Source organism: Phaseolus vulgaris, chromosome 9, assembly GCF_000499845.2.
Source record: "Phaseolus vulgaris cultivar G19833 chromosome 9, P. vulgaris v2.0, whole genome shotgun sequence".
In the NCBI taxonomy this organism is placed as follows: domain Eukaryota; kingdom Viridiplantae; phylum Streptophyta; class Magnoliopsida; order Fabales; family Fabaceae; genus Phaseolus; species Phaseolus vulgaris.
In genome coordinates, this window is record NC_023751.2 from 30,508,429 (window position 1) to 30,580,517 (window position 72,089).

Sequence of the window (72,089 nt, forward strand, 5' to 3'; positions counted from 1 at the left end):
TATTTACTTTTTATAGTTAACCTTTCGGTTGAGACTTTCGGTACAACCTTTCGGTCGAGACTTTCGGTACAACCTTTCGGTCGAGACTTTTCGGCCTAGACAGTACAATTAATATAATGAGAAATTAATTTAAAATTCAATTGATATCTATTTTCTACTCTCCTTTTTTATTGTAGTAGTTTTAGTTTCTATTAAATAACTTATATGATTTTTTTCAATATTATTTTAAAATGGTAAACAAACTTTACTAAATTAGAAAATAATTTAAATTTAAATTACTAAACTATTTACAGCACCCAAATATCAAAATTACTTTTATAAAACAAATAAGAAAAAATAAATTTACTTTATCATAAGTATTTTATCCACACAAAAAAAAATCAAAAAGTTAATTACTTAAAAGAAGTATTTAAATCATCAAAATTATTTTTTTAAAATTAGTCTCTAAAAATAATTTAATACAAATAATTATATATTTCTTACTATTAATTAAAAATTATTTAAGGTTTTATTTTGCAAGGATAAATTTTAAACAACTTCATAATTAATATAATATATATATATATATATATATTTAAAAAGTTATATCATAAATATACTAAAGTTTTCTTTAAAATATTTCAAATTTTGTCTAATTTATATGATTTTTTCAATATTATTTTAAAAGGAATAAATAAACTTTACGAAATTAGAAAATGAAATTTAAATTTTATTTATCCAACAAAAAATACTACTTAATATACAAAAATGTCAAAATTATTTTTATTAAATAAAATAAAAAAATTAATTTAATTTACCATATATATTTTACTGACTTTTTTTAAAGTTAATTAATTATAAAAAAAAGTATTTAAATAATTAACTTTAATTTTTTTTAAATAGTGTCTAAAAATAATTTTTAAAAAAATTATATATTTCTTGTTTATTACAAATTATTTAAAATAAATTTTAGTAATAACTTTATCTTTCTTCTAATTTATTTTATTTAAATTTTTATTTTTTTTTAATTACTTGAATTCTATAATTCTACGTTATTTTATTTTCATACGTTCTTTTATTTTATTTTCATATAAACTAAAATATATAAAAAAATATTATTTTTTTTTTCTGATGTATAAAATTGTTATTTTTAAAATATTTTCTTATAGGAACACAAGTACTATTGTGCCTGTGTATCTGTATTTTTTATTTTTATCATTTATAAGAGAAAGGAAATTTATAATTAACTACATCAGAAATGAAATTAATAGCAACAATACCGACCTATAAAAGTAGTTAGCATCAAGAGAAGAGGAATGAGTAACATGGTTCGGAACACTACTATTTACCCAACTACGGTAGAGATATTTGATGATAATAAAGTAAAACACTTTATATGAAAATGTGTCTATCAGTGTAATAATCTATCTAATACGAGGAAGATGATGCGGGTGGGGATTATCTTCCAGATTAAAGTTTTATTTCTCTATGCAAAACTTGGATTTATATCGTTTGAATAATTTTTTTAATATTCCAAACAATATATCATTTTCGTACAGCAATGTCATCCAGTGGTGGAAACTGTGCTCTTTCAATCCTTGGTTCCATCAAATGACTCTAGTTTGTTTTGAGGTTTCTTACTGGAATTTTTGGTGGGTTCGACCATCTGCAGAACAAATAATGTTAGGAGCAGACCTGATTTCGTCGACAGCACAGCCTAGGAAGTCAAAACTAAACTGTGATTGGCTATGGTGGCAGAAACAAACGTCATGATTGGCGAGGATGGCGGAAACAAATGCCGAGATTGGCGACGCTGGCAAAAACAAACGTCGAGATTGGAAACGGTGGCAGAAACAAAAGCTTTGACGATAGTGTCGGAAACAAACGCTTTGACGAAGGTGGCGGAAACAAACGCTAAGGTAGCGGAAACAAACACTTTGAGTAAGGTGGTTACAGGTTGGGACTCAATTTGAATATTGAGCGAAAGTTGTTGCACATCTGAATCTTGCTATTATATTCAAAAGCGACATAACAAATATCTTTAATTTTTTATTTAATAGGGAAGAATATCAGTTTAAAAAAAAAAAAAAAAGAGCAAGGTACCAATTCTGATGAAATGTTGTGTTTCTTTTATTTGGGCTGCATATATGTATATTGGGCCACTCATCAGCTTGAGGGCCCATTTCCGTTTCCTTTTGGCTTTTTCAAGTGTTTTATAACAACACCACCACAGAATCTGTTTTTTTTTACTTGACTGAATAATAACATAATTTTTCTATCTCTCTTTCGCTTGTTCTCTGCCTCTGTTCTTCTAAACCCTTCTCATCTTCTAGGGTTCATTTCCCTGTCACTCTGCCTCTGTTTTTTGCTTTCTCTCCTTCTGCTTTTGGTTGATTTCTTGTGTTGCAGAAAGGACCCTAGTAGAACCTCACCGCCGCATCGCCACTACAGGAAACGCCACTCTCTATGGCCTCTTCTATTATGGTATCAGAGCTCTTCATTTGAAGAGCTCTGTTGTGCACTCTGATCTCGTTTTCGTTATGGTTCTACTTTGTTGATTCTTTTTTATATATTCCTTTTATTTTCTTGGCTTTCGATCGTTCTTTTTGTTTCTTCTCCTTTTTCTGTTCTTTCGTCACATCGTGTTTGAAGTTTTGTTCTTCTTTGCTCCGCAGTCATGGCAAAAGCGACGAAAGAGATATCTGATAAAACCTATCTTTCTCTACATCTTAATGAGAATCCTGGAATCAGCTTGGTATCACCCGTTCTGGATTCGACAAACTATCATTCCTGAAGTAGGTCAATCATGACGGCCTTAAGTGCGAAAAATAAACTGGAGTTTGTTCTGGGCACGCATCCCTGCCCAGCTAAGAATCATTCTACTTATGTCGCGTGGAACCGCTGTAATAACATGGTGGTGTCGTGGCTGGTGCGTTTCGTCTCTGTCCTGATAAGGAAGAGCATTATTTGGATGGATTCAGTTGTTGATGTGTGGAACGATCTCAAAACTAGGTATTCCCAAGGTAATCTTTCTATAATTTCTGATCTGCAAATGGAAGCTGCTACCTTTGTCAGGGAGACCAATCTGTCACTGATTACTTTACTAAGCTCTGCATTATTTGGGATGAAATTGAGAATTTTAGACCTAACCCGATATGTGCTTGTAAGACAAATTGCTCTTGTTATTGTGTTGTTATGACTCTTCTGAATCAGAGGAAGCTTGAAGATCAGGCAACGCAGTTTCTCAAAGGGCTAAATGAGCAATATCACAACATCAAGTCTCACGTTCTATTGATGGAACCTATCCCTCCCATATCAAAGATTTTTTCTCTGGTGGTACAACAAGAACATCAGTTGGTTAGTAATACTTTGGTCACTAGTATCAACAATGTTGTTAGCAATATTAGTATTAACCGCAACCTTGGTTCTGCTAGTTCTGCTTCTGTTATTTGTAACTTTTGTGGTAAGATAGGGCATACTGAAAAAGTTTGTTTTCGAAAGAATGGCTTTCCCAATAAAGACAATAGAATGTACAAAAATAACAATAATAAGAAAATTTGCACTCATTGTGGCATAAGTGGCCATACTGTTGAGAGTTGCTACAAGAAACATGGTTATCCTCCTAGATATAAATTTTCTAATCGTGGAAAACCCAGTAAGATTAATAGTATTGTGTCTACTGATGATGTTTCTTCTGAAAATTGTCAAAAAGGACAGGAAGAGGGCAACATTACCCTCACTCCCTTGCAGTACCAGATCCTTTCAGACATATTCAAGCAAAATAAGAGTGCTGCTGATAACAAAAGCATGATCAATTCGACACAAGTGAATCAAATGGGATCTCTCTCCACCCATTCAGCTCACCAAGTGACGGATCAATCTAATTCTTCAACAGGTAATCTCCCTATCAAAACTAATTCTTTCTGGGTCTTGGACTCAGGAGCTACTGATCATGTATGTGTTTCTTTATCAAATTTTTAAATCTATTAAACCTATCCCTATAAATCTTCCAAATGGCCATCATGTTCTGGCTAAATACTCTGGCATTGTTGTCTTTAGTAAAAGGCTTTACCTAAGAAATGTCTTGTATGTAACTCACTTTGCCTTTAATTTGATATCTGTCTCAAAAATTACTTTTGACTTGGATTACAAATTAATTTTCTCTTCAAATAAATGTGAAATACAGGACAATGTTACCAACGAGAGGATTGGTACAGTTAAGACCACAGATGGCCTGTATATTCTTGATTCTGCTGTTGTTTGTAATTCTAGGCTCAAAAGTGTTGCTTCTTCTTACAGTACCACTGATAAAGACCATAATTTGTGGCACAATAGAATGGGTCATATTTCTGATCAAAATTACTTGTTTTGAGAACTTAATTTCCGTTTATTACTGCTAACAAAACCCATGTGTGTGATACTTGCCATAGGGCAAAGCAAAAGAGATTGTGCTTTCCTTTGAGTAGTTCTCGTACTAATCTTTGTTTTGAATTACTTCATATGGATATTTGGGGTCCATGATCTGTTTCTTCTATGTATGGTCATAAGTATTTTTTAACTATTGTTGATGACTTTTCACGTTTTACTTGGCTTATTCCCATGGTCACTAAATCTGAAACCAGAACTCACATTGAAAATTTCATTGCATATGTTAAAAATCAGTTTGAAAGCAATGTCAAAATAATTCGTACTGATAATGGACAAGAATTTGCCATGAAATCTTTTTTCTCCTCTAAAGGTATTATTCATCAAACTACTTGTGTTGAGACACCCGAACTAAACGGTGTGGCTGAGAGGAAACATCAGCATATACTAAATGTAACTCGTGCTCTTATTTTTCAAGCAAACTTGCCTCCTATATTTCGGAATTTTGCTATTTTACATGTTGTTCTTTCGATAAACTGCACTCCGACTCCTTTATTAGAGAATAAATCTCCTTATGAGAAACTGCATGCTAAATCGTATGATCTAACTGCTCTTCGCGTGTTTGAATGCCTTTGTTATTCTAGTACTATCACTTCTAACAGAAAAAAAGTTTGATGCACGTGTTGTTTCTGGAGTGTTCTTGGGTTTTCGGCCTCATACAAAAGGCTATGTCTTCTTAAATCTTAAAAATCACAAAATTGAGGTCTCAAGACATGTAATATTTCATGAACATCAATTTCCCTATAAATTGAATGTTGATAATAATGAAAGACCCAACAACTTATCCCTTCCAATTCCCCAAAATTATGTTTTTACTGATGATTTTATTCATGATGATTCTCTTGATAACACTGAGGAAAATCTGGTGACTGGTAATACTGATTTTATTGGAAATAATGACATTTATGATCAATCTGGTGATTCCTTTGAACCTGATGGCCTTGTTAATGAGGCACAATTCACTGCTGCTGAAGAACAACCTGATACCACTCTAAGAAGGTCAACTCGTCAGAGGAAAATGCCAATGTACCTACATGATTTTCATACTTCATCCATACATACAAACAATGTAAGTACAAAATACCCTATCTCGAACTTTGTCTCTTATAAATCTCTGTCTACAGCTGTTAAAAGATTTGTTTTTTCTGTCTCATCACATATGGAGCCGCAATCCTATGCGGAAGCATCAAAACACCCATGCTGGCAGCAAGCCATGAAAGAGGAGCTAGAAGCGCTTGAAACCAATCACACATGGGTCATTACTTCTCTCCCTCTAGGTAAGACTGCCATTGGCTGCAAATGGGTATACAAAATAAAAAGGAAATCTGATGGTACCATAGAGAGGTACAAAGCCCGTCTTGTTGCCAAGGGCTACACGCAGCTGGAAGGCCTTGATTTCCTGGAAACCTTTGCACCCGTTGCCAAGCTCACTACACTTTGCCTGTTACTTGCTCTTGTCACGGCACAAAACTGGGTATTGAAGCAACTAGACGTCAACAATGTTTTCCTACATGGAGACCTAGTTGAGACTGTCTACATGAAACCTCTACCGGGTCTTCTTCCTCCTAACAGCACTCATGTTTGCAAATTACAACGTTCTTTGTATGGGCTTCGACAAGCGGGAAGGCAATGGTATGCAAAACTATCTAACTTTTTGTTGTCCCATAATTATATCTTGTCCATTGCTGATAATTCTCTGTTCTTAAAACATAAAGGCACTAACACCACTGCTCTTCTTGTGTATGTGGATGATATTGTACTCACTGGAAATGATACTGAGGAAATTGCTCGCATTACAAATCTGCTGGACCAACAGTTCAAAATAAAAAATCTTGGAGACCTCTCCTACTTCTTAGGCCTTGAGGTGGCACGCAACTCAACCGGTGTTCATCTCTGGCAGAGAAAATATACTCTGGATCTGTTGAATGATGCTGGTATGTTGGACTGTGCACCCATGCCTACTCCTATGCTCCACTCTTCTTGGCTCTCTCCAACCCAAGGTGCTCCCCTGTCTGACATAGACGCATCTGCCTACCGCTGCCTCATTGGTCGTCTTCTCTATCGCACAAACACAAGACCTGATATTACTTTTAGTGTGAACAACCTTAGTCAATTTGTAATAGCACCAACTAAAGACCATCAACAAGCTGCTTTTCGGGTTCTACGGTATCTAAAATCTGCACCAGGATCGGGTATATTCTTCCACTCTTCTAATTTCATTAAATTAAAATGTTTTAGTGATTCTGACTGAGCAATATGTCCTACTACAAGAAAATCCATTACTGGATTTTCAATCTTTTTAGGCAATTCTCTCATTGCATGGAAATCCAAGAAGCAGCAGACTATCTCAAGAAGTTCCTCAGAAGCAGAGTACAAGGCCATGGCAGCTACAACATGTGAAATCCAGTGGTTAATGTACCTTCTACAATATTTTCGGATTACCAGTGCTCAACCTGCAGTTCTCTATTGTGACAACCAATCTGCAATCTAAATAGCCAACAATCCAGTCTTCCATGAGCTTACCAAGCATATAGAGATTGACTGCCATATTGTTCGTGAAAAGGTTGCAGCTGGACTTCTCAAACTTCTTCACATTTCCTCCTCCATACAGGTTGCGGACATCCTAACCAAACCGCTTCCCCACAACATCTTTACCTTATAACATACCAAGCTGGGAATGAAGAACATTTATTCCCAGCTTGAGGGCCCATTTTCGTTTCCTTTTGGCTTTTTCAAGTGTTTTATATCAACACCACCACAGAATCTATTTTTTTTTACTTGACTGAATAATAACATAATTTTTCTATCTCTCTTTCGCTTGTTCTCTGCCTTTGTTCCTCTAAACCCTTCTTATCTTCTAGGGTTCCTTTCCCTGTCACTCTGCCTCTGTTCTTTGCTTTCTTGCCTTCTGTTTTTGGTTGATTTCTTGTGTTGCAGAAAGGACCCTAGCAGAACCTCACCACCGCATCACCACTACAGGAAACGCCACTCTCTATGGCTCTTCTTTAATTTAAAAAAAAAATAGAGAAGAAAATCAGTTTAAAACAGGAAAGGATTACTGCTTCTGAAGTTTTCCTTTTCTTCTTCCTCTATTTGCTTTGAAATTTAACCATCTACAACTAATAAATAAAGAACAAACAAAACGTTGGTATAGTATATAGAAAAGTAAAGTTAAGAACACGATGGGATACCTTCTTTACGTAATGTTATCGGGTGACCAAACCCATGATCTTTGTTTTGAAGGTGGTCTCTTGAATCTGAAATTTATAAAAAGTTAAGATGATTGTACTATCGAAAAAAATCTAAAAGAAGAAAATATAAATAAATAGCAGAGAGATAAAAGGTGATGACAAAAAGATCAGAAAATTAGATTGGAAGTAACTTTTCTGTACGATTTTATTTAAATCCATAAAATTGTTCCAAAAAAACATCTTATGATCAAGGACTTTCATCACGTACTCTCTGCCTCCTCTTGTTGAGTCTTTCTTATTCTTCTGGTCACATGTTTCAATCACAATTTCATAAGAAAAATGTCAAATTAGGGTTTCACAAATTGAAATGCACATAAAGAGAATTACTAATTGTTGTGATGGTGTTTGCAACTCCTTTTGTTAAGTATTTCCCCTCCATCTAGTCACAAACTTCAATTACAATTTCATAAGACAAATTTCAAATTAAGGTTCCACAAAAATTAATCAAAACATAGAAAGAGAAAGATAAGTGAGAATGAAAGTATGCTTTTACATGAAAGAGTAAAGAAAATGGGAAGTAGGATACAGAAAAGAAAGTGGAAAGTAAGGTGGGTAGTGGGTTTATGCATAGTGGAGGGGACCAAGTAAAGAGGAATTAAAAAGTGCTTCTTAAATAATTTTGAAAACTGTTCTTTATGAAATTACGAGGATAATTTAATAAAAGGAAAGGTTGTTATAAGAGTAAAATAGGAAAAAAAAAAAAAACTAAGCAATGATAAAGAGGATTTATAGTCTAGGATTTTGTTTCTTGCTTTTCTATTTCTTTTTTCATTTTTGCTTTTTTTTACTCATTCTAAAGCTAAATTTATCTCAATTTATAGGAATAGGACTGTGATTAGTTTAGTTGCCAAGAATTTGTCTAAGATAAAGATTGGAGTGATTTGTTGACTTTTTTTTCTTTTTCTTTTGTTTTCTTGCAGATTTTATTTTTCATAGACCTTTGAAAACTTTTTATTTTGGTTATTTATTTTTTAGAAACTGAAGTATTGGTAAGGAGAAGTGGTTTTCAACTTTGAACTAGTTTTATTAAGACAATTTCAAAATGATCTGTTCAGGTTCAACGCAATTGTCTCTGGACGTAGATTTCAACACTAATATTGGATTTTGTAGTTTTCATCATGTAAGCTGATATTTAGATAATTTTCAACAGTTTTTCTCTTCAAATTTGTATTTTATTTTCACGGGTAAGTTTGGTATGATTCTTGTGAAATAAAATTTTCATGCATAGTCTTTTCTCATTTCCTTTTCTCTTTCGCTTATGTTTGATGGATGATTTAATCCTTTCCTGCTTGAATTACTTTGTGTTTGAGTGCTGAATTGCACTGGCATTGTTACTTTTGATTAATATTTTGATTTGATCAAATTTTTGAATTTAATAATAACATAATCTTTCCTGACCCAAACATTTAAGCAAAATGTGCACATTTTGATATTATGTAGAACTAATACTAAGAGTTTTCTATGTTGAAAAATGGTATTTCTAATAAGAATGTTATATACTTATCTTGATAAACAATAACCAAATAAAATTATTGTTGACAAAGATCTCACAAAATTCAGAAGTAGTTGCTTTACCACCTGCATGGACTTAGATGGTAAGGACTACTGTCCTGAAACAAATAATTATATGATCAACACCTGCTTTTGGGAGGATTTGTGTTTAGCAATTTAGGACAATAATATGTCAGTTAAGTAAGTGTGTTGGGTTAAATTTCTGAAATATATTAGATGGTGGATAATTTAAAATTTAATCTTTTAATTGCTATAACTGCATTTAATCGAAAACACTCAAAAAAAAAAAAATACTAATTTACAATATATGTACCATGTACCTATGAATATTTATATTTTTATTATTATTTTACTAGTACATATTTCCTATTTTTATCATTTATATATATATTTATATTTACTATTAAAATTTAATTAAATAAATATTAATATAAACTAAAAAACACATAAATTATCTATGTGAAAAAACATAGTCAACATAATAGTTTTATATACAAATGTCATGTAATATGGTAAATTTACAAATATAATGTAATTTACAAATGTAATTTACAAATATCATGCAATTTACAAATGTAATGCAATATGGTAAATTTACAAATGTAATACAATTTACATAGCAAACAATAGTTAATCATGAATTTGGTGTCTTAAAAAGTTTAATAATAAAATATAAATTTGATATAATATATATATATATATAATTAAAAATATATTTAATTTAATATATATATATGACTTTTTCATACGTTCTTTTATTTCATTTTCATATAAAATAAAATATATAAAAAAAGTATTTTTCTAATGTATAAAATTGTCATTTTAAAATATTTTCTTATAGTAATTTTTATTTAATATTTTTCTCATGTTCTTTATAATATAATACAAATATGAATTATCTATATATAATATAATTAAAAATACATCTAATTTAATATATATATATATATGACTTTTTTTTATTAAAACTTAGTATATAATTAAAATATCCGTTTTTAAAATTTATATAATAAATAGAACGTGTGAATAAATAATATATTTATATATATAAGATTTTTTTTTTTTAATTAATAGAATGATCAATTAATTTAAAATTTAATTTATATCTATTTTTTTATTGTAGTACTTTTAGTTTCTATTAAATAGCTTACATGATTTTTTTTTCAATATTATTTTAAAATGGATAAATAAATTTTACGAAATTATAAAGTAAAAATTAAATAAATTTTAATTATGAAAGTATATTATTTACAATACACAAATATCAAATTTATTTTTATAAAATAAAATAAGAAAATGAATTATTTTATCAATTTTGGAATAACATTATTACAAGAGGAAACATTGACATTAAAGCTTCATAGGAAGACTAGACTTAGGAGTGATTCCATGTAGGTTAACAACAAAGCATGCTATATTCTTATATTTGTTTTGTCTGAAAATAAATATAAGAAAGTTTGTTGGTTGAAGACAACTAAGGAGATATATGACACTTAGTAAACTATAAGGGAAATGAGATGTACATTTAAAGAATGTTGTCACTTTAACATGTCAATATGAGTATTTCACCATGAAGGATGGTGAATCTATTGGAAGAATGCAAATTCTTTTAAATGGTATAGACGTTCTAGGGAAGTGCTTTTCAAAATCCCAAATAAAGTTAAAGTTACTTGATAGCTTGCCTAAAGTTATTCACGAAGTTTGAGACCTAAAGAAGTTTATGAATGATGAGCTTTTGTAATCGTAAGAGTTCATGAAGAGCATCTCCAAAACTGAGACCAAAAAGAGACCTCGACAACATTTGACAAAAGTCTCCATCAAAGCACCTATAGAGAAAACATAGAGAAACTATAACACTTAAGGCTTTAGAAAAATAGAATAATATTTTTGGAGTTAATATCACCAATCTCAATGAAGTTTAAGCACATGCTTAAGAAAAAAAGAAAACAAAATGAAATATTTGCCAAAAATAATGAAGACTTCATCAAGAAGAATAAAGATGAAGAAAGGCAAGAAGTTATCTGTTATGAATGCACAAAAAACTATGACACATGAGGATAGAATGCCCTAAGCTCAAGAAAAAACCAAGAATTAAAAATAAGATTTCGATGGCTACATGGAAGATTACTCAAAATCTTATTGAAGGTTAGATGTTGAGCAAACCAATCTTTGTATTATGGTATACGCTAAAAATGAGGTACATATTAGTCCTGATCTTTCTTTAGAAACATCATTTTACTCATCCCTCTCATCATTTAATGAAGAGGAAGAAGAAGATCTCTCCTACAAAGATCATCTCAATAGTCATTACAACATCTTTGAGCACTATTTTCAGCCCAAACAAAATATAAAGATTTATTCATTCAAAATCAAAAAGCTAAAAAAGGATCCATTATCAACTAAAAAAAAGATGTCTTGCTTATAACCGATGTATGAAGTAGATGTAAAGAAAACAAAATCTCTTTAAAGAAAATTATAATGTTGTAAACATGACTTTACAGATTTTGTTGAGAGCTCCAAAGCTCTAAATCTTCTTTTCTCAAATGCTAAACATATATCTAACAAGTATGGTTTAGGGTATGACCTAAGGAGTAAAAGTTTGTTAAGAAAAACACTAAGGCTAATTGCCATCATTGTGGTAAATATGAACACCCCAGTATCAAATGTAAACACTCCACCTAAGACTATTAAGAAAGGACCCAAAAGAATTTAGGTACCAAAAGAACTTATAATTCTTATTGCATGTGTGTTTTCTGGAAAGAGGTCAAGGACTAAGTTGGTTTTTGAATAGTGTATGCTTGTGACAAATTAAAAACACAAAGATTACATTCCTAACTTAAAGCAACATGACAAAGGCAAAGTAACCTTTGGAGTCATCAAAACAAGAAAAATCTCTAAATTTGGGTACTATAGGTATGTTTGTTTTCCCTTGTCTCTATTAAAAACATGCTTTTTGATGAAGGACTCAATTATAATGAATTATACTTGAAAATTTTGAAAGTTCTCTAAAATGTAAATGAAAGTTTGTACAAAACATAGAAAACTAGGAATAACTAGGAATTATAAGAGTTGCAAAATCTGAAATTATAAAAACTAATTTTAACTAACTCCAAACTAATTTTACAAGTCCTTATATATAGTATATTATATTACAGAAGTAGTGTAAGGCCCATACAAATTCAAAGGAGAAAGGTCAAGTCATTTGAAGATTGTTTTGAACTTGTTGACTTTTAGTTCTATACATATCTGCTCAATGCACATAACTTCAGTTTAACAAATTACCATTTAATCAGTCTCACACTCTCTAGAGCAAATTCACTAGCACATTTTCATTTACTAAGCGCACAGTCAGTTAATTCTATTATTTGAAAATTGAATATTCGTTAAATGGATTTGTTTTGTGTTAAACAAAATTTCACAGTTTGAAAGCTTTTTTTACCAGAATTGGATCTTCATCCACCTTTACAAATAAAATTAATTGATATTAGTGAAAATGTACATAATTAAAATCATTTCTAATGAATTCTTCTTTTATGACTCATTTACAAAAACTAAATTAAGAACGAGCATTTATACAAAAAAATAATGGTAAACAATCTAACTAACTATGTTAAAAGCGTGCATAAAATGTGTTTATCATTAGCTTTATCGATATACATTATGTTAGAGAAAATTCCAACACCTATAATTTTGATTAAGTGCTAAAAAGCCAAAACATACAACATGGTAATATTTCATTAGTAAGACAAGTATTTGTTCAAAAACAAATCATGTAGAGGATAAACATCGTGACACTCATAAGATACACACATAGTGTTAAGATAACATAATACTTCTCAAATATGTATATGTTTAATCTATATGGTAGGGAATGTTTGTTTCTTATTTCTAATCAATAAGATATGAAAAAAGCTTGCATCACATCAACAATCTCTTGAACCCGAGCTAAATTTGCTTTGCTTCAACAACTCCCAAGTGTTTGCTTTGTTAACCTAGAAAAGTTTGTCTACTTCGTATAGCTTTGTGCTTTACATAATTTCAATCTAAAACATTTTTTTAAGGAGAGATAAGTACATCTAGTTGTCAGGATGTTGCTTAAAAAATAGAACAACATTTAATGCATGTATGGAGTGCATTTAACACATCTTTTACGTCCAAGTTCATCAAACGCAAGGAAGATGTTCAAATGAGTTTGGAGTTTCTCAATAGTCAGAGTAGGATTTGCAACAACTCTTTTCTTACACACCTATATAAAGTCTTTCATTAAGAAGAAGAATAAGTGAAGTTTAGATTGCAAAAGTGATAAAATGTTGTCAAAATATTTGTGTGCCCTAAAATAGCTTTGTAAAAACACTGTTGTAACAAACTAGAATAGAGTATTTAACCTTGTAAACGTTAAAAGACGTAATCTCTTCCTAGTGAACAAACCTCATGATCTTTTGATCATAACCCACACAATTTTTGTCCTAGCTAATAATGGCTTCTTGTTAAATAATATTGGGGTTTTAGTCAGAAGTGACTAGTTGTTAAAAAATAATTGACAGTAAGAATAACTACATTTCAAAAAAAAAAAAACTCATACAAGTTAGCCATAAGTGGATACAAGCTGAAAGAATACTCGTTTTTATCTTGTAATGATAGTTGTGGAACTCAATCAGTTGATTGAAAACTAGGTATAGTCTACAATATTAGACGAACCAATATAAAAACATTTTAAATAATTTCTTCCTTTACATACATTACCTTATTATGAGTAGTTAGGCTCTATATTGGCTACACTATAAAGATCATATATCTCTAATGGAGTAGGTTGTGCTTGTGTTAGGATATTCTTTGAAGTTCTTGGTTATTTATAGATAGTCTTCTTAAGTATCCAATATTCTATTAGAGTCATTTTGTCAAGATATTGATTGTTTAAAGCTTCAATATTTTTGTGTTTTTGGATGAGTTAAGTGATGTTTCTTTATAAGACACCCAAACTTGATCATCTAAAAATAGTTAATGCGACTTTTTAAGCTCTTGTTTGGTTTTCATTTAGTCTAGAATTACTTGTTAGTTATTAAAAATGCATCTAGTGAAAGACATGCTACACTAGTTTGTACTAGGAGCAATCTTAGGTTAGTTCATACTTGATAAACTCATATTGAAACTTAGTATTATTTATCATTATCCAAACTTAGGGTAAATTATTGTCAAATGTGTAAAGTTGTGTCTAATCATCTATACCTTAACAAGTAAGACGTACCTAAGTTGAGCAAATGGAGGAAGATTATTGGAAAATAAAATTAGAGAAAGGAAAAGCTACAAAATTGCGGGAGTAGGATTTCATCAATAGTTGAAAATAAAAATGAGACAAAAACTCTAAATAGTGAACTTTCAATGTGTTTTCGACAAAGTGATGCTCCTGTCCCAAAATACCATTTCCTTGAATGCATGTGTTTGGTGAAAGAAGTATTGGTTGCGGAAGTGTTGTAACATTTCAAAATTATTAAAATTCTTTATTATAGGTCATTAAGTCACATTTCTTCACATGATTTCTCATGAAAATAAACATTAAATGTATTAATAATATTGATCATAAATACGAATTCTTAATACTAAATCAAATAAAGACATTGCATTCAAATACATTATAAATTCACATAATGTTAATTCTCTTTCATAAAGGTTAATCCTCAATAACTTTATCGTAAAAGGTTGATCTAATCAAACATGTTCATCTCTAAAAAGGAGAGTTAATAATCTATTTATTTAAATAAATTACTTATTCAACTTCTAAATTTAAAAATATTATAAATTATACAACCTTCAAGATACTGAGATCAAGTATACTAGTACTGAAGTACTTGAATATGTATCTAATAGTTCAATATTCAACAGCTCGATTGATTGAATAGTTTACTTAGAATCCAAATTTGATAATAAAGTATTTATTAATTAAAAACACAAACTACAACAACTAAACTTTTTGTTTTATTGTTGATATTTGTTCACTTATACCTTCAAAACATATCAATATACACCATTATTTAAGAGAGTGTTTATCTAATTCTTTTCATTTTTTTTTATCATTATCATTTCAAAATGTTGTTACTATCTTAAACGTGTAAAATTTGCTCTAGGTGGACCTTGATTTAATACTTGAGTAGAGATTATTTTCATAGCCCACAAGCTCAATAAAAAAATCCATTTCTTCCATAGACCGTCCAACGATATTTAATATATAAATATATATAAAGCATGCGTTATTATTTAAATATATATAATTATAACTTTATAGTGATTTTAAAAGAAGAAAGAATTCCTTCAAATGCGACTCCGTAGTGGCCTCATTGAATACCTCACCATGCATGGTTCCACGCCATTCAGAACTTAAGACTAAATTATAAGTGGGATGTTCATGGTTGTAAATGTGTCACACGTGTTAGTGGGGCCACTCCAAATGAGAAACGCAAGAACATTGTACACTTCATTATGCCTCCAACTAACTTCACCTATGAAGTGGTCAATTCTCATAACCTAAAAAATAATTCCATCTTTATCTGCGGTTAGAAAATATTAATATATTTTCTAATATAAAAAATATTTCTATTAGGAAGATGGGACTTAGAGAACTATTGAAGACTTGTCTTCTTCCTTCCTTCAAGCAGGTTGCTAAAGCTTCAGTGTGATCCTGGTTTCTCAGTCTCAGGTGGATGTCAAATGGAAGAGGTACCTAAGGCACTTCGACGCTCAAGTCAGTAAAGAGGGTATTCGACACTCGGTTCTGTACAGTAGTAATGACATACTTTTCTTCTTGGAATGTGCGTTATTTATATTATTTTAATGGACTTACCTTATTGGGTCTGATTAGTAGAATGAATCACACTCATGATTGCATTACCTAATTCTTAATGATAGTTTAACTTCACTGACCTTGGTTTGAGCGTTAATGGTTAAGTGTATCGATCGCTCTGACCGTCCGTGAAAGGTCTTAGTCAGAAAGATGGAGTCTCGGTTAGCTCGGTCGGTCCATACCAGTACAAAAAAAATTCTATTATATTTATAATAAAATGGCATTCATTTTCTTAAGTTTTTCATAAAATAACATTTACGTCTATTTAAAAAATAATCGTTCGATAAAATCAATTGAAAATTGTAAAATATTTTTTTTCATAATTTTCAGATAAATAAAATTAATTAAAATTTATTAAAATAATAAGATTATTTTTATTTTATTAATTTTTTAAAAATGGGTGTTTAATTGGAACTATAGCGATTTTAATTTTTGAAATAAAAGTTAAATATCCAACATGGAGCGCAATGCGGCTACACATGAGACCACCAAGGTTGACTCAACCACTTGTTTTCCCATTACACTTACAGTGGCTGGGATCACGACACGTATAAAACATAATCATATCATCTTTGCATTTGGTCACCAATATCATATTACATTCTTTTTTTTTCTTAATCACAACTATATTCACATTTTTATTTTGTTTTATTCTAGGAGGAATTTATGTTCTTCCCCTTTCCTAAACCTAACTTCGGTGACCTAATTCATATATCCCTTAAAAAAATTTAAATTGTTCAGTTACATGTAATTTGCAACCCAATTTTTAAAAAAAACATAGATATATTAATAATGATGTACCATATTATAAAACTGAGAAATAAATATTTTTTTTAAACAAGAAAATTTTAAAATTATATTAAAATGATATATATCAAATATAATATATGGTATAAAAAACGTCTTTTGAGAACTTGGCAATATCTTTATTTAAAATATAATAAGAAGTATATATCTTAATAAAGGAGTTACCTATCAAATATATGAAGAAAGTTGGTCGAAGATGTTATACGAATATATAAAATAGTTAAATTTTTGTACAATAGATGTGACTCTATGTAGGAAAATGGACCTTTGGTGCTGACTTTCATGAAAAGATAAGATAAGATAAGTAACTTCTCAAAAGTGTATATAAGATATTTTAAAAGTAATTTGAATGTAAAAAATTACATTATACTAAAGTTTTGTAACTTTGAGAATAGTATATAAGAAAATTAATGTTAATGCCTTTTTATTAATTTTTAAATATTTTATTTTATTTTACTCTTAATAATTGTCTTTTTTTTTCATTTACATTATTTGATCTTTATTTATTCTTCCACTTACATTTATTGGTTACTTATTCTTATATTTATATTTCTTATTCATCAATCTTTCAAAGCACTCATTTACAGAACTTTTATAATATTATAGAATATTTCTTTCATCAAAGTTTTTTTCCATTTTTAGTAATCTTTAAAAAATTATTTATTATAAAAACTTCATATTTTTTAAGTTTTAAATCCAAGGTTGTTTTCATTTTATATAATGAAGTACATTTATCAAAAAGGCGAACTTATATAGGTATTGATAAAAATGATATTATAATAGAATCGACTTGTTTCTTTTTTTTGGAATTAATTATCTTTGATATAGTTTAACAAACTTTAACTGAAAATTAAGTATAATTACTAGTCAAATAAACGGAAATTTAAAACTATTTTATTTATTTTCTTTGAAGTTTTATTAATCAATTTTAAAATTTTCATCAAAGATTCCTATATTATATTCAAAGTCTCACTATATATGTTTTTACTTATTAAATTTTGAAGTGACTTTTGTTTTTTCAAATTAAAAATTTCTTTCAATTCTTTAAATTTTAATAAAAATGTCTCTAAACATTCAACTTAAAAAACTAAAATAAATTTTTTACTTTCTCAAACTTGAAATTTTTAAAACAATTTTTAAAAAATATTTTATATCCTTAAATCTAGTGAATTAAAACATTATATATATTTTTTAATTTGATTGACTATTGATTTTTTTTTTAATTTGGAGTAATAAAATTAAATTCATTCTAAACTTTATGAAATCCTTATATATTTTTATCTATATAAAATATTTATTTATAATTTTAACCATATTTATATATTCATTATTACAAACATTAATTTTATTGCATAACATACCATCTCTAGTAAATTTAATTCTTTGTAATTTAAAAAGTTTGAATGTAGTATACATCATAATTAAATATTATCCAACTAAATAGAGACAAAAATAGAAGTTGGTACAATGCTTTGCTCAAACATGCATTTATCTAAATTATCATATATAATATGATCCCACCACCACCCACACACAGCACCTTGTCTATATATATATATATATATATATATATATATATAAACCTTAAATTATTAATCTAATCATTATGCGTTTCGAAATTATGAGTTACAAATGTATTTTAGTTGTGTATTATGATATTTAAAATATATAAGTGTAACATTTAAAAAAAATGATAATAATGAATATATATTAAATTGAAAAATATAATATATATTTTTTGTAAAACTAATATTAATTTAATTAATAAAATAATGGATGGGGATTTCGTTATTTTAAAAGTAATACTATATAATCTTATAAAAGAATTCTAGATAAAGTTATTGTTTTAATAAATCTAACATGTACTAAAGTTTCATTATTCAATTGTTAGATTGTTTCTTCTTATTGAGCAGATTAATTTTCAAGATTTTATAATATTTTACTAAAATTTCAACTTATCATGAGTGAATGTAAATTTTCTATATATGCTATTCGAATCTAGAGACTTCTATGTTGTGCCTTTTTCTAAAACTTTTATTTACAAAGATAAATAATTTAAAGTACAACTCGTTAAAAACTGGGACAATGAAGAGAAAACTTTGAAAATATAAATAACTAGATATTGATGAAAAAAATTTATAAATTTCAATATAAGTTTAAATTTAAAGTAAAAGGAAACTTAAAAATAATTAATAATCTAATAACTCTTTAATATGTAAAATAATTTCTGAAAATGTTATAACTAACGCATGTATATATGATGAAAAAATTACTTCGTATTTATTATTGAAATTTTAAATACATAATATAAAAATTGGAGAATAGTGGAGATTATAGAATAGACCGTGATATATTAATATTTAGCAGCTGAATTAATAGCAAATTACACTAGCAATATGGATAAATAATTATTAATTAGTTGATGTTATTTCCCTTTTTTCACGTATAAACATTTCACACATAGAAAAAATCCCACAAAATGAGTTAGATAAAATTACCCCAATTTTGTTAATGATAATGAAAATAAAGCAAATAAAAATAAAATAAATAAATCAATAATATATGCAGAGAGGAAGAAATTAAACGTGTGCAATTATCCTTCTCCATAAATGATAAACATTTTTCAGATAACTTTCCTAAAAATTCCATTGGAAAACAAAAACTTCATAATTTTTTATAAATGATACCACTCATTAAATTTCAGTATCTTACTTAACCTGGTAATACATCTCCATAAGACAAATTTGAACCTTATGAACTACGTAATTAGTAGATGCAAAGATATCAAGAACAAAAACTATTGAGAAAAAAAAATCATTCACACCCACGTGTACTCACCATATTTTTTATTATAAAAAATCACTTATAAGATTTAAAGTTTATAATCTTATCCAAATTGATTAGTTATTAAACTGATCTTAATGGATATATAAAAATTAGTTATTAAATATATAATTTCTGTTTAGAAAGGTTGTATAATGTGTGATTATTTTAGTCAAATTTGATTTTTTTACAAGTAAAAGGATTTGACCACCAAAATAATCATTTGAAGATTAATTTCACAACAAAATGAATATTTAATCTGAATTAATTTAAAAACAATTACATATATTAAAAACATCTCTAGACTAAAATAAACATTTATTATTATGATAAAAAAAAGCGGTTAAATTAAAAAAAAAAGTTTATCATTTAAGATTGAATATTTGACCAGGGTTATTTATATTCAAAGGAAGCGGAGACTCTGGGAGCTTATAAATACCCCAAAACATTTTCACATTTCTCCACGAAACTGAAACTCTTGTTATTCTCTTCCTTTTTCGGCGATGGACTCGACGAAGCAACAAGCGCAGAAGTTCCTGGTGGCGGTGACGGCGGTGCTGGCAGTACTGGCGAAGCGGGCGAGCCGGCTGCCACGGAAGCTGAAGGCAGTGGCGCCGCCGAAGGAGGAGTGGAGGATCGAGCTGCGGTCGCCGAAGAAGCTTCTGAGCAACATAAGCGGCAAAAAGCTGCCGTTTCTGCCGAAGAGGTGCAAGAAGAAGCGCGGCGAGGAGGATTGGGGGAAGGGCGGGGTGTGGCAGAAGACGATCCTGATGGGGGACAAGTGCGAGCCGTTGGATTTCTCGGGCGTAATCTATTACGATAGTAACGGGAAACAGGTGAACGAGATGCCTCTAAGGTCGCCACGCTCAAGTCCCGCGCCCGGGTATTACTTCATCCGCCACCGGGAACAGCGCGACCACCACCCCTGAACTCTTTTCCGCCGTGTGGTTTTTAAAGTGGGATCGAAAATTTGTATAGAACATCTGAAAGTTGGAGATTTGGATGTTTATTGTTTAGATAAATAATCTAGTCTCTTTTAATCTATGTTTTAGATTTAAATTTCCCTTTGCCCCTTTTCCTCCATGAAAATGGTGGGTGAATGAAATTTTTACAACTTTTTCTTTACTATTAATCATAATCATCTTCATTACTCTTTCTTATCTTTTAATATGGTATTCATATCAATTATTTATTATCAAATAATAATTAATATCATTATTAACTATTTTCAATACTGAAAAGATTTTCCCTTTCAAGGTTATCTCACTTCTAAAGTGATATCCACGTGTCTATATGAAACCTTATTTTACTATTATTTATTATTATTATTATTATTATACGGTAAAGGTTTTCACAAAAAAAAAAACTTCCAAATAAAAAGCCAACTGAGAAATTCCATTCCTCTTGTTTTATTTCTAATTGATCCCATTTCAGAGTCGACGTTGTGTAATACTCTAAGCTTAAAATGTTTAAATAAATTTTAATTGTTTTAAATTTATTTAATGATATTTTTTCTAAAATATTTCAACTTTAGTTAAGGTATGATATTTAATAACACCGATGGTAGTACTGCTGATTAAATAAAATAATTTTCAGTCATTAAATCAATTGTATTGTTATAGTTGGTTTTTCATGCTTACGAAATTATAAAGCACGCTCAATGAACTTGTTGCTTCTCTTCTGAAACAACCTTTTCCATTTACTTATTCTTTATATCAAATCCAATAAATTTAAGAGAGAAAAAATCTTAGTTTATTTGAATAAAAATAAAATTAATTTCTTTATAAATCAAAATTAATTTTGTATTTGTAAGAGGCTTAGATAGTATCATTTGAATAATTTATTATTATTTTTCTATCGTGTTTTCCTTCCTCCCTTCTTGTGTCTAAGGTTTAAGGATTATACTTGAAAAGAAATTTAATATTCTAAGTGAATATTACTTTTGGGTTGCTATCCCTTTTATCTTTATATTTATTTTAATCAACTCAACATTTTTCATTATCAAGTATTACCAAATAATCATAATTGAACCCGAATAATCGTGTTTGAGCTAGTACAAATTTATGAATAAACTAATTTAAAAAAATATTATTCACATGTTCAAATTTTTAAACATGTTTTGAACTAAATCATATATAAACAAATTTAAAATGATGAAGAAAGTTATTTTTGTTTTTCTCTTGAAGTAGTTATTGAAAAATTGGTGGGGGTGTAACATAATAATTTAAAAAGAAAGAAAGGATTATTGGTTAATTGTTGAAATAGTAATTTGAGAAAGTAGGTATTAGGTTAATGTGATGAGTAATGGGGTTGGCATGAAAGACAATTGACTTTTGGAAGCTGTGGTGTCCACTCCAATTCTACTTTCTATTCATTCTACTTGTGTCTTATGCTTTTGCGTCCACTCAACGCTCTTTCAATCTTCTCTCTCCTACGTTTCACCATTATTATTATTATTTTTCTTATAATATAATATCTACACTTCTCAGGTCAACTCTTTAATTAAAACTTTAATTAACTTTTAATTAATATAAACTTATATATTTTAATTGAATTCGTAGTATTTGATTTTGTGATGAAGAATTACTTTGTATCGTAATTATGTGTATTTTTTTATGGTTAATCTTGTTTTAATATTTAATATTTAATTTTTAAACAACAAAATAAAATATTATTTTAGTAAAAATAATTAAGATTTTATAACTTTCTTTATAGTACTATACTTGAGATTGTAACTAATTATCAATGTTTTTAGAAGAAATTTACAAGTTTAGAATGCAGCAAAGCAAATAGATGTTGTGTGTGCATTGACAATTACCAAATAGAAGACAGAAAACAAAACAAAAGAATTTTTTAGTTCTAACTTCCATTATAAACTTGATTTTATTTTACCTTTTTATTCAAAAATAAAATAAAAATAATTGATAATTTTGATTTTTTAAAATAATTATTTAATGATATTGGTTTGAAAAATAATTTGTTTGAATTTATTTAAAAAATAGTTATATAGAATATAACAATTTAGAAAATAATAATTTGATGAAATACTTTTTTATAAAAACATATCTAACTATTTAAAAAAATATGTAAATAAAAAATTGTTAACAAAATTAACATTTATAAATTTTGAAATGATTTACTTTTGAAATTTTGGTTTAAATTTTTCATAGAAAAAATTAAAAAATAGTGGAAAATATTTTATACAATTTAAATTATTTATTTATGAATAATAAATATAATAATTAAAATATTTATAAATGTAATATTGAAAATTGACTTAGAATATTTTTCAATATAGGATCTGGTTTTACATTTTTTACATTTACTTAATCTATATTTTATTTATAGATAAATAGATATTAATATTATATTTTTTTTTAATTTAATACAAAACTAAATAACCACTTCTCTAAATATTTAATGTTCTAAAAATTAAATTTTTACATTTTTAATTTTCTAATTAATCAATTCTTAAAATAATTACTTTTTCTAAATATTTCTCTTAAATTATAATATTTTTAAACAACTATTTAATATTTATCAATATAATTAGTTTAATAAATTAATAATTTTTAATATATTTATTTTTCTGTAATATTATTCCTCAATGTAATTACTTTTCTAAAAATTTTAATTTTTAAAATATATTTTTTCTACAATTTCATTCAGAATATTTTTTTTTTAAAATATAACTATTTTTCGAGATAATATGATTTATCTTAAAGTTTTAAAATTATCTTTTCTTCCTTTTTAAATATATAAACAAAAAAAATAAAATAAAACTAAATTCTGAATTATTAGAGTAAATTGTACTATTTAAATAGTTATTTAACATATTTAAATAAATATTTAACAAAATATGCTATTGGATTAACTAAATGATCCAAATATACTCTTTTTCTTAATATTTTAAAAAATAATAATATGATACTCTTTTTCTTAATATTAAAAAAAATATGATACTCTTTCATTCTTAAATTAAATATTAAAACTAGAAACAAGTCGAATCATATAAAAAAAGACCCAAATAAAGTTACTGTAAAATAAAGATCATATCATTCTAATGAAAAACAAAATTAAATAATATAAAATAAATTAAAAAATAGACATAAATTTTTTAATAAAAAATTAATTAAAAATATTTAAATTTATAAGGAATTTAAAAAGCTATAAAGTAAGGCAAAATCATTTCAAAAATTTATTTAATTATTTTTATTCTATAACCTTAGTTTAGGCCATCCACAACGCCTAACAAATGCTAGGTGTGATTCGCAAGTGATTCTCTACTGTGAGCACTTAAAGGTGTTCTTTTCTTAACAAAAAAAAATCAGTGTTTATATATATATATATATATATATAATTTATTTATTTTTAAATTAGAAATTTATTTAACACACATAATTTTTCTAATATTTTTTTATTCATTCTTTTTACTCCAAAGTTCCTGATGTTGGTTATTAGTCCTGATAACTATCAGCCCGTATTAATCCATAATCGCAACAAATCCCCATTTAAACTAATTTTATTTCTTCTAAATTATTTATTTGATTTGTGTTGATTTCAATAAAATAAAATCAAAAGCAATTCCATTGTAATATTTATTTTAAAGTTGTAATTTCTATTGATTTATATAATTTGAATGTTATTGTAATTACGTAATTTAGTTTTTTTATCATTTTAAATAAATTTTAATTTAGTTAAAAAATTAGGTAGTTTTAGAAACATTCCACAAAATAATAGCATAAATATTTTTTTTTATGTTGTAAATAAAATAATAATAATTTAATAAATTAATTAATTAAAATCATCAAATGTGATTTTTTTGGGATCTATTTAAGAATCCAGAAAAAGATAGTGCTTTGAAAAGATAAATTCTTATAGAAGTGCTTACATGTAAAAATGAGTGAATTACCCTAAATTAAAATCTCCTTGGAAATGACATACGAATATTTATGTTATTATGGTAGAATAAGATACCAAATCACATTCTTATCTTTACAATACAAATATTTAAGATTTGTTTTATAACGAAAATATAAGTTAAGATATGAGAATAGAATAAAAACGTGACTGATAAGATTTTCTTCTATTACTTACTATATTTACGATGAGATTATACCAAACACATTTTTTCATGAAATTAAGAAAAGAAAGAAAATACACAAAAGCAAGAAAACAACAAGAAAATTTTGTGACAAAAACACTAAAGAATAGGCACAATTTAGTCACAGATTTTTTCCATAAATTTACCATTTAGTGATGGAAATTTTCCATCACAAATTTGCTTCCTATGTGTTTGATGGCTTTTCACATGTGTTTTTCTTAGAGATTTCAATTTGAATCTTGTCACCATGGTTTGCATTCTTTTATAGGTCCTTCTCAAAATACTAGCTTTAATTATTCTCCAACAACACCTAAAATGTTATCTTAAGTGAGTTCTTAAGCAATGAAGGAAGAATTAAGAGGAAAATCAATATAAGCTCAACTAGAGTTGGAGAATTTTGAAATGAAAGATTAATAATGACAAAACTGAAAAAATTCAAAAAAAAAATTTGTAAACAAAAATTAAGGCAAATTTTAGTAGTAAGCACACAAAAGGAGTCTTAATGAATAAGTCTAGAATTAGATTTCAAAAACAAAAAAGATAATGCAAGCTGAATGAAGAACATATAAGTATACTCAAAGATGCTTCAATACACAATTGAAGTCATAAAACTAACTAGAAGAGCAAAGAAGTGTATCAAAGAGTGTAGTTTGTGGTATGAGTAGATCTATTTCTTTGCTTTTATATTGTATATGTCTTGACACTTGTGTATTACTTTTTGTTCTCATATTTTACTTTATTTTTTTCAGTTTACGAGACTATGCCTTTTGCATTTCTCAATTCACTTTCAAGAACTAAAAAATTTGGCTTAAACTCAACTAGCAAAGTGTGCAACATGTTCAAAGCAAATGATTCAACTAAGTGGCTAATGGATGAAGAAGTGGTGGACCTCTTTCCTCAAGGAATTTGCACTAAGAACAACACCTCAAAACACCACACATGGAATTAAAAAACCAAACAAACATTATTCAAAAAAACGTAGAAGAACATAATCGATTATGGTTTCCCTTAAAACATAAGCATAATCGATTATCCACAATTTTCAAAAGCATAATCGATTATGATTTGCCTTAAACCAAAAACATAATTGATTATCAACAGCTTTTTAACAACATAATCAATTATGATTTCATTCAAGCACATATGATAATCGATTATGTCAAAAAAATAAAGAAGTATATGCATTGTGGATAATAGATTATCCACTACTTTTTGTGGGTTAATCAATTACATGACATGTGTTTTTCGTATGTTTAATTGATTATGTGTCTTCAAATAAAAATGCTTACCTCAAGTCTTCGAAGATCAAGCATATATGTGTGCATCAATTTGCTTCACTCACCACACTACCACCACCAACAACTCACTTTGAGACCAAAACCCTAATCACATTCAACCAATGTGGTTTTCCCCGTTAATCTTTTATCATGTGAGAAGAAACCCTACACATTCATCCCCCATTTCGACGCCTCCACGTCCACGTAAAATGGCATAGACAAACACAAACCATCCCCACAACTGGTTATCTCCGTCTAAAGGGGGGCCGAGTAGGGGAGAGAGTGGGGGAGTTTATGAAGTTTTGGAAGTGTAAGGTTGTACCTTCTGCACATGTTACAACATGGAGGGTGTTGGAAAATAAGTTGGCTACTAAGGCTAACTTGGAAAAACGTGGGATCACGGTGGTAAGTTCTGTGTATAGTCTTTGCGGGGTGGAGGAGGAATCTAACACTCATATGTTCTTTGAGTGTAGTTTTGCGTGGCGAGTGTGGAACCTTTGTTGTGCTTGGTTGGGTGTGCAAAGTGTGTTTCATAATGTTCACTGCTAAATTTCTCTCAGTTTAGGTTGAGTAACGTGTTTGTTTCGGTAAATGAGGTTTGGGGAGTAATTTGGATCACGGTCGTCAACGAAATCTGGAAACATAGAAACAAAGTAATATTTAGAGGGGGTGTAATAGATGTATTGGAAGTATTCGCGTTGGTGCAACTAAAGGCATGAGCTTGGGTTACTTCCAAGTCGTGGGATGCAATCTTTTCCTTCTCTGATTGGTGTGTTGATCCTTTGATCTGTATGGAGATGATGTTTTGATGTCTTGTTTGGGTATATGAGTGAGGGTTGTAGGCGGCTCTTTTCGGATTTATTTAAGTATTTAAGAGTTGGCGGAGTGTGTGTGTTGTGGACAAGGTTAAAGATCGTGTATTTTGTATAAGGGTTGGGTCACCCCTAAAGTGACTCTCATTTATTAATTGTTTATTGCTGATAAAAAAAAAATTCCCATAACTGTTTGCGGAAACCGTCTATTCCTAGGAACAAACATAGTGTTAAGCGGAAACCGTCTATTCCTAGGAACAAACATAGTGTTAATGAAATTTGTTAGAATGCTATAGGCATGCACTCTTTTTAAAGAGGCAAATATTTTCACACAAAAAAATTCTAATGATCGAATAGAAAAAAAAAAACTCAAACTAGGAAGTATAAGAAATAAAACAATTCGATTTTTATGTATTTACACTTTAGAAAATTTTTGCAAAAATCTTAGTACTACTTCTAAAAAAGTTATTAATGAACTAAAAAGACTACAAACAATTTAGAAGATTCAAAAAATTAAAGCTATGTAATAAGTAATAAGACGTATTATCAAAATCAAAGTAAGAATTCCAAAAATGAATTTTCTTATAAATAAGTAAAAAACGTTCTGCGTTAAATTTCATTATTGTGCTGAAGTGTATAATATTTTGTAAAGGTTTCTATACATTTTTCAAATACACCCAAATTAAAAATCTTACACTGCTGATAAAAAAAACTCATAACTAATATTTGTTTTAAGAATGCAATAAATTTGGAATATTTTAAAAGTAAAACAGTATAAATTTAAAAATATATAACAAAAAACTGATAATTTTATCATGAGCAACTAATAAAAATTAAAAAAATAAAATTATATTAGTAATAATTATTGTCACTAAAAAAATATTTTCACTCTACTTTTATTATTATACATTTACTATAGTACAGTTTTACGCATTTAAACCGGCAGCTGTTAATTATCACTTATTTATTTTCTTTTGGAGTAGATGATTTTGCGGGGCATTGTTCGTCACAGACCCACCTTTCCCGTTTTCCCCATTGTAACCAAACGTAGCTTTAAAAGAAATTCTATATAAAGGATTAGGTAAATAAATTAGTCTAATTAAAAAATACAAATTATATTTAGAAAATTTTCTTAACTATATATATAATATATATTGAGTTGTGTATGTTTAATATACTTTCTTATCTCACTCATCTATACGTCTTTTAAGAAAGAATATGACACAACTTAAATTTTTAAAATGAACATTATCTTAAAAATTGATTATAACAATATTATTTTTCAAATTTGAAATTAAAACTCGTCCAAAAATATAGGATACGAGAGAACTCAAATTTTTAAAATGGAGATTATCTTAAAAATTGATTATAACGATATTATTTTTTAAATTTAAAATTAAAACTCGTCCAAAAATATAGGATAATGTAGATTCTTTTGGATTTGAATTGGGAAATGAGTTGTTCCAATCTTGTATGAGAATATTAGGATTCCACCATTGTGAATGGTGGCCACTAGTAGAAAGGTAGGAAGTAAAACGAAAATTGTGTCCCTATATAATAGTTGGTGGCATGCTAAATAATGAATACCTACCCTACTGCCATTCAAGTTGCTCGTCACTCTAAAATTGCATTTATTTCACATTTTCTAAACATAATGACAATTTAAAACCATTCCAAACATTTCAACCATCAACTCATAAACTTCGAGATATTTCAAGATAAACTTTCACTACTCTACATTTTCATTAATTTAATTTTCAAAAATCCTGGTTTCGTATTTTTGAATAATATTTTAAAAACTTATATTTTGTTATGATGAAGGTAAGGCAGAAGAAATAATGAAATAGAGCCCTTTTACCACTTTTTCTACAATTAAACCAAAAACTTTGTTAAGTATCACCATAATGCTCCAATTTATAAGATACTATTCTTTTAGATTATACTTTACTTCAAATTTCTCCATAGCATTATGTTATAATTTTTTTTTATTAAATAGAAATACTATATTTTACGTCGATTAGATATAAAGATTTTTAGTAATATATATAAATAGAAAGATTTTTGATAATATAATGTAAATCTCATCTTATAAATAAGATCTATAAGATTAAATTAAGATTAAAATTCACTTCTTGATATAATATCAAAGTCATTTACAATCTATCATAATGAGAGTTTGTTGATCTGATTGTATAAGATTAAATTAAGTTAAAATTCACTTCTTAATAATTTTTTTTTTTACAATGGATATTCCATCCATTCTTTAATAATTAATGTAATATGTGAGATGATTTTTTTTTTTATAATAATTACATATTTATGTGAAATTAAGTGTTTTGTATTAATAATTATAAAGCTTCGTTTTAAGTGTAAGATGACTAAAGTGTAATACCTATTTCTAACCATTTTTCTTTTTGGTAAGGAATGCTTTTTTAGAGAATTTTCTTTCTAATCTCTTAACTATTTTGTTGTAATTAAGAATGACAGAAATAATTTAGTATTAGAGAATAATTGTTCTTTAACTTAGGCAAAGATAACTATGAACTAAAAGTAATAACTTTTGATTAGCATAACTTTTAAGGGTTATAAAAGAGAATTGGATGGGTAAACTAGAACCAAATTTTTTTAGCATTCTTCGAATCATGCCACACAGGCATGGTGAACGTAGTAGAGAATGAAAACTTCCACTAGAAAATGTTGACGAGCCCTTAAACCAGAATTATATTGCGTGATGAGCATAAACAATGATTAATGCTTAACTCAAAGGCTCAAAATACCAGTCATGTGCACCCTATCAGAAGAATACTTAAAGGTACACACTTTCTAAGACATTAAGGAGATGTGACACACTTTTACAATCATATATGAAGGTTCTACCAAGGTGAAAAGAAAAAAGCTTAATTTGCTTACTAAACAATGCAAACTTTTCAATATGGAAGAAAACAAGAACATATAAACTATGTTCATTAGCTTCGAAACCATATTTAATGAGTTTCGTTCTCTGTATAATCATTATGATAATTGTGATCATACTAAAAAAATCTTAAGAAGAAAGACTTAAGTTGTCTCCTATGAATTCAAAAAGTTTGGTTACTTTAGGTTAGAGTGCCTTGAAAAGGACAAATGAAAGACAAACTGAGAGGTTTTTTGAAGAAGGATGTCATGAATGTCCTGATGTTAACATGTGAAGATCTTGATGATTCGTAATTTGAAAAAGAAGGAAAAGAGCTTTTCCTTCTGTGTTACCATTCAATGCAGCATCATTTTCAAAGTGTGTTACCACAAATTCAACTCTGTTTCATACAATTAAGGATATTGTTATTTGATCCAGACACACGCTAGCAGAATCAGTGAAAAGAATAAAAATGCCACCAGATACACCATTGTGATTTTGACCCTGACATGCATGCTAGAAATGGGTTCATTCCTTGAATACACTTCATCTGAATGAACAATTATATTCCTGGCACCTTCACTCTCTTCAATGGAATCAATGTTGGTGGAGTTCAACACGTTTGAAGTCAGCTCCATGATCTTCCCAGATATTTTTTCTTTGTCATCTATTGCATTCTCAACAAGCTCTGGAATGTGTGGATGGGTAGATAGTTTAACTGAATCGCTGAAAGAGACTCTTTTCTTCTTTGGTATTATTGGACTCTCCAATAATTTGGATGTTGTATTAGTATTGACATTTTGGGGTAGGTTGATCACTGGGGTATTGCCACTGTTCCCTGGCTTGGATACGTATGATCCAATATTTGACATGGAAAAGGATAACCTACGTATTAGGCCAGGGCTGCTCCCAAGATTTCTACCTTTTGAAGAAATTTTGTTACACCAATCTTTTGTTTTTCTCCATCCCTGCATTTTCATACTACTGTTACTACTTTGGCTACTAGAAGAGCTTGCAAAGGTGGTAGTTTCAATTTCATCACTCTCTTCTAATGTGGCACTGGAGGAGACGCTTTCAAGCTCAAGGTCACTTATATCAGATGTTGATGCATGTTTTTCCTCACAAAGTTCTTTGCTTGAACTCATGTTGCAATCTCTTCTTGAGGCCCTTCTACTTTGTCTTTGATTATCCTGGATTTCACACCTCAACAATGTGTGAAGCCACCGCTGGTACACAACTTCCTGGACCATGTCAAATCTGTTTCTCTGCAATGTTTCAACTAGCTCTGAGAGTTCTTCATGCACATGTCCTAAACCAGCAATTTCTTCTTCTATTCTGGACCCTATTTCCTCCTGCACATGTAAAATACAATAAAACACAGTGCTAAATTCGTATCTATAACTAGCACCAAAGTCCTCTAATGCACCTTGTATGAGACGCAACGTATTAGGGTAATGAATGAATGGTATTCTCACCTTATTCTATGGTTTAGTGTTACTCACCTCTGTTCTGATTCTTGCTTGGGTAGTAGCCAACTTAACTTTCGCCTCCCTCTTTTCCAATTCAAGCTCTTTGTTTCTCCTCTTCAGTTCCAAAACTTCCACCTCAACGTGTTGAACATCTTTAAGTTTGTTATTTGTAGAAGAATTTCCACCTGAACTATGAAACTTCTGAAATTCGGTCACTTGCTGTTGGAGCATCAATATCTGCTCCCTCATAGGACTTGCATCACCCTTTTTCCTTTGCATCTCATTTATCATTTTCTTTGCAATATCTAGCTGCTTTTTTGACATCTGATCATCTCTTATTTTTTTCCGAATAATTTGACTATCTGACTCAAAGGAAGCAATGGTCTTCTCAAGAAACTCCACTTTTTCTGTCTTTTCCTCTAATTGTTTTTGCATTTGAGCAATGGCAGATTGCTCTTCCCTTAGACCATTCAATTCAAGAAGCTTCCTTTCAAGCTTTTCTTCTCTCCACTTGTAATTTGATACCAAATTCTGCACTATCTCCTTCACTGTAAGATTGTGCATTTTCTCACCACCTATTAGCAGCTCCAAGTCCTTAAATTCTCCTGTTAGCAGATTTTTTGGCATGTCAAAGTGAATCTCCTTCTCTTCATTCTGCAGCAAAATCAAATTCTATTGTGAGTTTCTTTCAACATTCCTATTGATTTTTTTTACAAAACACATGGAGGGCACCTCACCACCTGTATGACTTTATTAACCTTAACAGTGCTATTTTCCCACTCTTCAAACTCTTGTTGTGAGGACCCGTCACTTCCTTAACACCCCATAAGCATCATACCAAAATAGTAGAACAAATCAGCACAACGAAGACACAGAAATGAATGAAGTAACAAAAGGGGTTTACAATTTTGTATTGAAATTTGAAACTTGTTTTATACTATCCTTCCATAATTTCCAAACTTTTTTTCAAAAGAAAAAGAAATGGCATTCATATTAATAGATTAAAGATATTGGCACCTGAACAGTTTAATGTACACTTTCTCCTTGCAGAAGAAGAGCTGGTTTTTGTGCGCAAAATCCTTATTGCAGCAACTGAAGAAGCTACGATCATGAAGCTCACTCTGATTATCATGTGGTCCTTTACACAAGTAACAACAATTTGGCCTCCCAAATGGGACTTTGGTGAATGCCACTGAACTGAACCCAGTGAAATCCTTTAAAAATCACAACATTCTTATCAACTTCATCGTTAAAATATCTATCAGTGAAGCTCATCACTAAGAAGTGGCTGGCTTTGCTCAACACAATGGAATTGAATGCAATTGGAAGAAAATGAAACCCACTTTTGTATTTATTGTACACACTTTTGGGGCACGCACGTGCATCAAAGCACAATGGACAAACTTTGGTGCGAATCAGTGAGATACTAAAGGTGAGTCATAGTCATTCATTAGTGTATTCCTTTGCATGATTTGGTGGCACGTGTGTTGGGAAACAGTATCTGAGACCTTCATCTTTGGTTCATCCAATAAAAATATCTCATAATGTTGCAACTAAACAATGTTTTTGCCATCTGAAGACATTTACAAAAAACAAACATAAAATTAGTTTGTATACAATTTTAAAAAAATGAAATTTTAAAAAAATTATATAACTTTTTATATATTAACTTATATATAAGTTAATTTGAATTTCTTTTTATTTTTTATAATTTTCAAGTTTTTCTTTTTTTTAAAAAAATTTGTATGAAGAAACGTGTTCCAACAAAGATATTTCATGCATATTTTGTCTTAATTTTGCTGCACATATTTTCTAATACTTTCACACTAAAAGTTAAAGAAATTAATTAATTTAGTAAGTCACATCAAATTTATCTTAAATTGATATTTTCTTAAATTATTTTAACAATGATGAAATACATTTTTGTTCTTGTTTTAAATAATTCTATTAATTTTAATTCTATTATCTCTAGTAATTAATATATTTCTTTTTTATTGGATATGTATATAAATAGTAAAACCTTATACTTAAAATACTCTAAAATTAGTCGAAATAAAGTTTAAAAAATATTCAAGAGAAAATTAAGCTTTAACAAAGTCAAAATAGGGGAAGTTAGTGAATATGGTACGTGGTAAGAAAATAAAGTGAAAGAAAAAACTAGGACGAGATTTGTTGATATTTATTAAAAGTTTACAAAATTACGAAAATGTCATTTTTATTGAAGGAGTTTTATATATTTTTGGTTTTAATAAATTTTATATATTTGTGGTTTTTAATCAATTTTAATTGACTCTCTTTAAGTCCTTATTTATTTAATATATATTTTCGAAAATATTCTTTCTACTTATAATTTGTATACAGCTTTATATTTGATTTCCTTGTTTATTCTTTTAAATTTTATCTGTATTTGTGTTGAGTTATTCTTTACTATTGATGAATAGTTATTTTTAATTTTTTAAAAGTAACTAATAAAAAAAAACTAATTTAGTCTGCTGGTAATATTTGTTAAAACATTTAACTAAATTACTTTATTGGTATGCAAATTGTTAGAAGTATCTTATATCATTTGGGATTAGGGAGAAGAATTTGTTAAAAATGATATTGACTCTTGTTATTGGTTTTATTTGTTTTTAGAAATAGTATAATTCTTCAAGAGATTCAAAACTTAGGAAGAAAAAAAGTCGTTGTAAATAATTTATAGTTGTTTTATAAGGGTCATTTTTTTATTAATGTTATTCTACTTCTTGTGTATAGACAAGCTTTGAAGTTTAAAGATGCATTAAATGATCTTGATTTAATATTGAATGTGTGATTTTTTTAGCAACACATTTGGAATATGGTAGAGCTTTACAAACCAAGACATGACTTCTTTTCTTTTTCTCAGTAAAGCATATGGTCTTACTCAATTGTTTGACTATGTAATATTGATATCCACTTTTGTAGTAAAATTGTTTGCATGAAACAATTTGTAACACATTTTTCAAGAGATCTTGGTATTGGTATTGACAATAATTTGCAATATTTTATTGAAATAATTAAGAACCGTATAATTGATTGAAATAGTTAATAATAGTATAATCCCTACAATCATAAAATAAATATTTATTAGAGTTTAATATGTACTATGAAATACTTAAAGTAAGTTTAGTTATGTCAAACAAAACTTGACTAAATATACTTGCTTTTGTTTGTTAAAACAAAGTTTATCAAACGAGGCATGTACACGATAAATAATAGTAAAATAAGGTTTCATATAGACACGTGGGATCAGGGAGGTGTTAACAATTCTCGAAATGAGATTTCCTATAATGAGTCATTAATTATTAATAATAATAATAATAATAATAATAATAATAATAATAATAATAAATAAATAAGGTTTCTTCTGCGTCATCTCGCAGCAGCAGACTATAGCAGGTGCAAAGATTCGAAATATAAAGAAATGGGTAAAACTCTAATCCACTCTGGAATCTGTAGAAAGGTAATGTTTACATAAAAAAATCCTTTTATACAATCATAAAAGCAGCCAAACTATACTGTGCCAATTGCACCATTTTGTGTGTATGTGTGGCAGGTGAACATAAGTTATGGGAAATCAGAAAGTAGAAGAAAAAAGAAACCCAAATTGCTTTTGGGACTACTTTAATGAATAGATTTTGTGTAAGAAATTGTGTCCTTCACCATCTTCTAGACTTCCTTGATCTCCAAATAATTGCAGAAGGGTTAGGACAGATTCTGTATGGAATTTTTGGTGGAGGGGTACCAGGGACTCTGCAATGCAATTCTCAAACTATGTCACTAAAAGCTGTATTAAACAACCTTAATTAATGTCTCACTTGTATCCATAAAAATTTGTATGTAATCTACCTGGTCCCTTTAAATTTTTTTCTTTAACTTCAAGTTCTTCAATTTTATAACATTATACAAATTGAATAATTTAGTATGTTATGAACTTATTGATGAAACTTACTGTAATATAGAAAGATCAATTAGTGAAACATCCAAGTTGGTTGAACTGTCAAGCACAGAAACTGCAGAAATCATGGGCCTCAGTGGTGAAGCACAAGGCTGCTTGATGGCCAGAACTCTGCAGTTGAAAATGCTTGCTATGCTACTGTTGGAATGGGCCATTGTCAATCTATTACAAAGGAATAAAAACACTGTTTTCAGTTTTCCTCATCTAATAATACTACAAGGTTGCACAAGTAAAGAGAAGCAAATAGATTAAAGAAACAAACAAACAAACAGAAATCATGTTTTTGGTATGTGCTTAAGAGAATATAATGAATATGTGATTAGGTGTGAAATGCAATTGAATGGTCCTGCCACATGTGTAATCTACATCAATAGAGAATTCTAATACAAATGTTTGAATAAACATTACCCTAAAAGCTTTCAAAATAAAAGAACAAAATTAACTTTTACATAAAATGGAATTTTATTTTCACTATATTTGTAGCTTAATTTAATTTATAAAAATCCATTTTTTCAATTTTTAAAAATTGGACCCAACATATTTTTAAGGAGATTTAAGCAGCTTAAAAAGTGGATCCCAAAAGTTTTTGGCAGGCTTTGTCACCATTATAAGGCACCAGCATAAATTTTCTGAGAGCACCAGAAAGAAGTAACACACAACACAAATTAGACATTTAATAAACCAGGTCCCACTAATCCATGTTGATGTTGTCATATGAAGGCCAAGATCTTGCTGAATAAGATAGTTTAAGTGAAATCCCAAAACCTATCTACTTGAAGTTGACCTCTAATCACAGCCTAAACTTTCTGTTTCACCAAATGCATTTCCCAAAGAACCTTCAATTTCAGATGTTCATTGATCACCCAGATCAAGAAGACAATGACAGTATAGATAGATATTCAACTAGAATTAATTTTGTGGAGGACCCATATAACATTATGAAAGAAGAATCATCATCATCATCATCCACCTTTAAGCTCTATTAATGATCATTCCAATACACATTTAACTGATGAAATTGAACTCAAAAAGTTTGAAATGTTATGAAATTTTGGACCTACTTGTATAGAAAACTACAATCATGGAGTCCAACCACAAGCATGGAAGCTCCAATCTCTCTCACCGTGGCAGCGATCTTGGTTCCCTCCTGGTCCCCTTCCGTGACAATAATTTCAACCTTTGTCTGTAACACAATCCTATTATTATGACACATATCCGTTAATTTGAACACATGAAATTAAACCAGAAAGTGAAAGAGAAGAAAAGAAAGGCATAAAAGTGTACGTACGTTGGGGTAGGTGTTGCACATTTCTTGAAAGGAAAGGGCCAATTTGAAGCCATTGAGGCGAAGAACACGAGCTTTGGTTTTGCTTCTTGATGTTGCAGAGTGGTAGACATGGAGAAGAGTGATTATGTCGCCATAGCGAATGATGTTTGTGAGAGCCCATTGTAGAGCAGTTCTTGCTGCATCCACATCTTCCACAACAACCACAATCTTCTTCACATCCATCTCTGGCTCCCTCATGCTCTCTCTCTCTGTCATGTTCTTTGTTTATATATATCTTAAACTCAGCAAAGGTTGTCGTGTCTCTCTCTCAAACTTTGTGTCCATTCTTTCAATTGACCTTCAATTTAATATTCCACAACCAAATATGGATGGAAACTCTCCTGCTCTGCTTCTGCCTTGTCGCAATTAGGAAAATATAAATAAAAGATATTAAAATAGGTTTGCTTCAGTAATCACTCTAAAATTTCCAAGGAAAGAGACAGAGTAGGTAAAACAAAATTATAATAGGATATTTTTTGTGTTACGGTGAATTTATCGATAAGCACATTTTATACATAATAACAATAACATTTTATATATATATTTTTATATTTACTAATATTATTTAAATTTATATATATTATTTAAATTAAAAAAATTAATTTTAATAAATAGACCAAAATGGTTAGTTGATTGATAAGTTCGAACAAAAAAAAGTTATAACTCTAGTAAAGAAGGGATTAAGAGTTAAATGACTCTTGGGAAAAGAGTTAAAGTTGAGAAAATAGTTAATGTTGTTTTCTTCATAAAGTTTATTAGAGAGCATTTCAATTCTGGTTGAACTCAACTATAAGCCATGTACTTTGTGCATTTTTACCATATGTTGGTGCAAAAGGTTATGCTGCTTCGGGAGATGAGTATTGTCACTGATTAAGGATGTTACATATAGAAGAAGAACATTTACACTTTGCATAAAGTGTTTAATTCGACATCCATATTCAAGTTTGTTACATGCAAAAAGGACATTCAAGTAATCTAAAGTTGTTTAATGGCTAGAAATAATCTTTCAATATTCTTTAGTGTCTACATAAAGTCACTTTTCAAGAAGAATAATAGAGAGATCCTCATGCATAGAGCAAAAACCATGCCAAATCTCTGGATCCAAACAAGTTTTAAGGAAAACACTATGATTGTTCATGTAGTGAACTGGGAGAGTGTGTTTACCCTTGTATTCATTGAAAGATGCAATCTCTCTCTAGATAGCAAACCGAATGATCTCTTGATCATTACTCACAAAATTCTTATCTTAGCAAGAGTGGTTGTTTGAAAAATAATACTTGTTGAGCCAATAGTGGCTTGTAGAAATAATACTTAATTGAGCTAAAAGTGACTTATTGAAAGAATACCTGGTTAAGACAATAATGACTTGTTAAAAAAGTACTCGATTAAGCAAGAAATGACTTGATAAAAGAACAAGTAAATACTCAAGGTTTTAAGGACAAGTAAATACATGAAAATAGGTTGTGTCTATCATGGTACATCGGACATAATATATATCAACAAGTCAATAGCAAATTGATTGTCAAGTAAAACTATCGTCTGAGTAGTTATCAATGTCAAACAATACTTAAGGTTTTAACTTGCATAAGTCATGATCGAAAAGTTGCAAGAGTTATAATCTGATAATTTGTCAGAGTCATTTAAAAAATATTCGAGACAAGTGATTTAGTGGAGCTAGCTAGTTGTGTTTGATATGATACATCATACAAAAGTGTTACAATCTGATCATTTGACAAACTAAACCATCGTCCGAATACTATTAATTAAGCGATATTTGTGAAAAGAATTTAAATTTGAAAAAAACTCAATTCAACCATCCTTATTGTGTTTTTTCTATTTTCACATAGTTGATTTTTCACATTTGAGGAATCTGAAGGTGGTAAGATGTTAATGAGAAGTAATGATTCTTGCAAGATTGTTGGTATAGGCTTTGTTCAGAAAAAAAAAAATACATGATGACATTATTTGAATATTGACCAATGTCATATATGTCCTAAAATTGAAGAAGAACGTTATATCCATTGAAATATTAGATATGAACGGTTATGTGTGCAATGTTAAGACAAGTTATTCAAATCAAAGGAAGAAGTGTTGTTGTTGTGATGTAGGGAACTAGGGAAGAGAATATGTATTTAATTTAGGGGTTGTTTATGCTCATGTCTGAGGTTGCAACCATCATGTCATCTGACACTTCACCTGATACTCTATTGTGGATGCATCTATGCCACATGAGTAGCCATGGTTTGGATATCTGGTGCAAACAAGGGTTACTAAGTAATTAGGTAACTAGCAAACTCCATATCATCCATGAGACACTTCAACCACATACCTTCATTTATTGCTTCCATCAATGTTATATACTATGTTGCATTTGCCGCCAATACCATTGTTGGTTGAATAATTACTTTCCAACTAACTAGAGATAAAAGCATAATCAGTAATGGATTGTCTAGTGTTCAAATATGCCACAAAGTCTAAGTTAGAGTAACCTACTACATTACATTATTAATCACTCTTTAAGAAAATTCCAATGTCCCCTTTAAGTGTCTCAAGATCTTCTTCATTGCTTGTCATTGCTCCTTCCCAAGCCTACTCACATATCTACTTATAAGACTTATTGTTTATGCAAGGTTCGGTCTAGTATACACCATATCATACATCAAACTTCCCACCATGCTTGCATAAGAACACAAGAGACGTGTTCCTTCTCCTCATCAATTTGAGCAATATTGAGTTCTAAAAGACATATAGACATTACCAAAGCTATGTAGAAAACTTTAACACTTCCATCCTAAAACGTCTCAACATCTTTTGAATATACTTCCTTTGACACAAAAATATTTTCTTCTAGAATTGATTCCTCTAAATCTCCATCCCCAAAATTTTCTCAATAGTGCCCACATCCTTTATCTTAAATTCACTATTGAGAATTGAATTCAACCGTGTGACCTTAACCCCATCTCGAGATACTATGGACATGTTGTCTACATACAACAAGAGCTAGACAAATTCACCATTCTCTATCTTGTTATGATAAACACATGAGTCATAAAGACTTTTGTCATAACTCTAAGACACTGTGAACGTATCAAGCCTCTTATACCACTATCTAGGAGATCAACCTCTTCAGTTTACACATTCAGTACTCTTTGCCCTCAATCTCTAAACGTTCAAGTTGACACATCACAATTTAAATTTTTAAAAAATCATAATTTGAAAAAAAAAATATTTTTTTATTTAAGTGTGTTATTTTAATTTGTAAAATATTTGAATTATTTTAAATTCCCTTTCTTGAATCTCAATTATTCATGAAAACTCATTTTAAATGAGATAGATATGCAAAGGTTACCCATTGACCTTACAATCAAAGAAAATTAATTTAAAAAGAAACTTTGTAATATTAGTAAATCATAAGTTGGTAGATAAAAATAATTAAAATTATTAATCTACTTACAAGTTTACATTGATAGAGTACTACAAATTTTGACACCATAGGTGTAAGTAGGCATATTTTAGAGAATGAAATATAATTTATCAAAATTGAATAACTAAAATTATCATAAAATATGATAAATAATTTTAAAACTACTTAACTTTCAATTAATAAATTTTAAATTTACTTTTCTAACTTGATTTTAACCTTAGAAGTAGACTTCTATGAAAAGAAAAAAGACAAAAGCTTGGAAGTGACTCTTTTCACTTAATTAGTATTACATAACCTTTTGTTACATAAATGTAACCACAATGGGACAAGAAGTAGGTGTTGTGTTTTAAATAATAATATAATATAATATAAAAAGCAGTATTTGGGATGACGTATGCACTCAATAATAACATGTTAAGGATTATGAATGTGACATATACTTGTTTGGCACATGTCATTGAAGATGGCCTAGTCGTGCTTCGACTTGTTCCTTCTAAATTCAAAAATAATAATAAAGTTAATCAAGTCACAATCAATAATATAGATACTCTGATACGATATATCTTTTTTATATTAAAATAATTTAACATATTTTTATAATATCACATTACATATAATTAATTTATCGAATATGTTTTTTCTTCGTTTACTATTATTTTCTCTTTTTTTTCTAAAAAATAGTTATCGTCTATATAATTTTAAGATGTTGTTTTAAGTCTAGGGCACGTAAGAATCACAGGGTTTGCAATTTTTGTCAAAATAATTTACGACAAAGTTGATAGTTTTTGTCAAAAACAAATGGTATGAATTTATAATTTTAGTCAAAAAAATTATATATTGAATAATAATAGTTTTGTTAAATGTTTTTAGATGTATTTGAAACATCATGTTAAATTTATTGAATATTTATTTTAAATTTATGTTTTTATTTCTAAGTACATTTTTGTTTAAGAAATTATTTTTTTATTGTATAATTTTCAACACCCACATCACTATAAAAAATATGAAAAAGAGAATGCATATGAGATATTGGTGAGGAAAAGTTTGAAACTTCTAGCGAGGATTTTTATTTTCTTTTCTTTATTAGATTTTCTTGTATTTTAACTAGTAATAATTTCTTATATAGATGCTTTGATTTTGTATTTTCTGCCTTTTTTTTTAATTTTGTTCTTCTCTAAAATTCAGATGCATAAAAAAATCTTTTTATTCAATAAAAGTTTATCTTTGAGATAAAAACAAAATTTCTTGTTTTAATATTAAGCACAACTATTTTGGACTAAATATGTTTTTTTATTTTTTATAATGTGAAATTGGATTTTATTATTGTTCCAAACTTTAAATTTTCTTCATGTTTATAGTACGCAAATGATTAAAATAAGTTTGTATGACAATTTTTTTACTTGATTTTTTTTTTCAATATAACTTATATTATAATATTATAATAGTCACATCATATTCTTCAATGAATCATTGTCTAAGTTAGTAATGAATAATTGTCTAAGTTATAGATGAGTCAAGTCAACATAAAAGTTTCAACGATTAAATACAATTTTAATTTTATTTTCTTTACATAAAATAACTTTTTTAGTAAAAAAGTAAAATATTTAAAAAATATATTATAATTAATGTTTTTGTTTATATTAAACTGAAACTTATAACCTAATAAATATTATAATAAATATTTATAATTAATATAAATGTGAATATTTATTTATAAATATTAATTATAATATTTATACTAATTTTAAATATTAACTATAATTATAAGATCCATTTTTAATATTAATTATAATATTTAATACTAATTATAATATTTAAAATATTTATAAAATATATTATAATTAATATTTTTGTTTATATCCAAAGTGAATCTTATAACATAATAAATATTATAATTAATATAAATGTAAATATTTATTTATAAATATTAATTATAAATATTAAATATAATTATAAGATCCAGTTTTAATATTAATTATAATATTTAGTATTATAATATTTAATATTAATTATATTATTGAATATTAATTATAATATTTAGTATTATAATATTTAATATTAATTATATTATTTAATATTAATTATAATATTTAATATTATCTATAATATTTATTATTAACTATAATATTTAATATTAATTATAATATTTAATATTAATTAAAATATAATATTTTTGTTTATATTCAAACTGAAACTTATAACATAATAAATATTATAATTAATATATATGTGAATAGTTATTTATAAATATTAATTATAATTGTGAGATAAAGTTTTAGTATTAATTATAATATTTAAAGATTAGTTAAATACTAGGTATGAAACAGATTTATGTCAAAGGGTGTCGTTTGTTTTTCTTTTTTTTTTTTTAATAAAGTTTTTGTGTTAGGCATCATTATGCAACTTGACATCTCAGCTAAGTTGACACCTCAAGTAACAACAATCATTTGCCATCACATGAAAAAAAATATATATTAAAAAAAGAAAAAAGAAAGAAAATACAAAAATATGGGGGGACTAGACCAAAACTCATATGTTAACACAAACGATACATAAGTAGATTATACCTATTCATAAAGAATTCTAAGAACAAACTAGCTGGGAGTCTATTATACCAATGAAATGATTCTCTATGAATAAATCCTAAATTAGCCAACTTATCAGCACACGCATTCCCTTCACGAAAAATATGAGTTACCCTAAACCTGATTGTCCCACAAAAATTAAGACAAGTATTCCATCGATTCTGAAGCATCCACGGAACATTAGTCCTAGCAGTAAACGCAGCACAAACCAAGGCAGAATCACATTCAAGCCAGACATTAGTAAGTCCTATTTTTTGAGCTTCCTCCATAGCATGTATAACTCCATAAAACTCAGCAACCAAAGCAGTTTGAACTTCAAGAAACGCTGAAAAAGCACCAATAAATTCTCCCATACTCCCACGAAAAATACCTCCACAAGTAGCAAGACCAGGATACCCCCTAGCAGCCCCATCAGTATTAATTTTGACCCAACCTGGTGAAGGAAATTCCCATCTAATAGGAAGAGGACGAAGAACTTTACCACTACGAGTCTTAATACCGAAAAACTTAATCACGTTGAAGTCCAACATATCATTCTTCATTGAAGCTTTAGACGAATTTCCCACTAGACAAGTTAAATCTTTAATTATCAAAATAGCCTTAGAAACCCCAATCTTATCCTGAAATCTAGCATAATTCCTCATACGCCATATCATCCATATAGAAAAGGTTATCACCGCAAGCTTAATCAATTTAACCAAAGGACTACCATCACTCTTAATAAAAGAAAGTAGATCATCCTTATTAGAGAAATGAGAAGTAAGAAAAATTTGTCGTACCCAACTCCAAATATGCAATGCGTTAGAACATTCAAAAAATAGATGTTGAATAGATTCCTCTTGCTTTTCACAAAGCGAACATATAGAACATATATGCAAACCCTTATTCTGAATATGTTGATCGGTAGGAAGTCGCCCATGAAAATTTTTCCAGAGTACTAGAGTTTTGGAAGGCGGAATAGATGAAGACCAAATGAATTTACCCCAACCACCTGGAACTCCTGGTTCCAAGAAAAAAGTCATAGCCGATTTAAGAGTGAAACGACCAGACTCATTTAGAATCCAATTAGGAATATCCTGTTCCTCTCTAATCATGATATGATTAAAAAAATGAGGCATCTGCCGTAAAGAGAAGGGAATATTCCAATCACAACTTGTCCAAAATTGAGAGACTGTATCCGGAATGCTAACACCATCAGATAACCCTGCAATATTTGCTAATTTTGAAAAGACTATGATTTTTTTTTTCTGGCTTCTGCTTTAGTTTTAAACTCCAATATGAGTTATTTGAATAAATGGATGATTTTATTTATTTTTTACCAGGTTTTCATAATTATTTTGGACAAGTGTTTTTTTTTATAAAAATGTACTATTTTACTAAATATTTATATTAATTATAAAATTGAAAAAATAATATTTATAAATAAATATTTATATTTATATTAATTATAAATATTTATTATAATTATAATATCCAGATTTAATATAAAAAAAATTAATTATAATATATTTTTTAAATATTTTAAATCTCTTTTATATAAAAGAAATTAATATAAAAAGTAAAGTTAAAATTAAATTTAGTTCTTTAACTCATTATTGATATGAATATTATAGTGTTATAATATAAATTTACTAAAATTCTGTTTGTCACGTGAAATAAAATTATTGTTAAGAAGTTATTTCAATCATTTTAAGTTAAGGTTTAAAGTTTAAAGTTTAAATTAAAAATAAAAATTTATTTTATGTTATATTATGAGAAAAAAACATATTTAATCAATTATTATTTTATTGTTTTTATTTCTTATAATTATAGGTTAAAGAATTGAATTTCAAACCAATTGCCTAGATGATTTAAGTATCTTTTTTTTTATATATAAACAATTGATTTTTTTTAATTTTTACTTTAATTTGATACATGTGTTAGGATATAATAAAAGTCTTATTTTTTTCTTTAACATTTATCATTTATCACCTGTTAAATAGTGAAAATAAATTTTTATAATTTCCTTAAAATCCAAAGGAAAAAAAAACTATAAAAGAAATAATTTAATAAAAGGTTATAGATTTGATTTGACATTAGCACTGATTTGATTTAATAAAAGGAGGATCAAACATCAGAATTTTGTTGAATATTGCTTTCATTTTTGTTGTCCTTTATTGCATTTTGCATTTTGTTCAGTGGTTGAATGCATTTCTCATTTTCCTTAACCTTGTTCCAAACAATTTCTTTGTAGTGTATGGCAATGATATTTAGACATTTTGTTTTTCACATATACCCTTTTTTCTTTCTTCTAATTTATTATAATTTTACCCTTTTTATATCTTTTTTTGCATCCTTTCTAAGTATAATTTGACATGAGTATCATCAAACATTATCTATAAATATTTTAAAACTAGTTTTTTTATAAATTAAAAAAATATTTTTCTACAACACATAAATTAAAAAAACTAGATTTAAAACATTAATATGAAATACTTCTAACATTTCGTTTATGTATAAAATAATTTTAACTTAATAACTAAATTTGTGTTTCCTTAAAATATTTATAGATTAATTTTTCTAATTGACTTAAATATATTTCTAATAGAATTTTGTAAATTATATTTTAAGGAATTTAAAGGTTATGGACGTGGTCCGATAGTTGATAATTTATGGGTCATCCTCTGATCTCTAACTCACCATAGTCTTATTGGCCTACGTTTGAGGCTGGGGACATGTAAGGTCATGGGCCTCACCCGATGGTTGACAATTTATGGATCGTTTTCCGACCTGCGTATCTGACGTAATATTATAGCACAAGTTAAGAGATCTCAATCAATTAGTCTTAATCACTCAATTAAGACAAAATCATAACCATAAACGAAGATGTTAGAATTTGGTCCATATATACCAAATAACACTCTACAAAAGGGGGCATCTAATAAACACCGGTGAAGAGTATACTTATCCTCAAACCTTTAATGTTCTAGGGCGGAGGTCACCTATACTTTTGTCTAAAAGATGTTGGCGCCCACCGTGGGGCATGCAAAGTTACTCCTGCACCTTATAGTCAGGATATAGATCAGGATGAGAGGAACACAGTGAGTGGCGGCGGAAGAAGAGGCAAATGGAGGACCACCACTAGATACAACCCAAATGTTGATGGAGATGATGGAGGTGATGACGAGACAAAACGATGAACGTGCCGAAGAATTTAGAAGAGCATAGGAGGAAACAAGGCTAAGGATGGAGGAAGCATTAAGAGGACAAGAACAACTCCAAAGGAAAAATGAGGAGCTTCAGAGGCAGATGGATGGTCGGAATGCAAGTGGACGGGTGGAGGAAGTAGAACTAGATTTCCAACCATTCTCAAAAGAAATTTTGAATGAGCCAATTCCCATAAATTATGTTTTCCCTAAAATTGGCTCGTTCATTGGGAGCAAGATCCGAGTGCCCACATAAAAACGTTTAGGGAACAAATGTTGATCTATGGAGGATTGGACGCGGTCCGATGTAAATTTTTAGCTAGGTTGTTGGTAGGGACGACCCTATACTGGTTTTAGCAATATGCTAGAGGGGTCGGTAACATCATTGAAGGTTTTCATTAAATTATTTGTTGCCCATTTTGCGGCAAATAAAGCAAAGCATCCAGAAACAGTAGACCTGTTCGAGGTAAAACAATCCAAGGGGGAGTCGGTAAAGCAGTACTTGTGTCGTTTTAATAAGGTAGTGGTACATATTCCTCAACCAAATGAGGGGATATGTGTGGAAGCTTTCATTAGAGGTTTGAGGTCGGGAGCATTTGGAGAATCATTGGTGAAAAGGAGGTCGGAAGACATGGCGACTATTAACCTTAGAGCCACATCGTATATTAAAGTATAGGAGTTTGCTAGGAAGAAGAAAGAAGAGGAAAAAAGAAGTGAGAAGGAACGCGATTGAGAATAGAAAGGGCTGTAATAGGAATTCGACCGATCAATAACAACGGAGGCCCTTTAAAACCACAATGAGAGGATAGGTCGGGGGAGGTTCGTATGAAAGAGGAAAACCTTCAAGTGAAAGAAGAGAAGGAAGGTCTAATTGGGTCCCACAAAGCTAACGGTGTCTCAGAAGGATATCGTCAAAGATGTAAACACAACCCAACTCTTGCGTTTTCCCGAAAAAACCACCAAAAACATGGGAAGCAATACAAATGCTTGGTGTTGTTTTCATAAAGTATATGGTCACGATACAGAACGATGTTACACTTTGGCAAAATAGATCTAAGAGTTGTTAAAAAGGGGCCTATTACAAATTTTCAAAGCAAGGACGAAGGAAGAAAATGAAGCAGGACTGGAGGGTGTGAAGAAAGACTCGGTCAGAAGAGGAGAAAGAGTCAGTCTGGAAAAAGGCACGAAAGGTCTGTGATGGGAGAGTTAAACACGATTGCAAGTGGATTCTCGAGAGAAGGTGTTTCTAGCGTGGGTCGAAAGTGGTATGCTCGGTTTGCATTTGGAAACTGAAGTAACTCCTATGCCAACTCTAAGCTTTACAAAGGAAGATTTGGGGGATGTTTTTCCCCATGATAATGATCATGTGGTCATATCAATTATCATTAAGAGTCGTATTCATAGAGTTTTGGTCGATCAGGGTTCCTTGGTAGATGTGCTTTTTTGGGATGCTTTTTGTGGCCATGGAAGGATCGTTAGAAGAGCTTAGATCGTATGAGGGGTACTGGTTGGTTTCTTAAGACCTATTGCAAGTGCGTGGCTATCTAGAAGCTCGGACGACTTTTGGGGATCTTGAAAGATCAGACAACTGATGATCCTTGATGATGAGAAGAATTCTCATCAAAGACAATCCCTAGGTCATTAAGTTATTTTGCATTCATTTAGTTCACTAATGTCAAGGTCGTCGGGAAAGCGACATGGTTGACATTGAGGATGTGACAACAAGTAGATAGGAAATCCTGCTAAGAGATATGGATTATGATCGAACTTTTGGACTTTTACAAATTTTCCTTTAATAGACTTTTATGATGATTGAAACAGAGTTAGTATTCCTCGGCCTTTCACCCCATTAAGTGAAGCCCAATAGGTTTTTTGGAGGTTTTATATTCAAAGAAATAAAAGAACATGTTCAAACTCGAACAAAACCAAGTTGGGCGCACAAGATATGGAAGGCTCGCACAAAGGCCTAGCTATTGGGGTAAAGTTGTGCGGGTGCCACATTCATAGTGTTAAGAATTTATTTTTCAAAAGGGCTCAAGGGTAATCAGACATCGAGCTTAGTAAACAGCATTTCGTAGAAGAAAAAGAAAGAGGTTCATTTATACAATCTTTGCAAATAGGTTCCTCAAGTTTACAAGGTACAATAACAACATCTTTTTTCTGAGCTAGTGCGACTTAAAGATTGAGCATGTCGTAGTTTTCTAATTCTTTTAACAGAGGTAAATACAGAAACTTCATGAAGAATGTCAAGTTTGGCCCAAGGATACACAAAATAATAATCCATGAGCAGGAATGCAAAACTCAACGTGAGTGAACAGTAAGCACAACAAATGGAGGGCAAAACGCAATGCGAATGAACAACATAGCAAATAAATAGGCAAAGCACAATGTGGACAACAAAGCAGAGTGAATGAATGGTGAAGCACAAACACAAACGAATAACGACCAGAGTGAATGAATGGCAAGCAACGATAAGCAACAGGGCAAGGCAAGCAGTAGAGTATAATCAAGTGTATCCACCTACCGACCTAGAGATACTCAAAGAAGAAGACATCATTAACCTTGCCAAAGACAACCTCTTGCACTACTCAGTACTTAAAGTTAAAAATATAAGTGGTCCTAAATTTAAAAACTCACCTCTATTTATAGCCACCAAATCGCGACAATGAATCGACGCAAAATTTTGCTTCCCAACTGTTAGATCTTCCCATCACAATAGTCCAGATTACTTGAACACACATATCACCAAACATACTGTACACCCTACATGAAAACGGCATCGAAATCATATCTGCATTAAGGCTCTCAAAGCTATAAACCTTAAGAGTCAGGAGGCTAGTAGAGTTGTGTACATATAACCAAAATCCTTATCTAGAGGTCCCACCAAGGTCATGCCAAAAAATGAGAACAATCAAGAGCTCAAATTAAACACCCTAAAGAAAAAAAACAATAACAGGTCATGAAAACCATATTACCAAGGACTCGACGTCTTTTAAAAATTTGGGCTCTCAACACTTGCATCTATCAAGCCTAGGGAGCTAGTGTATTGTGGATGGCCGACACCATAGGCCATGACCATAGGCTGGGATCGTAGGTTGAAGCCTAGGAGAGTGCATTCTCGAAACATCTAACCGAGGTCATATTAAAACCGATAACATGTCAGGAACCCAAAACGAATAATGAATCTTAATAACATTTAAAAGTTAATTAAATAATTTAATCTATTCATACTATTAAATATTATCCTAAAAAGACGAGATAATTTGGGTCCATTATGAATAGTGTTATTGTCTATCTTTATAAATTCATGAACACCACCCGGTGAAAGGTACGTTCTTTCGTTTCAAGCATATATTACTCTGAATATTGAACACTGACTTGAATGTCGAAAAATATTTTACAAGTACAATTCTCACTTTCACGATTATCAAGATTCTAGGAGTGTCAGATCAAGATCTCAAGACTATTCAAGAGCAAAAGACTCATTCTCAATTTTATACATGAACCGAAATTTATGATCGGAAATATTTCATTTGTATTAAAACAAAATATTAAGTAAAACTTAGTATATAAAAATGAGTTTAATTTGTGAAATAGTATTGATTTATAAGTTTTAATTTATGGGTATAATCAATCAGAAATTACACTAGCCATCCTCGTATTAATTATGGACTATTTTTCCTTATTTTTAGTGTTTGACAACATGGATTTCCCTATTTGTGATGACATGCTATTTTGGAATGTACACTTTGTTCTCCTTTATACAAATTTGCATCTGTTGAGTGCATGGTTATGTAATAGCCTAAGATTAGTCTTTGTAGTATGTTGATATGAAAAAATAAGGATTATTTCACTCTATTGTAGAGTGAGACAAATTCTGATGTATGTACATTTAGAATATTGCTTTTTCTCACCTAAGTCCACTTATTCTTCCAATGAACAAAAATAAGTAAATTACATGAGTAGTGGGGTTAGGATAGTTAATGAGGTTTCAGATTTGAACCCCATTATTGTGTAGCAAGAAAAAGCTTACTACATAATAATGATTTGAAATTGCATTGCAGCTGTACATATATATTTGTTGATAAAATTTTCTACTGAATGCAGAAAAGTTACTTGAGATTTTCTGCTTGGTGGTAGGTTTGTAATGGGAAAGAAGTGACACTAACATGCTGTACAAATGTTCACTAACAATCATTTTAACGTTTCATGTTAACCAGGCAAATGAAATGAGTCACCAACTGAATTCCCAAACAATGTATATTTTATAAGATAAAATAGGTTGCAAAAGGAGTTAAGATAAGTCATAAAAGGGGGAAAATCCAAAAGCTTGGCTACTTGCAAAATGGATATTGTATTCACACTTTGGTTTCCATTATTAACAATTATTGGTGTATCACACTCAGCCTCAATACTCAGTATCCCACTACACCAAAGAGCAATGCTGAAACATGAGACAGTGATGGAGCATGCAGGAGTTCATCATTATGAGCCTAATGCAGAAGCCAGAACAGATGTATTCCCTGCAGATGATAGCTATGGCATGTTCTTGTGGGTGGGAACACCAGTGCAAATTGTGTTGGTTATGATTGACACAGGGAGCCCCATCACATGGTTCCAGTGCGGCCCCTGCAGCCACTGCTACCCCATGCAGCGCCCTCCCTTCAACTCACATGCATCAACCTCCTTCAGAGAACTTGGCTGCTACTCGGACACGTGTCTCATCCCAATGATGAGGGGCATTTTGGGAAACTGCACCGGATGGAGTTGTAGATACAATGTAGAATATGACATGAAATCTCAATCTCGTTCCTTTGGTATCATGGTTACTGACACCCTTAACTTTGAGGACTCCAATGTTCAAGTCAAGGACTTCATACTGGGGTGTGGGAATTCTTATGAGGGACCCTTTAGGACTCAGTTTTCGGGAGTTTTAGGTCTCGGACGAGGTCCACTTTCAATGCAAAGTCAACTTCATGCAAAGGCCTTTTCCTTTTGCATAGTGAGTCTTGGATCGGAGAAACCTTCCTCTCTTGAGTTTTATGACACATTACCTAAACAACATGGTGACACTAAAGAATCCATTATGATTCCCTTTAGGGAGAACAGTAGATACCCTTTCTATTACTTTGTGCAGCTTGTGGGAATAGGCATTAACGGCTTCATGTTGGATATTCAATCTAGAGTTTGGGGTTATGGCTTGAACTACGATGGTGGGGTTGTTATAGACACGGGAAAACTGCTAACCTATTTGCCTAATGAAGCGTATAGTGTATTCAGGTCAGAGATACTTAGAACAGATGGAAACTTTACAAAGAATCAAGGAAATGAGGAGTTAGAGTTTTGTTACATGGAAGGTCCTACCAATGTGTATCCAACAGTTGAATTTTATTTTGAAAATGGTAACATTGCTGGTGAAAATTTCGTGTCCTTCAAATTGAACAACCATCAATTACTCATCACACCAGAACAGGGAATAGTTTGTCTATCGTTTGCTGAAGCAAAAAATTCTGCACTTACAGTTATTGGCACTAACAATCTCCAAGGAACTCTTTTAACGTATAATTTGGTTGATGAGATTATTATCTTCACATATAATAACTGTTAGAAGAAAATAGAAGTTTCATTGTTCAGTATTTACACCACCATCATAATGAAAAGGTTGAAACATTTGAAAATAAAAGGAGACCAGCCCCATTTTTTAACTTTAAGACATAATTTTTTGAACTTACATTATATTAATTTTGTATAAAATATAGAGTATTTTGTTAAATTATCATAAAATTCTTTATTTTAACAATTTCACCTTAAATTAATTTATTTTATAGTATGTAAGATTAGATTTGTTTTAAAGGAATATCACGGACCTATACTATACAAGAGAAGATAGATAACGCATTAGCACGTCTCCGTTTTCAATAGTTTTTCTTAATCTCCGTTCTAATATATTTAATTTCATAGACGTTAACAGGAAAGAATTGGATAGCAGCTTTACAAATGCTTTTGAAAATTGATTATATAACTTTCAACAAAAAAAAACTTGCAAATTGGAGGCATAGGATGGAGCACTGATAATCATGCAGAATTACACAGTTCAAAAATGCGAATATACAACATTCATTCTAGTTTAAATATTCTGTCTGATGCATCTAATATCTAAACATTTTGATGAAGTTACAAAATCCATTTCTTCAAATAAAATTGGGGTTCCTACCAAAATTTTGTCGGGTGGTGTGGGAGGGAGAATGTGGGGATAAAACACTGAACATCCGTGAAATGTCATGTCTGCAGCAAATGCTTCACAAATAACCTTTTATCATCTCTTTCCTTCCACTTTGCGTACTTTCTTCCTATGCTTCGAAGCACTGCTATCTATGTTTAGATTCACCTTCGGTGGATTGGAAAAACAAAATGAAGTAGCAACAGCCTGCGAAGTACGTAAGAATTACAAATAAAGTCTTACATGATATAATATAATGTCCAACAATTTGGCTACGAATTTTACCAACCATGGTATAACAGACAATTATTACATAAAAATACTGCCACTGAGTGAACAAAACCTTATCATAAAATCCCCGAATGGGAAGAATTTAACAATTGCTCCTACTAAATTAAGAAAGTCAATACTGTCTGCTACTAAAAATCTTCGAACAATTTCTGCAATGCCATTGTGCAGAGCTTTACTCTTCTTGCAGTTAACACAAGGTCAAGAAGAGAGTAGAGAGAGAGAGCTTAGTATTCAGAACCAAACAAGGATATAAAATAAGAGAGAAACAAGTTAGACAAGGAAAGAAAGGAGGTTGACAATTGCCATTAACACAAGATGTTAGGTAATGAGGGGATGAATGACTGGGTAAGTACAGAAGAAGGAACAAGTTACAACAGCTTGTCACCACCCTCGGCCTATCTTCATTTCTATATCCTAGAATCTACACTTTGATGGAATCATCTGCCAAAATCTAAAAAATGACAACCCCCACCAAATCTCTTTTTTCTTCCGTTGCCTAAAGTAATTCTTTTTGTTTCAGTCATTTATTCTTATTACTCACTCAAGCATTACAGTTTAACCCTATTCTGAGATTGGAGGTAAAATAGCTGAACTTCTAGGGGCAGTTGAAATAACGTCAGGTAACATATGTACATGTTTATGCATGCACACACACAACTTAAGACATAGATCACTTCATACACTGTATGTTTCAGATCAGGAATGAAGTCATGAGAAAGCTTTACCAGTAAATCTAGGCGGTGAACATTGAATATATCTCTCATAGAATGTGCATTATATGCTAATATATATGACCGATATGCGTCTTTAGCCATATTGTTCAAATGATAGATGCCAGCCACCAACTTCTCCTGCACAATCAACAGATGGCTCCGCATAAGATAAACTGCAGCTGGTAACCATATTAAATAAAATTTTGATTGGCACGTCAGAAAGCAGGAATATACCAGTTGAGATTGTACATTTGCCAGCTTCTTATGATCAAATGCATACTCTTTCACAGGAACCTTCGCTGCCTGAAATCAAGCATAAGAATTAAAATTTAATGCTTCAGTGTAATAATCCAAGAACTTTCAAACCTATATTATATATTATACTTTCATTTCATTGCCTCAGTAATTTCCCCTGGGACAGAAACTACCTTCTCCATATCTTACATAGGCATAGGCATAAGGCATGACTAATCTAAGGTTTCCTCAAGTGATATATATTGGAACTTTCTAAGATAAAGAAAGGGTGGGCATACATTAGAAGCATTTGTTTTATTATTCTTACATATTGTTGGGCCGTAAACTAAAATCCACCCCAGGCCCAAAAGTGTATATCTCTGAAAAACCTCTATGGTTTAAAGATTACTATGGGCTATAGACCACAAGAGAGAGAGAGAGAGAGACAGAGAGAAACTGACCTTCAAATAGTGAAGAAATTTCAATTCTTCAGGAATCAGAAAAAGTAAAGCGTTTCCTTTTCCACCTTCTCCACGAGCTGTTCTACCAACCCTATGGATATATTCCTAGAAGCAAAAAAATTACATGTTATACTATGTCTTAATGCATAAAACTACAAAGATACAGGTGGGAAAAGATAGTAAACATCAATAAAGAACAGGAAGCACCTTTGGTTCATCAGGTGGATCATACTGCACAATCCAGTCCTGCAAAGAAAAGGAATAAACGTGATTAAATGTTTACATGCTCTTCATTGATTTCAAATTCACAAAATAGTTTTCCTCCTAATGTTTCTTAGAGTAATCCTGCTGCTGCTAGCTGCTCTGGTATTTTTGGGGAATGTTGAAAATTGGGCATGGCTGATATTTTCACAAACATCAATGCAGGTTGAGAGGAGTAAAGGCAAGAGTCAATACTCCTCCATGACGTTTATTTTGTTTATGCTAAGGGTTTTGTTATTGTCTGGCATTAAATAATGTGGTTTTCTTAGCATTATTTATAGCTCAGTTAACGGCTTTTTAAGAGTTTGTCATTAAGCAAATTCATAACTTTGTAGTAATTGGTTTCTCATAAGTTGGAGGTTTCTTAGGTACCCAATTAATCTGGCGTCACTGCACCCACCATTAAATTCTATATCCAAATTCATCCAGTCACCAAACAACAAAGAACACTACCAGTCAAGCAGGGTTACCTAGATTCTAGAGTACTACAGAATCCCCCTTCTTTACTTCTCTTCTATATGTAAATTCTTCTAAACAAAGATTGCATTGCTCTCTTCTAACATTTCTGTACAGGCAGTTCGGAGTAATTGCTTGCAAATTGCAACTGAAGAGTCTAGGGTGAAAACCTTAACAGTATGATACAGCCTAATGATTTACAAGCCAGAAATATTCATGTAACCTAATAAGAAAAAATGGCATACCACATCAGGTATGTCAAGTCCACGAGCAGCAACATCAGTACAGAGCAAGATCCCCTTTTCAGCTTTGCAGTAGTTGAAGAACGTAGTAGTACGGGCATGTTGTTTTTGTTTTCCATGAATATTTAAGCAGTCTAACCCAGTGCACTTGAGAAGATCTGCGTGGAATTTGACAGAGTTGCATGAAGAGAAAAAAACCATCACTTTTTTTGATTGATATCTCCTCAAGAATGAGTAGAGAACAACAAAACGCTTAGCACAGGGAACAACAACATAACCCTGTTGTAATCCTTCATTTGTCACCTACATTGGTAAGGATATGTTAGTTAATCTAATAATGCTGGAAACAAATTTCAAAAGCTAATGATGAAGATAAAGGCATCACCTTTTTTCTCCCATCATCTACATCGATATAGATAGGAGTTGTCTGAAAAGATAAGCGGGCAAGATCCTCAACCTGCAATTTAACACAAACTTTAATCAAAAAGCATGGACAATAAGTAAGAAATATGCTTGCATTATCAAGCATTCAGTCCAAGTGTATCAAGGGGGAAAATTGAGAAAGTAAACAATTAGAATTAAGATTGAGTGAAAATGAAGAACAAACCTTCTTTGTTTGTGTGGCTGAAAACAAAGCGGTTTGCCTTTTCTGTTAAATGAAAAGCAAAGTAATTAGCCGTACTCATTGTTGTCCCAGATAACAAAATAATCATATAAATGTTAAATGGAATTTTAACCTTCATTCCTAATCAAGGCCGCCAACAGTCTTTACTTTTTCCTTCTAGACCTTTGAAAACATCTTTTTTTAGGTTGCATAAAAAACATCCATTTCATTAACTGTTCAGAAGTAATAAGGCATCTTAACTCGGAAAGCTAATTAGTGTTAATTATTTGTCCAATTTAGTTTTCTCTTAAATGATATTGTAATACTTATTACTAAGTACTTTTTGGTTGAGTTCTCCAGTTAAATAATATCACTCATAAATCACTTAGTGGTTGAAGTGCTTAGACTTAGACATGATACAATTTCATGACAGCACGAAAATTCTGTATTCCTTTTGCAAGACATGCAAGACCTAATGGGGGGAAAGGAAAGAGAAATCAACAACACAAGGCAAGAGTTCTGATACCTTTGGAAGTATGTTAATAATCTGCTTCATATCCTCCTCAAAGTTTGCTTCCAATATCCTGTCGGCTTCATCAATCACGAGGCACTGCCAAATCAAGCAAAAGTGCAGACCTCAGTATAAGAAGGATAACCAAGTCATAGACTTACATATGCATGCATCTACTATATTCCAAATATGAGATATTTAAACTCAATAAAATCCCCCAAATGGTAAAAACAGAAAAACCTATAATACCAGAATTTATAATATTTCAGCATTGAATGCCGAGCTGGCTTTCATACCAACCAGCTTCCCTCCCTAACAAATATTATGTCTTAAGGTAACAAGACTAAGCAGCTATAGTCAGAATGTTTGAATGATGTCAGCAAATGCAAGTTAACAAAAATGATGCAGTCCTTGGGTCCTGTGATCCTATCACCAAACAAATTTTCAACCAAACAATTCAGCGTAAGATCATTTTTAATAGTATTCTTTTCAGAAAAAATTACCAACATTCACCTATGACTTTTAGTCCGAGACCATCTTCCATTTTATCTGCTTACATAAGCATATCACCTTCGGAAGCTTGAAGGGGTATAAATGAATTTTTTACCATAAAAAATAAAAGTTTTCCCTTCTCCTCGATTTATCTTCTCAACATATACATAAAAATATAAAAAAATATACATACACACACTTTTACACAAATATACATCAAATAGACAGATTTATATGAGCTCAACAAAAAAATGTGCACTAACCAAACTATTAAACAAACAAGAGCACATACTAAGAATTAATACTAATAATATATGAGCCGTTTGAATGAACTTCTACATAAACACTTCTAAGAGAAAAAATTATGTGAACTTCTCCATAGCCGAAATTAACTAATGCATAAGCTAATCTACAAAAGTTCTCCCATAATAACTTCTCCAAATTTAGATTTTTAACTTATACATAAGCTATTTTTAGTTTAGGAAGAAACTTATTTCACTTCTTATTATTTACCCAAACAAGTCCTATATCACTAAAACCGTGAAACACAAATGCTAATACTACTTGTCAGTGTAAGTAATTAAATACAGATAAAACTTGCGTTGTACCTAGTTAACTTAAATTGATTACAGTAAGGCAGCATCAACAGTTAAGTATGCCCAAGTTTTGTCAACCAAATGTATGCATATTTAAAATTACAATGAAGCAAAACAGGGAAAGAACTCCATGAAAGATCCACAACTCATTACCTCCAAGTTTTTATATATGAACCCTTTCGTGTTTTGAAGATGATCGAGAAGCCTACCCGGCGTCGCCACCAATAGGTTCACCCCTTTCACAATGCGCTCAGCCTCTCCCTTTCGCCCGGAACCCCCAATCACCAACCCGAGCGTTAGCGAATGGTACTTCAGCAGTTCCTGCGCCACGGCGTGCGTCTGAATCGCGAGCTCCCTCGTCGGACATATCACAACAACACCCGTTCCGTTGAGCGGCGTGAACTGAGAGTTGTACAGCAACTCCAGCGCCGGAACCAAAAACGCTAGGGTTTTCCCAGCACCCGTTCTCGCCGCACCCAGCACGTCCTTTCCGATCAGCAGCGGCGGAATCGCCCTCGCTTGAATCTAAATTTGATCAATACAATTTTATTATTATGAAAAATGTTGATCAATTAATGAAACAAAAAAGGAAAATGCAGAAACGGCGTTACCTGAGTCATAAGGTGGAAGCCCATGTCCGCAATGGCTTGGGAAGTAGGTTCGGACAAGGTAAGAGAGGAGAAAGAATCGGAACTCATGATTCCGGATGAATCGTTAGTGTTCACCTGTGTCTCTTCATCTTCGGCCTGTGTTAGCGTGTTATCAATCTTCACATCGTTCTTCTCCTCTTGTTTTTGTTCCCCCTTGTTTGGTCTTTTTCTCTTGCGAAGCTTCTTCTTGTTAATTTTGGTTTCTACTTCGCGCTCGGGCGAACTGGTATCGTTGTCTTCTGCTTCGGCCATGACTGCTTCTGTGGTTTTTGGTCCTTCTACTGTTTGCGAGAGCCGAACGAACAAACTACTTTCTCTATCTCTTCCAAAACCATTAGGTATTCCTTAAACCCTAGCACTTGTACAACAACAATTTTTACTGAGCTGGCAAAATGGGTCCCATCATTTTGAAGGCCCGTTCACCAAGCCCGCACGCAAAGCCCATCACATAACTGACGGACGGATTAGGCTTCAAATATTAAAATAAAACTATATTTTAAATAGTTACAATATTTGTATTTGAAAGATAAAGTTTTAAATTATTTTCTAAATATAAATTATAATTAAATATATAAAAGTGAGATTTTTTTTTAATTTGTTTCATTATAAATTAATGAATTAATTTATTAAAATATGTTTTTACAATAGTAGTAATCCAATAATAAAATATGTTTTTACAATAGTAGTAATCCAATAATAAAATGTTTATAACGTATATATTAAAGAAGTAAAAGTTTTAAAAATATCAAATTCTATGGACTAATGGGTTCGTTCATTGACATATTATTGGCTATTTGATATTCTAGTCGTCGATTTTTTAATACTTTATTTTTTTTTAATAAGTTTCAAATATCTAACGTCAGATTTCTGAGAAAAAATTTATTTTAAATATGGATGTTTTTTTTATATACTTTATGAAAATCAGTAACTTTATACAAATGAAAAAGGCTTAAAAGATAATATTTATAATGTATCACCACACACAAAAAAAAAACTTCATTGAAAAACAAAACTGATACATTTAACAATAAATAAATCATTAATATGATTATTCAATTTTTAATATACAAAATAGTTTATTAAAAAAGATAAAGTTTATATACTTTTACTATGTGGTATGGTTTTATGGCATTCAATGTCGCCTCATTTGACATGAAAGACATGTGTTCATTGAGTTCACAGTCAATGTTATGTCTGGATTGACTGTCAGACGGAATATATTGTGAAGATCTGTTGAACTGATCTTCATCATCCAAATCAAAGTCGTAGTTATCTCCATTTTCACTTATGTCGTCCACGATGTCTCTAATTATTGGTTCTTCATGCTAGCTTAGTGTTAATATGTGTTAATATGTGGGCTCCCAATAGACTCCCAATAAGTGTTAATATGTGGGCTCGAGCATTTTGAGCAATAACATCATCGGTTGCATTATGTGGCAGTTCCTGAAAAGTGTTGTTAAACCAAGATAACTTAATTGCATTTTCTTTTACCGTTGTTGAAGGTGGTATAAATCCGAGAAACTGGTCACAAAAAGATACTAAATCACCACTAGTAATCTCGGTGACAACCTGCCCATCAATAAGTAAACCCAGTATTAATTCCACATCTTCCAGAGTAACAGTTGTTTCACCGAGAGGAAAGTGAAAGGTATGAGTCTCTGTTCTCCATCTTTCCACTAATGTTGTAATTAGTACGTGGTTGAAGTCAATGTGCTTAAATTTTAACAAATGTCCAAAACCATAATGATCAATTAATCGTTTGACTCGTTGGTCAAGTATATCCTCATGCTTTAGTACCCAACTTGCATGTCTTCTGGGTCTCAATAATCTTTCATTACCTTCTCATACGTATTTAGTAACATGTTTCTCTTAGAGTCACAATACAGACATATTCGCGAGAAGACGATGAGATGCCATAAAATTCTAATAAAATTATTCCTGAAAATACAACCAATTTTTAGAGTACCTTTATAAATAATTCCTATTAAAATGATATTATCAATAAACCTTAATTTTCTTAAATTAAAATAACGAAAAAAAAAATTACATATACTAATTAAATAGTACTGAGCATAACATATTATAAAAATATTGATTGAAAGTAATATATTATGTACTAACAATAAAAATATAAGAAAAATAAAATAACAATATATTTTTTAACAATTGTTTGTCAATGTTTAATATCAATTAATTAATTAACTTGCCTTTTTTATAAGTTGATACAGATGAAATTTCATGTTTTAAAGTATCATTTTTAAATTTCTTTAACAGAGTATAAGTATTAAATATTGTTTGTGTGTGGATAACTATTAAAATATAAGTATTCAAAGTGGAGTTGGTATTCGTAACCAAAGTAAAGGCTAGAATCATTATCACACTCCACACTTTTCTAGCGTATTTTCTGATGTTACAGTATGGTTGATGTTTTAAAGGCTAGAACCAAAGTAAAGGGTAAAATATAACTTATATTACTTGTACCTCTTTTCTGATTTAATTCATTCAACCATATTCTTTTCTACGCATGGATAACATGTGGCCACCTTACACTTTGGTCTTTTCTGTGTTAGGTCAAGAATTAGGCCTCTTTTGCCCATTGGTTATATCCCATTAAATGGAGAATAGTTCACTATTTATGTCTCTTTCTCTGCTCCATCATCAGAGATTCTTATTCTACTCCTTATTATTTATAAAATACTCTTACTCATACTCTATTATTTAAACTTGCTATAATGAAGACATTGTATGAAAATAAAAAATATTAGTTGAATTTTGTTAATGTTTTTAAAACAGATTTCAAGTAGTTAACTTTGTTTACAAATTTAAAGATATTAGTACATTAGAACTAAATTATTATAACTAAATTCTTTTACATGTAATTTTCCCTCATATATATATATATATAACTAAATTTTAGTCAAAACCAAGATATAATTTTCTTCTAGAATGAACAAGGGTTCAAGAGTAATGCCACCATGTAATACAAAAATACATACAAATCCATCCACAGAAAATACAAAAACAATTTATGAGAGCTAAAATATACTGATAATCTTTGTTAGCATGTGTTTGCTACTACAATTAATTAAATAATTAAAATATTATAGAGAACTTACCTTTGTGATTGAATGCCACCCTTAAGCACTCTGGAACAATGACAAAGTTGGAGAGTATTTTGCATAGGACACAGACTCTATTAAATAGAGTTGCTTGTGTGAGTTTCAAAAAATGGAAGTTTGAATTCAAACTTCATTTTCAAAAAGAATCTCTGCCATGAAAACTATAGCCATGACATAAAGTTGGACACAAATATAAAGTATTGTTTGGTGGTGCACGAAATTGCAAATGAAGTTGTCAATAGTGTGTGAACCTTTTTCATTTGGGGCCTATGCAAAGTTGCCAACCTTGAAGGCAACTTTTAATATAAGTTGTCAATGGTGAATGCAACTTCTTCCAAAGTTGCCAATGGTGTCAACTTCTTTGTTATGAAATTAGAAAAAATAAACCAAGTGTAGCGTGGAGTGGTGGCTTTCTGTCATAAGTACATGAGGACTTGACTTATGAATAAAAATTATTGTACTCATACAGAACATTTGTTATAAAATGGAACAACAATGCAACTCTCTAGCCTTGCATTCCTTCTTTGTTCTACACTTTTTCTTCTCTTAATTTCTGCATCCAAGTAAAAAAAATGAGGACAAGGTTTGTGAGATATATTATTTTCTCCTTTTAGTATAAAGTTCAAAGAAAGTTGTAAAGGTAATGTAAATTTTCCGTAACATTCTTGTTTATCATGTTTTTTTAAAAATGCAGATGGACACATGGAATGTCGGTGGAACGTCACTAAGCCAGCATGAAGAACCAATAATAAGAGACATCGTGGACGACATAAGTGAAGATGGAGATAACTACGACTTTGATTTGGATGATGAAGATCAGTTCAAAAGATCTTCACAATATATTCCGTCTGGCAGTCAATCCGGACATAACATTGACTGCGAACTCAATGAACACATGTCTTTCATGTCAAAGGAGGCGACATTGAATGCCATAAAACGATTCCACATAGACAACAGTTACAAATTTATTGTCGTGGAATCAAAGCCAGACAGATATGTGGCTCGGTGCATACATCATGATGTAGGGTGCGAATGGAGATTACATGCATCTTTTAGTAAAATCCGAAGTCAATGGGAGATAAAAAAAAATTGATGCACAACATACTTGTTTGTCAACAAATCTTACGGCAGACCATGTTATTTTGGATTCAACCCATATTGCGTCCATGGTGCTGACTTCAATCAAAGCAAACCCTTCCGTCCCAATTAAAAGCTTAATTGCAAAAATAAAAAATCTGCATGGCTATACTATCACATATAGAAAAGCTTGGCTCTTGCTTTGACATTTGGCGATTGGGAACAGTCCTACAATGATCTTCTTAGATGGTTGGAAGCAGTAAAAGAAAGCAATCCAGGGACAATTGTGCAGTATATTGCTTCTCCTTGTATGGTTGATGGTGTTCAAGACAATTCTTGTTACACGTTGGATCGGGTGTTTTGGTCTTTCAAGCCTTGTATCAATGGTTTAAATTTTTGCAAGCCCATTGTACAAGTTGATGGGACATTTCTAACCGGAAGATACCATGGAACATTGTTGACCGCAACCGCTCAAGATGGGAATCAAAACATATTTCCATTGGCGTTTGTGATTGTTGAAGGCGAGACTCGGGAGGCTTTAATTTGGTTCTTCCAATTATTGCGACAATATGTGACACCTTAGCCGAATTTGTGCATGATTACTGATAGAGGAACCAATATAATTTCAGCATTACAATCTGAAGAAGTTGGATGGGAAGGAGACGACCTCGTTTTTGTGTATTGCATACGCCATATCGCATCGAATTTCAACAAAAAAATTCAAAAATGCTGAGCTGAAACGACAATTGATTAACATGGATAATGACATTCCTTACCTTCTCTCATAGATAATTACGACCTTTTACCATTTAACTAATTTCATTTACTTCTTTATGACAACTTATGAGATGAAACAACCCATAGTACAGACAAAGCTATCAGTTATGCGATTTGAGTTCAAGCAAGCATTTTCCTGGATAGATTGGATACCATTAGAGAAATGGACTCAAGCATATGATGGGGGAAAGAGGTATGGTCATATGACCACAAATCTAGCGGAATTCATTAACTTCATGCTTAAGGGAGCTCATTCTTTGTCGATTTCCGCTTTGGTTAAGGCAACTTTTGAAAAAACAAAAACATGGTTTGTTGAACGAGTCTTCAAAAATAGGCACCATGTTACGCGCATGTCATTATTATTTAGAAGATATCACAACCTTACTTAGAAAAAATCAACAAGATTCGTCTGTGTGTTTCGTGGAAAGGTTTAATGCAAAAAATTCTGAATTTGATGTCCAAGAATTAGCCACCCCCCAACATGGTCGGCGACCTCAATCATATACCGTTAGATTAAATGATTGGTGGTGTGATTGTGGCCACTTCCAGGCTCTTCGACTTCCCTGTCGTCATGTTATTATCGTTTGTTCCTCTTGCCATTTACAAATGACGACATTCATTGATCCAGTTTACAACCTCCACACGATTAGAAAGGCATATCAAGTTGAATTCCACCCCGTTCGAAACGAGGATTATTGGTCTACTTATATCAGGCCAAATTTCATACAAGAACCCCACATGCGACGTAAAAACTCGGGACGACTAATTACAACTCGTTTGCATAATGAAATGGATCAATCAATTCAGAACAAGACAAAAAAATGTTCTTATTGTCGCAATGAAGGTCACAACAGAGGAAATTGTCCATTTAGACAGTAGAGTCATCCTTTGTAATGTTGTTCTCATCAAATATTTTAATATCATCTTCTTTTAATGACTTATATTGAATAATTTATTTTATTTTTAATACATTTATTTTACATAAATACATGTATATTATTACTTTTTACATATTATATAATTTATACTTTCATATATTATATAATCTAAAAATTTATACATAAATTATATCACATTTTTATAAGTGTATTTTTAACTTTAACAATATTTAAAAAATACTAAATATTTTTAATTTATCAAACAAATCATTTTTAATCCAATTTATTTAAAATTATTGTAAAAAACATTCATTTTAATTATTCAACTTTATATATCATTTTATTAAATAAAACAAAATTAAATTTTGGTATTATTTATAAAATAATTTGTTTTAATTATATATATATTTTTTTAAAAATATTAATTATCATTTGTTTAAAAAAAATAAAATCAAGTGAACTTGGCAATTGAATTGACAACTTTAATTGAGATAAAATACATTGAAGTTGTAATCCAGTATTCAAATTTATTTAAACTGAAGTTGTCAATCTAGTTGGAAATTTTAACTAAAAGAAGAAAAGTAAGAGGGTTAAGGAATTTAATTTATGTTGTCCACACCATTGACAACAAAAAAATGTCCATTCTTGTAATATTTTCTGAATCTACCCATTTATGTAAATCTAAAAAAAACTACACCATTTTAGTAAAATTCCCTACATTTTCTTCATAGCTTTTGTTAGAATTGTAGTTTAACATATCAATAATTAGGGTTGTACTTTAACGTATGGATAATAAACTTCATGCAATTTTATATCAATCAATTATTATTATCATATTTAATTTTATAATTAATAATATTATCTAATTTCAATACAAATTATTTTAATTATTAGATTTAATATAACGTGTGAATATTCAATTTAATTTTTTCAATTTTACAATTTAATGCAAACACAATAATATACAAAACTTAAATTAACTAAATTATACACATAAGTGCCTCATATTTTATTATTTATAAAAAAATTTATTATAAAGATAAAGTTGTAAATTTACATTTTATATATTACACTCATCATCATCACTTCCAAACTTCAATAAATTTTTTTCACATATCAACTCTAACACACCACAATTCAAATACACTCATTTTTTTCACATTTTTCTCTTATATCCTCTCACATTCACTCTCTCATATCCTCACACTTCCACTCTACAATTTAAATACAACGTTAACTAATAAAAACACAAAACACCCATAACACACAATATCTTAACTTTTTGCTTTCAATACTTTGTAAGAAAGGTAACTTGAAAATGAAAAAGTTGGTTCTACACAACTTTAATAGGTTTTAAATCTAACATTTTAAAGAGGATATGAGCATATTATATTCAATAACATATATAAATAATAAAACTTACAATTAAAAGACATCAACCTAACAAAATCTTTTTTGTTATATGTTAATGACTCTGAATTAATAACACAACAAATTATAAGATAAATTGTATTAATAAAGTATTTTAGACAATTATATAACTGTACTTATCAATTTATTGATGAGTCTGAGTTAATGGCACAAAATTATAAGATAAATTATATCAATGAATTACTTTATACAATTATACAATTGTAAATATTAATTTTTAAAAAAATATATAATATATAAAGGTTCTTTCAAAAATATGACTAAGCAACTTAGGAAATTACGTTAGAACTCAAAATTTGTTTTATACTTCAAATTTTACTATTTACTTTTAAACATATTTATCTTAAATACATAATACCTTATGAAATTTGTACCGGTATGGCCGACCGACATCATGACGTGTCTCGGTCTTTTTGTCCGAGATGACCGAGACACACGCTGACGTGTTTCAGTTTGTCTGACCGAGCTGGGCGAGACACCACGCACGATCAAACCGATCGATACGTATAACCATTAACGCTCAAACCAAGGTTATTGAAACTAAATTATCATTAAGAATTAGGTAATGCAATCCTAAGTGTGATCCATTCCACTAATCAAACCCAATAAGGTAAGTCCATTATATAAATAACACACTTTCCAAGGAGAAAGGTACGTCATTTATTACTGTGCACCTATTTGAGTGTCGATCACCTGCTTTACTAACTTGAGCGTCGGAGTGCCTTATACAGGTACCCCCCATTCGGTATTCACCTGAGACCGAGAGCCAAAGAAGAGACACAGAGGCGAGAAGGATTCCAGCCAAGCACCTAGTAACTTGCCCGATCGAAGGAGGAAGACGAAGACTTCAATATTTCTCTAGGTTTCATGTCCCTAGCAGGAACAAAATTAACTCGTGATAAAATTAAATAATGGAATTTGTCATACTACTTTTCATAATCTGGTATTTCAAAAGTAATAAAGAAATTATACTTAATTGTAAATTTAAGAAATAAAAATGTATATATTTATAAAATTTTCTTTAATTTTTCTTGTCCTATTAGTCTAATCACTATACAAATAATATATTTTATATCGATTTTAAGAGACTTATTACGTTGTAGAAAGTCCATTACATTTTACATAAATTCTATAACTAATGTAATAAAGGACATATTACATCGTTACAAACAAGAACCAATGTAATAACCCATATTTGTTTTATTTATTAACTTTTACATGACATATTACATTGGTTATTGTATGAAACTAATGTAATATTTTAATTTTTTTTCAAAAAATATTATTTTCTCAACCTATAATTTAAAAAAACACACTAGATATATGAATAACAATAACAAAAAAATTATGGATAAAAATATAATATCAATAAAAATAAATTGTAATTCCAATATCATCTAAAATGTACATGTTTAATAAAGTGTTATAAAAAATTAAATACAAATTCTCTCAATCTAAACTTCCTAAATACTTAATATATTTATCTTAATCTAAATAGTATTTTAAAAATTGAAACATAACAAAAAAAATCTTTAAAATTGACATATTTAAAATTAAATTAAAAATATATAAACATATACATTATCATAAAAATTAGCTATTAATTTAAATAATAAAAATAAAAAAAATGTAAAACACTTACCCAGGATTGAAGCAACCCAAATGCAAATCAGTGGAGACAAAAAAATGTGGAATCAACTCAACTCATTCCAGACACCAAAGCGGTAAATGTCTCACACCACCCACTACCACGACCAACATCAGATCTAAAGCACCAAATAAAAAATGGAAATGCAAAGAACCGTAAGTACGCGACACAAAGAGGGAGAAGAGAAAGCAAATGAGCGCGTGAGAGAAAAGTGAACGTCAAATTGCGAAACCTAAAATTTTAAAATAGCACATATAACATCGGTTTCCCTATGCAACCAATGTTATATTTGCTTATTACATCGATTGTGAGTATAACCGATATAATATTTATGAGAAAGTTGCAAAAATGTCACCGCATAATGTGTAACAATGTGATTTTGGACATATTACATAGATTGTGATTACAACAGATGTAATATTTATGTCAAAAATTGCAAAAATGCCATCGCGTGATGCTTTACATTGATTTTCATTTAATCAATTTAATAACTTGTTGTAATATTTATATTTTGCAAGTGAATGTTGAATTTAGAGATTGTAAGAGTTGTTAGTCTCCTTTATGCCATGAATTCTTGATATTTACACTTCTTTGAATAGAGATTTGAATACCCTTTAAGTGATATATTTTCAACAATTTACAATTCATTTTCTCATACAACTCATGAAATATATATCACACTTAAAAGTTTAGCTTACTAAGAGTTATGTTTCAAAATGACATGGATTAATAACTCTTATAAAATATAATATTATACTCAAAGATCTCTATATACACTAATGTATTTAAGTAAAATTATGAGAAATAGCTTAGAATAAAGGTTAAAAAAACAACATATATCTTTCAAAAATTATTCTACCCATGACCCTTTATTTCTTCTAGGTCACATCTCATACTAAAAAGGATAAACGATGAAAATATGATAATCACTCACCTAAAGAGAAATCTGATTGATAGAACTTGAAGAGAATGAGGAGAATAAATGATGGAGATATAAGGAAAGAGGAAAGAAGGAAGAATTTTGTGTCTTCATGACTTGGTTGGTAAGAAAACTATTTTTTCCTCTTAGTTAGTTATTAGCTTATTTCTATGCTAAATGAGAAAAGAAACTAACTCAAGTTATTTATATCCAACTCACAAAGATAAATCTACTAATTGGTTCCCAAATCATTAAGAGAATTGTTAAAAATCACCTTGTTATTGCCTTAATTTCGTTGAGTGGATTCACTCCAAAAATCAAGGTTAGAAATTAGGACATTTAAGAAACCATATTCATTAAGGGCATCTCAAAGCATTGAGCAAATTAGCTCTAGAGACAAAAACTTCAATTCTTTTAGGTGCAAGTTTGAGCAAATTTCAAAGGGTTGAGCGGAGTATGCAGAAAAACTTTCAAATTTGTTTTCAACATAATTTTTGTTGAGAAAAAAAATAAGTATTTTTTCTCTAGTAAAAGCATTTCGAATATGAGTTTAACAGAGACTAGGGTATTATCCTACCTAATATCCTAAATAATAGTTTTGGATGTTACAATATTCTCCACCTTTTAAAACTTCTATTCTCGATATTAGATATGGATAGTGGGATTTCATATCTTCTTCCTTCTCCACATAAACTTTTCTCTGCCTTTTACAAATTACTTGCACCAAAGGAATGGTCTTATGTATAAGTGTCTTGACACTATGATAAACTATGTGAACAAGTTTTAGTTCATAAGTAAGGTTGAGTTTTAACTAAAGGGCACTTGATTTAATAACATGTGATGGGTCTGGAATTTCTAGAGTAAACAAATACGGAAGAATAAATGTTGGACAATGATGGTGGTAGGGCAACTTTATAACCTATTGGGCAAACTCTATCAATTTTTTTCAAACATACATTTATGATATTCATATGAATTTAATCAAGTTAGAAATAGGAAAATGTGAAGGAGAACCAATGAACCCTCAAACCATAGAAAGAAAATGAAGGAAATTCATGAATATGAATTTTATGGTTGCGACAATTTAGAAAATCAAGAACAATTCAAGCTTTTAGAATCTCTCCATTGAATATGTGACTAGTTAAGTGATTAGTCAAGTGTGAATGTTTGATGTTGGGTTTAATAGTGCCAAAGTTCAAGAGGGGGGTGAATTGACCTTTTAAATCTTTCGCGCAAAAACAGTGTTTAACACAGTTTACACAAAATAAATTGATTTATGTGAAAATGAACAGATTTATTTTTGGCACTGTTTGTGTTTGAAAAGCGGTTATACAACAAGGTTAATCACAAGATTATGCAGATAGATTTTCCAGATGCACACACACTGATATTAGATTTGAAAAACAGTGAAACACAAAACAACAAACTTCAATTTCAAGCAAATGATTAAGGTTCGATTGACAGCATGCCAATTAATTGAGTAACCTTTACAATCAACCTGTTCCAGTGACTTTTAACAAATTATAAGTGTTCTTCTTGAAATCAAACAGTTTTCCAGAAATTAAGAACAATGCACAGAACAACAAGCTTCAATTTTAAGCAATTGATTAAGGTTCAATTAATAGCTTTGACAATTTCTTGAGCAACCTATCACAATCAATCTGTTCCAGTGGCTTTCAACAAATTTTATATGTTCTTATCAGAAACAAACAACTTTTCCAGAAATTAAGAACAGGATGAAACGAGCCCAGAAAAAACAGATTTATTAATGAATGAACATATTTATTTCTTTACTGTTTTATCAATTATGCAGAAACTTAATTGCAGAGATTGAGAGAGAATGAACACATGGCAGTTATACTGGTTCACTCAACTGAGCTACATCCAGTCTTCACCTAAAACCAAGGTGAAATTCACTAAATCACAATACAAACAAACACAATTTCCACTGTTCTTGAAACCTACAAGAACTTAGGTACTCTTGCTGAAAAAACCTATTTCAGCTCACACACACTCTTCAAGAAAACCTATCAAGAAGAGTGTTCAACCAAACTGTTACAAGAAATAAAAAGTGAAATGACTACACCTGATTGAGGATACAAAGATCTGCCTTAAACCAGTAGGCAAGATTGCTAGAACAGTAGCAGCACCTCACACCAAGCTTTTGGAACCAAACCAAGAACAAGCACTTTGTGATTTTCGAAATCTTTGAAGAACAAATGCTAATCCTTTGTAAACTCTTAATTCTCTGCTGTAAAACTTGTTTTTACAAATGTATGATCGATGTTTAAACTCAGAAACAAGTTTTCATTTTATAGAAAACCAACTTATAAAAGATTTTTGAAAAACAGTTAAAGCTGTTATAAAATGAACAAATTGAAAATAAAATGAAGAGATTTATTTTCAAAAACAATTAGAGAATTTGTTATGTGAGGAGACTTAGTCAACCATTTTGGTGCAGAGATAAAACTGAAAAACGTTTAAGCTAGATATGGCACCAAAGACAAAATGAATCTATTCATTTACAGATGAACAAATTTATTTTTCAAAACGAAAACAAAAAAGCTTAACTATTTAAACACAGTCGTTTTGAAAGGTAGAAGACTTAGTCAAAATACATGATGCACAAAATCTAATTTTCACAAGACTTAGCCAAGCCATCAGTTTAAAAATGAATCTGTTTATTTAGAAAAGAACAGATTTATTTTTATGCAGTAAACGTGTTTTTTGTAAAACATGTGAAAAATAGTTTAAGAAAACTTATGCTTGTTCTTATCACATGGCCAGTGGTTAGGAGGTGAGTTACTCAGCAAAAAGCCCACTCTTAGACAACCTCTAAGCACTACCTAAGACACACTTAAAGCAAAGCAAAATACACATGAAATGTACATAGAAGTCTTCATCAAACACAATCTTGAAGGGGCAGTAACCATCTTCAACAATCTCCCCCTGTTTGATGGAGACAAATCCCCATAGCTAACCTCATAGCTTGTTGCTTTAAGCACCTGCACTGCACCAGATTTTAAACCAGAAAAAAAAACAGCAACATTGCATAGCATGAGAAATGGTTTTAAGGTGCAGAATTAACTCCCTGTTTCAGCTAGCTTCACCTAGCATGGTGAGCTATTTTTCTCCCCCTTTGGATTCATCAAACAGCATATAAGCACAGGGAAAAAATATAAAACAGAAACCATAACCATAATAGTCCAGAAAATAAAACCATATTGTTCAGTATTACAGACATGTGAAAGCTGATAAAGAAAGCATTAAAAACAGATGACTACTGATCCTTGTAGTAAAGCTCTGCAAGTTGTGCCTGAACCCCTTCAATCTGATCATCAAGGTGTTGAAACCTTGCATGAGTAGTCTCAAAGTATGCCCTTTGTTCTGCAGACATTACATCAAGACGATACAACACTTGCCTTTCAAACATAGACATTGGTTCTCCTCGATATTCTGGAGCTTGATAGGCAACTATGGCATTTGCAACAACTTCCTCATGCACAGACTGGGTAGCAGGTGAGTCATCATCCATAGGAACAGCTTCATCCTCATCCTCATTGTGGAGGTTTGATGCCTCATGTTCTGCTTGAGGGTCCTTCCCTTTGAGAACCACCCACTTGTCCTCAATTTTGTGAAAACCCATTTTGGTGAGAGTTGAAGTATCAATCTCACTTACAGCCTTGATAGGGTCGTTTCTCTCATTTGTAACATCAATACCAAAGTAATCAATCAATTTGGAAACAATTATAGCATAGGGAAAGCGGTAGTCAGCCAACCTTTTTTATTTGAGCATTTGTTCATTGATAATGAAAACCCAGTTTACCTTAATCTGGTTCATGATGCAATATAGGAGAATTAGATCCTCCTCATGTAAAACAGCATGGTTTGTGCCTCTTGGAATAAGTTGCCATGCTATGATATAGGCAACTAGGCGTGGAGTGAGGTTCAAGTGCCCTGCATGGAACCTGTTTATACTCTCTGTAGGATTCCTCATGCAGCTTTTATAGTATTGCAGCTTGTTGAATTCTTGGATTCCACTGGTGTTTCCCTTTCCTACTTTCAGTCCAGCATACTTTATTCCAGCCACAAAATTTCACACCTCACTTGTGATCTTCATCTTGGTCCCTTTCACATAAGAGACAACATTCTTTCCATCCAATGTGAGGTTAGTGTAAAACACCTTAACCAAGTCAGGATATACATTACCCGTTAATTCCAACAGTTTTTTCAGTTTCTGGTGCTTCAACACAACCCTTGTTTCTTCCAGTTTTTCAGATTTCAGCCAGTTGAAATCCAGCACCTTGGGTATATTAATCTGCTTTCTGCTTGTCTCGTGAATGTAGGCATTGATTGCTTCTTCATTTCCAGCGAACCAACCTTCTAGCACACCTTGAAAGGTGGTTTGCTTGCCCTTATTTTTCTGTTTCTTTGAAGAAGAAGCCATGGTTGAACCAAAATTTTGCTCTTGTTTCAAATGGTGAGAACAAAGAATAGGTAGCCAATGTGGGTAGCAGATATTCACACAGATTTATAGTAAAATGAATGGGTTGATATAACAGTTATGAGTGGATATGCATGAAGATTTTATGCTCTGAATTTGTGCAGAGAATCTTTGAAAATATGCAGCAAATATTTAGGGTCACGATGCACACAATTCATACCTTTATTGAGCACCCAAACCATCAAATTAGTTACATAACCATGACCAAAACCGTCAAAGGTACAAAGGTTAATGCCCACTAGGTCAGTCAAGCAGTCAAAGATCAAAATTTCTCTTTCCTAGTCATAAATGCATATCAGTACAGAAAATAAACACATTCAA

At 30.3% G+C, this 72,089-nt stretch overlaps 5 protein-coding genes across 8 annotated transcripts; 2 read left to right on the forward strand and 3 right to left on the reverse strand.

The window, feature by feature from the left end:
- The first annotated feature begins 2,785 nt into the window (after positions 1–2,785).
- On the forward strand, positions 2,786–4,351 carry LOC137822385 (uncharacterized). Its single transcript, XM_068627272.1, has 3 exons — positions 2,786–3,142; positions 3,193–3,933; positions 4,166–4,351. Exons 1-3 carry the CDS (start codon positions 2,786–2,788, stop codon positions 4,349–4,351), a joined length of 1,284 nt encoding a protein of 427 aa, XP_068483373.1.
- Positions 4,352–30,022: 25,671 nt separating this feature from the next.
- On the reverse strand, positions 30,023–32,511 carry LOC137821940 (protein CHUP1, chloroplastic-like). Of its 4 annotated transcripts, none has more exons than XM_068626754.1 (4): positions 32,205–32,511; positions 31,928–32,001; positions 31,221–31,841; positions 30,023–31,070 (listed from the first exon to the last, which is right to left on the reverse strand). In XM_068626754.1, exons 1-4 carry the CDS (start codon positions 32,317–32,319, stop codon positions 30,144–30,146), a joined length of 1,737 nt encoding a protein of 578 aa, XP_068482855.1. In that variant the 5' UTR covers positions 32,320–32,511; the 3' UTR covers positions 30,023–30,143. The 4 variants fall into 4 exon arrangements, with proteins under 4 accessions (XP_068482855.1, XP_068482854.1, XP_068482856.1 ...); XM_068626753.1 differs by having other exon boundaries at positions 31,925–32,001; XM_068626755.1 differs by having other exon boundaries at positions 31,946–32,001; positions 32,205–32,492.
- A 2,111-nt stretch (positions 32,512–34,622) lies between these two features.
- On the reverse strand, positions 34,623–36,771 carry LOC137822990 (uncharacterized). Its single transcript, XM_068628054.1, has 4 exons — positions 36,452–36,771; positions 36,225–36,346; positions 35,158–35,325; positions 34,623–34,958 (listed from the first exon to the last, which is right to left on the reverse strand). Exons 1-4 carry the CDS (start codon positions 36,704–36,706, stop codon positions 34,865–34,867), a joined length of 639 nt encoding a protein of 212 aa, XP_068484155.1. The 5' UTR covers positions 36,707–36,771; the 3' UTR covers positions 34,623–34,864.
- A 13,354-nt stretch (positions 36,772–50,125) lies between these two features.
- LOC137822387 (aspartic proteinase nepenthesin-1-like) lies at positions 50,126–51,292 on the forward strand. The gene has a single exon (XM_068627273.1). It carries the CDS (start codon positions 50,126–50,128, stop codon positions 51,290–51,292), a length of 1,167 nt encoding a protein of 388 aa, XP_068483374.1.
- Positions 51,293–51,685: 393 nt separating this feature from the next.
- Positions 51,686–57,961, reverse strand: LOC137820674 (DEAD-box ATP-dependent RNA helicase 27-like). The gene is made up of 11 exons (XM_068624858.1): positions 57,377–57,961; positions 56,919–57,290; positions 55,693–55,776; positions 55,170–55,211; positions 54,948–55,019; positions 54,566–54,865; positions 53,811–53,849; positions 53,604–53,708; positions 53,143–53,211; positions 52,921–53,046; positions 51,686–52,111 (listed from the first exon to the last, which is right to left on the reverse strand). The coding sequence occupies exons 1-11, from the start codon at positions 57,665–57,667 to the stop codon at positions 52,001–52,003; spliced, it is 1,611 nt and encodes a 536-aa protein (XP_068480959.1). The 5' UTR covers positions 57,668–57,961; the 3' UTR covers positions 51,686–52,000.
- Positions 57,962–72,089: the final 14,128 nt, after the last annotated feature.

Excerpts from the sequence above, each read along its gene's own strand:
- LOC137822385 (XM_068627272.1), top strand. The coding sequence starts at position 2,786 with ATGACGGCCTTAAGTGCGAAAAATAAACTGGAGTTTGTTCTGGGCACG. Across the intron at positions 3,143-3,192 it reads ACCTAACCCGATATGTGCTT|AGGAAGCTTGAAGATCAGGC; the intron begins GTAAGACAAATT and ends CTTCTGAATCAG. Across the intron at positions 3,934-4,165 it reads ACTCAGGAGCTACTGATCAT|GACAATGTTACCAACGAGAG; the intron begins GTATGTGTTTCT and ends TGTGAAATACAG.
- LOC137821940 (XM_068626753.1), bottom strand. The coding sequence starts at position 32,319 with ATGATAATCAGAGTGAGCTTCATGATCGTAGCTTCTTCAGTTGCTGCA. Across the intron at positions 32,002-32,204 it reads GTGTACATTAAACTGTTCAG|GAAGTGACGGGTCCTCACAA; the intron begins GTGCCAATATCT and ends TGGGGTGTTAAG. Across the intron at positions 31,842-31,924 it reads TTAATAAAGTCATACAGGTG|AATGAAGAGAAGGAGATTCA; the intron begins GTGAGGTGCCCT and ends ATTTTGCTGCAG.
- LOC137822990 (XM_068628054.1), bottom strand. The coding sequence starts at position 36,706 with ATGACAGAGAGAGAGAGCATGAGGGAGCCAGAGATGGATGTGAAGAAG. Across the intron at positions 36,347-36,451 it reads TGTGCAACACCTACCCCAAC|ACAAAGGTTGAAATTATTGT; the intron begins GTACGTACACTT and ends ATTGTGTTACAG. Across the intron at positions 35,326-36,224 it reads GATTGTAGTTTTCTATACAA|ATTGACAATGGCCCATTCCA; the intron begins GTAGGTCCAAAA and ends CCTTTGTAATAG.
- LOC137822387 (XM_068627273.1), top strand. The coding sequence starts at position 50,126 with ATGCTGAAACATGAGACAGTGATGGAGCATGCAGGAGTTCATCATTAT.
- LOC137820674 (XM_068624858.1), bottom strand. The coding sequence starts at position 57,667 with ATGGCCGAAGCAGAAGACAACGATACCAGTTCGCCCGAGCGCGAAGTA. Across the intron at positions 57,291-57,376 it reads GCTTCCACCTTATGACTCAG|ATTCAAGCGAGGGCGATTCC; the intron begins GTAACGCCGTTT and ends GATCAAATTTAG. Across the intron at positions 53,850-54,565 it reads GACTTGACATACCTGATGTG|GACTGGATTGTGCAGTATGA; the intron begins GTATGCCATTTT and ends TTTTCTTTGCAG.